The sequence below is a fragment of the Babylonia areolata genome, chromosome 11, assembly GCF_041734735.1.
Source record: "Babylonia areolata isolate BAREFJ2019XMU chromosome 11, ASM4173473v1, whole genome shotgun sequence".
Lineage (NCBI taxonomy): Eukaryota > Metazoa > Mollusca > Gastropoda > Neogastropoda > Buccinidae > Babylonia > Babylonia areolata.
Window position 1 is genome coordinate 40,775,091 of NC_134886.1, and position 72,089 is coordinate 40,847,179.

The 72,089-nt window shown below is 40.6% G+C and overlaps 3 protein-coding genes across 7 annotated transcripts in view; 1 reads left to right on the top strand and 2 right to left on the bottom strand.

The window, feature by feature from the left end:
* Positions 1-10,149: 10,149 nt before the first annotated feature.
* Positions 10,150-16,282, bottom strand: LOC143287735 (U6 snRNA-associated Sm-like protein LSm7). Its single transcript, XM_076595977.1, has 4 exons — positions 16,124-16,282; positions 13,871-13,979; positions 11,578-11,649; positions 10,150-10,422 (listed from the first exon to the last, which is right to left on the bottom strand). The coding sequence occupies exons 1-4, from the start codon at positions 16,148-16,150 to the stop codon at positions 10,283-10,285; spliced, it is 348 nt and encodes a 115-aa protein (XP_076452092.1). The 5' UTR covers positions 16,151-16,282; the 3' UTR covers positions 10,150-10,282.
* Positions 16,235-46,978, top strand: LOC143287733 (uncharacterized). Of its 5 annotated transcripts, none has more exons than XM_076595972.1 (8): positions 16,235-16,317; positions 26,265-26,557; positions 29,746-29,936; positions 33,904-34,178; positions 35,315-35,468; positions 38,959-39,230; positions 40,186-40,324; positions 42,993-46,978. In XM_076595972.1, exons 2-8 carry the CDS (start codon positions 26,535-26,537, stop codon positions 43,244-43,246), a joined length of 1,308 nt encoding a protein of 435 aa, XP_076452087.1. In that variant the 5' UTR covers positions 16,235-16,317; positions 26,265-26,534; the 3' UTR covers positions 43,247-46,978. The 5 variants fall into 5 exon arrangements, with proteins under 5 accessions (XP_076452087.1, XP_076452090.1, XP_076452088.1 ...); XM_076595975.1 differs by having other exon boundaries at positions 29,753-29,936; XM_076595973.1 differs by lacking the exon at positions 16,235-16,317 and adding an exon at positions 22,072-22,187.
* A 9,392-nt stretch (positions 46,979-56,370) lies between these two features.
* LOC143287736 (uncharacterized) overlaps positions 56,371-72,089 on the bottom strand; it is a 27,979-nt gene continuing 12,260 nt past the window's right edge. The window contains exons 3-7 of the mRNA XM_076595979.1: positions 71,363-71,637; positions 69,591-69,744; positions 67,113-67,381; positions 66,270-66,408; positions 56,371-65,182 (exon numbers count right to left, since the gene is read on the bottom strand). Coding sequence (XP_076452094.1) covers positions 64,968-65,182; positions 66,270-66,408; positions 67,113-67,381; positions 69,591-69,744; positions 71,363-71,637 — 1,052 coding nt within the window. The 3' untranslated portion in view covers positions 56,371-64,967. The remainder of the gene's footprint in view (positions 65,183-66,269; positions 66,409-67,112; positions 67,382-69,590; positions 69,745-71,362; positions 71,638-72,089) is intronic.

Below are 72,089 nucleotides of genomic sequence, written 5' to 3' on the forward strand. Positions count from 1 at the left end.
GTTTTTGTCGCTCATGTTGTTCGCGGCATGTTTACACACCAGTATTAAAGTAATCTATCAGTATGTCTATAATGATTTATTCATCAAAACCAAAGTCTTATTCAAATATGAATTAAAGTTATGCATTTTTCTATTATTCAAGACGTAAGTATGAACATGTTAAGAAAAACTGATGGAAAATACAAAACTGCGATAGTTTGTAATAGTAAACCGGCTGATTCTGTAAATAAAAAAAATAGAAAAAAAGAAAAAAAAGGAGAAGCTTCAGTTTATCATAAAACCGATTTCTTCCAAAAGTGGCTACTTTAGAACTTATCTGCAAGCATCGCAATTTTATGAGCCAATTTTGTTCGTATGGGGAAATTCCGAATCTGGATTTGTTTGTCAATTCATTGACAGTCAGGATATATAGACCTATCATCAAAATTAATACGTTTCAGTAGGCCTGTAGCTGCCGTTGTGAATGCATGCAAATGAGATGAATGGATGTGCATGAACTCTCGGGTGAAAGAATCTTTGTCGGAGTGATCATGTGTGTGCATGAGTGGTTTTTTTTTGTTTTGTTTTGTGTTTTTTTGTTGTTGTTGTTGTTTTGGTTGTTGTTTTTTGGGGGTTTTTTGGGGGGGAAGGGGGGTGGTGTTTTGTTGTTGTTGTTGTTGTTTTTGTATTGAGATAAAAATGATTTTAAAAAATTTAAAAACTTGGGCGCGTGCTTGCATGTGTGTGTGTGTGTATGTGTGTGTGTGTGTGTGTGTTTGTGTGTGTGTCCACGTTTAGTTTTGTAAGTCTGTCCCTTTCCGTCCATTATATGTGTGGGAGGGTGGACGTTTCTTTCAGGTTTCATCACTTTAAAGATTAATTTTGATAAAACTGAAAGCTTGGACACATCTGATGTCATGCTTTTTTTGTGTGATCTTTTTCTATTTTTAATTGAAAAAAAACTTATATATATATATATATATATATATAGAGAGAGAGAGAGAGAGAGAGAGAGAGAGAGAGAGAGAGAGAGAGAGAGAGAATACACGGTGTTTGACGGCTTCTATTTTTGTTCGTATTTTTTGTTAAGATTTGTCAGACTGACACATTTTCTTCTTTTTCCTTTTCTTTTCTTTTCTTTTTGTTTTCAGTTGTGAAATATAATCACTTGATCGTGAACGGTGTTTCCGTTTGTGGCTACTATTTTACTTCTTTTTTTCTTTCTTTCTTTTTTTTTTTTTTTTTTTTTTTAAGTTCAGTGATTTGCACTTGATGGAAATGATCAATTCCACATGCTTCTGTCCAAGTTATTTCCTATGTTACAATCAGCATAATAATAATAATAAGCATCGTAATAACTGTTTATTTAAGCAGCGCATTAATCCGGTACTGTCTGTCAATATGACATTAATGACATAATTGGGTACAACAAGCAGAAACTGAAATACAAAATGGTTATTGTTAATCATCCCAGATACAGCTTCCATGCGTTCTCGCAATTTTAAGTGTATTTGAGATGTTTGTTTGAAGCTGTGTCGGGTGTGTGTGTGTGTGTGTGTGTGTGTGTGTGTGTGTGTGTGAACTTGAATGTGTGTGGGGGGAAGTGTGTGTGTGTGTATGTGTGTGTCAGTGTGTGTGTGTGCGAGAGAGAACAAACAAGCAACAAATAAACAGTACTTTCCCGAATGTGTGATATATATCATGACTCCTCAATACAGTCATTAATTTCTGCGTTTTTATTTCATGCATTGATATGATAGTTTTTTTCACGTGGTGTTGATTATGAAAGCTTATCCAGGTGCTGTGAAAAACAACAATAACAGCAACAACAACAGAAGGTGGCTGCGGTACAAAGTTTGTTTGGTTTAGTTTAGTTACTCAAGGAGGCGTCACTGCGTTCGGACACTGACATCCACTTAAGCAGATGCCAACGCGCTTAGTCAGGCTTTGAGAAGAAAAAAGTGTATAATGGATATATCAATAAAGTAATATGAGTAAATACACAAATAAAGAAAGAAATACACGAATAAATAGATAGATAAATGAATATATAAAAAAAAATCTATGTTATCAGTGTGGCAGCTACAAAGTGTAGCGGGCAGTATTTTTTTTTTTTTTTTTTTTTTTCTTCTGTTTAATACCCAACATTTTAACGTAGCAATTTGCTGCTGTTGTTGTCCTGTTCTTGTAGTTTTCGCCTTCTCCTTCATGTCAGCAAGTTATCAATGATATTTGTGCGTATGTTTGACTGGGTAAATAATTATAATCAAAGCTATACCGAGCGTTTTCTTCAGTACTGACGAAAATAATTGTGACAAGTGTAATTTTAGGCCTACTGAAGATGTGTTGCTGTTGTTGTTGTTGCTGCTGCTGTTGCTGCTGCTGATTATCATCATCATTATTATCATGATCACAACTAAGGGTTTGCTTTCATTTAGGACGTTAGAGACGCGACGGAGTGAGGCCGCGGACTTCCTTGAGGAACTGAGAGTCTTGGGCAGAGGCTGGGTGGTGGTTGTGTCTGCGTGTTATATTTCTCAGTCACCGCCTTCGTGTCTGTTTTTCGACTGTCAGGGGCATCGTAGACCGAATATATAGATACAGATATACGTTGTGTGGTTGTATAAAAGTTGTGTCTGAATCAATTTCTGTCGTAATCATCCGACGAGTCCACAGGGGAGAAAATTGGAATCGGCATAAAATCAGGCACACAATGGTTCTGTCCCTTTGAAAGAACCCCCAACTGAACGGTCCCTCTTTTGCTTTCACTTTCACTGCGTTGACGGCCACAATCATCAATTTGATTTTTACGCCGTTTTTGTTGGGTTGCGATGAAAGAAAAACAAGCTACAGAAAGCGACAGACCTATTAGTGAGGATGAAAAACTTAGTCCTACTCTAAGTGGGTTCTCCGGCAAGCTACTATCACTTCACTTTTCGCCCTTCCGAGCTAGCCGGTCCCTTGCTGATCTAAGACAGCAGGGCCCATTTTTTTTTTTTTTTTTAAACCCAAAAATATTAGGGTAAGAGAGGGGGTGGGGAGGAGGAGGGGGTGGGGGTAGGGGACCTGTTATCTAATTAACTACTGATTGGGGGGCACCCTAGACTTAAAGGTGACTGATAGGTTTGATTCCTCCCCTTCTCCTAACCCCCTCCTTCCTCTTTCCCCATCCACTCTCTACTTACACCCACTTTTTTTTCTATTATTGTGATAAAAAAAGAAGTTTTCTTTTAAATAAAGCATCTTGTAGGGTCATTTCCTGATGACGAAACAATTGGGAAACGAATGATGAGCGCCCAGTGGCAGCCGTCAGTCGGCTCTACCCATGTAGGCAGCCTGTGGTGCTTAGAGCTTGGTCTCTGACCGAGGATAGGCGCTATATAAGTATCCACATCAATCAATCAACAATTGTTTGCAGGCTCCACTTTTTTTTTTGTCCTCGATGATATAGATCAGCGATCTGCGATTCCTTTGTGTACTGTGTTTGCTATTTTACCTAGTTCATCCTCTTCGCTCCGACTGGAGCATGAGGCGCCAGGGAGTCTTCACTGGCAGTCATTTCGGTCTTGAGCCAGTCAGCTGATTTCGTTGTGTCTTGCCTGCTGTTTTCATCAGTCTCTTCTTCCATGGATCTTCTCCGTGTGTCTAGCGGTCTGCCTCTCTTTGTTTTTCCTCGTGGTGCCCATTGAGGGCCCTCCAGGCACAGTAGACCCCCCACCCCCCCACAACGATTCTGATGGAGATCTCCTTCTCTGTGTTTGCACTTTGCCTCTACATTTGTATTTGTCTTGTCTTGTCTCTCTCTCTCTGTGGTATACGTGCATATGGACGTTTTGTGTAGATTGTAGGAGCACGCGCTTGCGTGGGTCTGGTACTCTCGTTGTAAGGGAATTTCTCAAAGTGAATAATTATTTTATGTGGGATTGTGGTGTATCTAACTATATAGCGTTCCATTGTATTATATCGTGCGTGTAATTCTTGTTTTGTTCGTGCTAAGTATCTTATATAAACCAGTCAGAAGATACATGGTTGTTCTTGTTTTTGTAGTCATTGCTGTGTGAAAAAAAAATCGTATTTGGAGCCCAAAACATAAAATGAATACAAATAATTTAATTCTAAATGACAATTAAAGCATATTCTTCGGTGTGTGATGTATTATTTATGACTGCTGACATAATTATTGGAATCAGTTCTGATGTTACCATCTGCCTTGAATGTCATCCTTGATTAAACGTCCGATTCCTTTATAAAGGCCTTCGTTTTGAGTGTTACTATAATATTTTCTGTCGTGTTTCCGTTTTTAAAGGTTACATTTTAAGTTGTGTTTCGGTTTGTAATGATTATTTTGTCTATTCTGTGTCGATTTGTTGCTCTATGGTTTCGAGTGGATATTTTCAGCTGTCTTTCGATTTTGACTTCTTTTATCAATTGTTTTGGTTTTCAGTAATAGTTTTCTGTTATTTCACGTTTTGTGTGGCTGTTTTCTGTTGCTTTTCGTTTTGAGTGGTTACATTTTGTTGTTTCGGTTTTGAGTGGTTGTATTTTCCGTCATCTTTTGTTTTCAGACGTTATTTATTTATATATGTCGTCTTTCGATTTCAGTTATTTTCTCTTGTCTGCTGAGTGGTTATTTTCTGTTGCTCCGAGTCATTATTTGTTTGCTGTGTTCTGAGTTGGTATTTCGTGCTGTCTGCTGTATTCAGTCGTAACTTTCGGCTGTTTTGTTATTTGTCATTATTTTCTATTGTATGCTGCTTCTATGGTAATTTTCTGTCGTCTCTTGTTTTCTGTTGTTTGTCGAGTCGTTGTTTTCTGTAGGCCTGCATTATCTCTTATTATTGCTCTGTGTTTGTTTTCGCTGTTTCTGCCCTCAGTTGTCATTGTTGCTGTTTGCTTTTACTGTTAAAACTGATTGTTGCAGCTGCCTTGAATCGAAAATGACTGCACTGAAGAAGGTAGTGAAGAGACCATTGGTGATGATGATGATATTAATAATGGCTTTTTTTTTTTTTTTTTTTTTTTTTTTTTTTAAATACTGACAAGTCAAACTTATTGAGGTGTGAAAAATGAATTTGAATAATTTCAAAATTAGAATTAATTCATTATTATTTTTTAAAAAAATTAAAAAAAAGAATTAAAGGAACGAATTGAGAAAACCAGAAATGAAGAAAGAGAGAGAGAGCGAGAAAAAAAAAGAAAGAAAAGAAAGAAATAATGGTAAAAAGACCTACACAGAGTGGAAGGAAGAATGAAAGAAAAACAGAAAGGAAAAAAAAAAAAGTCTACAAACCCTCAGAAAATGAAAACTGCTCGGTAAAACATGGCTGTTGTGTTTCAACACCTTCTGCTGCAGCGAGCCAGTAGACCTATATTGCCATTATAATTTATCATCCAATTCAACACATGCCTAGAATGCATTCTCTGAAGGCCTTCAGCATCAGCCACGACACATGGGAGCTGAATGCAATGGACAGACCAAAGTGGCGTTCAGCTGTCCACAAAGGCGCCAAATCCTGTGAGGCCAACAGAATCGCTGCAGCAGAGCAACGCAGACAGGCCTGGAAAAACAGTGCCAGCAAGTCCCCGACAGCCGCCACCATCCCCTGTCCACACTGCGTCAGAACCTTCCGGGCGCGGATTGGCCTGACCAGTCATCTGCGCACCCACAGAGCCCAACCCACCCACCCCCAGGATGACTAGATGGTCCTCGTCGATCCCGGGGACGAACCACACAGAATGCCTACATGAAGGAAACGAAACAAAACAAATTTCATTTCAAGAGGGTATAGTGGAATAAGCACTATGTACTTTTTTTTTACATCCTGCCGTCTAAACAAAGAGAAAAAAAGACAACAGAAAGAAGCATCCACAGTACTCTTGCATAACACTTGCTTCTTGCTTATATATATATATGTTTCTTTAACAATAAAAAATAAGCTCTTGCATACAAAAAAATGAAGAAAAAAAAAAGCCCTATTGTAATAGTTTAAATAATGTATTACAAGAGTGGTACTTAATGCAGAAAGCTGTCTACCATCGCAGGTGTGTGTGTGTGTGTGTGTGATAAGTTTATAAGATGGAAGATAAAGATGAACTTTTTTTTCTTTCTTTCTTCTCAGATTTAGCCACATCTACAAGAAGGTTCTAGGCCCCTTAGAAACACCAGTTTCTGTTCTGTGTGTGTGTGTGTGTGTGTGTGTGTGCGTGTGCATGCACTCCTTCCCCAAGGCTGGTTGTGCGCATGTGAGTGCAAGTGCTTATATGAATGAAGTACATCAGTGTACTACACGGTCTCATGTGTTTGTCATGATGATGCTGGGTTGGCTAACATGCAGAATTTATTTCATACTACATCCTGCCAGTGCTGATGCTGTGCACAGTTAGTAACAATGGGTAATACCAAAAAAAACCAAAAAAAATCTTCATCCAAGAATTGAATAAACACTTCATACACAAAATCTGCAGCATTGTTGCATTTGCTAACAAATGGATATGGACTAATAGCAACATTCTGACAGCCTTGTGGTCCTACTCCAGACACAAAACACTCTGACAGAGAAAGTGAAGGAAACACTCGATTAGCATGGTTTGTTTTCCTTACACACACACACACATATATATATTTTTGTTGTTGTTGTTGTTGTCGTTGTTGTTCTTAGGGGATTCCTGCCTACATATCTACCTTTTTAACATCCATTTTGATACCTGTACTCATAAAAAACAAAACAAAACAAAACAAAAAAAAAACAACTACTATATGTGACCAAGCGTTATGCTTGCTCCAATACTTGCCTCACGCACAAGCTATACTCTATCACATACTTGGCACTGTGAGCTAGGATCATACAGGGACAAGAGGTTACACTAACAGTCACATAGGGATAGTTTAACATAGGAGAAGAGAGAAGACAGTGCATCAGGTACATCAAGTCCACGAGAAGAATCATCGCCCCATCAAGATGGGTTCATCCGACTTCCTGCCCAAACTCCCAATGCTATCCGGTGAGGAAAGCAGCATAGAGGTCGACGACTTCATCAGTGAGGCCAGACTGATTCTCCAGCTACAGCACCTGGATGACGCGACAGCCTCTCTCTGGCTGATCTCAGCCCTTGCCGGCAGAACTCGCCAGATCATCAGGCTGCCAGTGACCGAAGTGGACACCCCAGCCAAGATCCTTGCAGTTCTTGAAGAGAACTGGGGAGATCAGCGAGACACCACATCCCTTGCCACTGCATTCTTCAACAGACAGCAGCAGCCCAAGGAGACGGTGACCGACTACGCATCACATCTTCGGTACCTGTGGACCAAGGTCAACAGGGCTGAAGAAGGGGTGATGCAGGTGCCAGCGACCATCCTCTGCGACGCCTTCGCCAGAGGTCTTCAGCCAGCTGCACTCAGGCGCGATGTCAGGCGCTTCATACGAGACCACCCTGACACCACCTTCGAGGCAGCTAAGGAGGCCCAGCGATGGCTGCGGGAGGACAGCCACACCTACAGCACCTGCCCTGGCGTAGTCAACACCACTGTTGTCCGCCTGGAAGCCCAGCTGGCCACACTCGCAGCTGAGAACACCAGCCTGCGACGTCAGCTGCAGTCCTCCATGCCAACACGACGCCTACATCCTCCAGGGCCAGCCCTCCATCCTCATCGCTGTGCTGCTGACCGCGCCCCAGACCCTCCACGCTGTGTCTGGTGTGAGAGGCCCGGCCACACCGAGGACCAGCGTCGCCACAAGTGACACTACCAGGCCAGGCAACAGAATGCTGACCACCAGCCTGCAGTTCCAGTCCACAACCAGTGTGTCGCTACTACACACACTGAGCAACCCGGACCAACACCAACTGCACCAGCTCCAAAGACGCAGGAGACGCAAACGATGGAGGCGCCACAGCACCACACCCGACGCTGTGGTCCCACGCGTGTCCCCACCTGAACTCAGCCCCACACCGCAGAGGTCCAGCCAACAACCACCCTCTGTCATGCCTACAGACCCGGTCCCACTGCACCACCAGGGCGACAAAGTGACTGACACTGACACTGACAGTGGTGTGTGGCTGACCAGGTCCATGCCAAGACCCAGGACATCAACCCTGCGAGCTGTACCAGAGCCGCCTCCACTACCATCAGATCCCACCTCTAGGCGATCCACACGACTGGCAACCAGGACACCACTGACTGTGTGAGACTGGTGATGATAGATTTTACAGCTAGAACAGTGACACTGCAGCCAGAAAAATCATGCTGCCGATACTCATGTTGTTTTTTGTTTTTTATTTTAGCAAACTGAAGCAGTGCTGCATATGTTATTTTTCATATTCCTGTTCATGCTGTAATTTTGTTTTCATTTCAGATATTTCTGCATAATTCGTTTTTATGGGTTTTTTTTTTCTCTTCTTGCTTAATCTAACCTGTGATCTAGCTGGTCACTTGGTTTTAGCAATGCCAAGTATGACTATGAACATGCTACAATAATTCATGCTATAATCTATGCTATTATACATGTATGCTACTCTACATGTGCGTCTGACAGTGATATGAGACATAGATTGATAGGCACACAAATGAATGCTTTCAAACTTCATAGTGTATTTACCTAATTGGGACCCCTTCTCCATATCAAACTGTTCAAAGTTAGGATGCATTCAACTAAGTCCAAGCCCATAACTTAACCTGGCTAATGCCACCTTGAATATAGAAGTAGGGTGTTGTTCCAAAGAATGTTGCATTCATTTCACATTTGCTTTGCTATCGGTTATCAGCTAAATTATCTCCCTTTACCTGTTCAATAATTCTTGTTGATGCTCAGCTAAGTCTGCTCACAAGAGTTACTTTTAATTAACCATCGTGAACGATGGATTTCAAAAGATGGGGGGAGATGTGACCAAGCGCTATGCTTGCTCCAATACTTACCTCACGCACAAGCTGTACTCTATTACATATAGTTGAATACAGTTTATTTTCACATATCCATCCTTTTAATATCCATTTCAGAACATGCATTATTCATTATAAAATAATTGCGTTTATTCTCCCAGAAGAGTGTGCATGCACATGTGTGTGCTTGCGCATTTTAATTTAAAGGGAGTAATGCCTAAGTTGCATACAGATTAAGTGTAATCATATAATGTCCCCTGATGTACAAGGGTATAGTATAATCATATAATTTCACTTGACTGTATGTCGATTTGGGTGGCTGTTTCTGGTGGCCATTTCAATCCATTCCATCCAGAGTTTTTTTTTCAGAACCCATACATTTGGAACCCGAAATAGTTATATGTGTGTGTGTGTGTGTGTGTGTGTGTGTGTGTACATGCATATTTGCAAGGATGTGGATGATTGATGTCTTATAAGGTTGCCCAAGTTGGCCTGCTGAGCTCCACTGTGTAAAAAAACACCATCAAAAAACAAACAAAAAAAAGCCCACCAAAAAACAACAACAGCAACAAAACAAAACCCAGTCTTTCCCACATCTGAACACCAAGAGAGAACTCAAAGAGGGAGAAAACAAGAGGAAGGTGGTTAGGGGGTGAAAGGCAGTATTAAAGAAAGAAAAAAATGAGGGAGGGGGTGGGGAGGGGCATCAATACAATGTATTGTGAATGGGATGTACTTAAGACAATCCAGATTTTGCTTTAAGACGAAAAGTAATATCATACACAGGGGGGAACTGAGTATCTCTTGAATATCAGCCTTGAATATCCAATTAAAATCTCCAAGAAATTGTATGGCTTGTGCTTGTCTCTTTCAACACATTTTTGAAAAAAAAAAAAAAAAGTGGCTTGACATCCTCCCCTTTTTCTTTTTAGTCTTTAAAACAAATTATAAATATAATTTGCTTTTCAAACTCCGGATTTTATTAATGGCCAACAAACTGTAAGCATGATCTGAACACTACTTTCACTTCATTTTCCAGACAACATGAATCACATTCTCAATGAAGAATGTTTGACAACGATACATGCACATCTCTTTTACACTCAACCTGTGTGTCTATCTATGTGTATGTGTGTGTATATGTATCTACATCTGTCTTATCTCTCTTTCTATAAAGACAGATAAAGACATATATAAAATCAGGGAGGTAAAAAGCATCTGACGTCTTTCCTCACCATATCAACTCTTACAGAAAACCATTCATGCAAGAAAAGATGATTCCAAACAACTAAAACCAAGTTTCCATCAGTTTAATAGAGAAAAAAAAGAAAAAAAACAACACATGGACATCCAACAAACAACATGTTCATTTCGCACACACTCTTCCTCCTTCCACTTCACACAGCAGACACAAACAAAGGATGACCCTTAAGACTCCTGCTGGACGAAAGGGTTGGGGATGGACTCCATGCCGTCAGCAGGGCAGATGAGAACCACCGAGGTGCCTCGACACACCACCAGCCCCAGGTGACGCGTGTCCTCCGTCAACTTCAGAGGGTCGTCGGGATCTGGGACAGGGTCCAACATGACACAGCTTACATTGTGTAGTTAACTTAGCACAGTCATATCTATTGATCATATTTGAAATTGTTACTTGAAGCCCGATCAACCACTCAAAGCCATTTCAGGGCTGAAACACTGTATGCGTCAATCCTGTAGAACCTGATAAAAAAAACACCCCAAAAAACAACAACAAATAGAAAACAAAAAAAAACAACAACAAAAAACCACCACACCTGGAAAAGAAATTGAAACACAGGTACGGTTATATGCACGCACACGAAACCCAGGACATGGCCCTAACTTTTCGCCAGAGGGGTTGTGTGCCTTGTGTGTGGAGAGAGTTGCCACTCTTTGTTGTTTGTTAATCATCATGTCTCCTGGCCTCACTGTTCATTCATTTTCACAAGAGGGTTAAGAAATCTTACCTGAACACAAGTCAATAACATATCTACACTTCACCCCTTACACAAAACTATATATAATATTATATATATATATATATATATATATATATATATATATATATATATATATAACAGGCATACAAAACCAAAAAATGCCCTGGCAACGTGCCCCAGGCACAAAAAAGTAATATCTTTTCTGACAAGGCGTTTATGAAAATGTAAAGTTAAAGCAGTATAACACTGTAAAATGTAAACAGCCTTTTATTATATGTGAAACATCAAAACCATACATGAAAAACAAGCAGACTGTGAAGACTAGAAGTAGTGCTACACATTCGCAGACCTCAACAGCTAATATTTCAACAATACAATTACAAATTACTTATATAAGCACACACACACAAACACATGTATAAAAGCATTTTGTGAGCAACTACTTGGATCAGCAGGCTCAAAATGCTCCAAACTGTTCCATGTGGTATGTTCCTGAAGACCACTTATGTTACATGTACTCACATCTTTATACGCAAACATATACAAACACAATCATACCTTTACACCCTATGCCCACCCACCCCACCAAAAACAAGAAGAAAAGGTCCTGGTCCTGGTAGCAATCATGAGCAATCCTAGCAGCACAAGGTTTGATTAGCATTAAGGATTAAGTTTATGTTAATTCCATAGACACTGGAATATTCTTAATGCAAAGCAAAGATCACCCTAACAATCCAGCCCAGTGTCCAATGTATGGCTCACCTCTCAAAAACTCTGTTGTACCATCCAGCACCAAGTTCAACAGTGGGTCGAAACCTTTCAAAATCCCAGTAGCTGAAAGACAAAAGCAGCAGCAAAACAAAGGATATATTAGTTACTACTGATTACCTATATTCTCCTAAATCATGCTTTGACCCCGGGTAAAAATAAAGTTCTCTCTTCATTCAGTGCATTTTTTTTTTTTTACAAACTCTGAAAGATTTTTCTTTTTCTATAACCTCTGAAAGAGATCACACACACACAGATAGAAGACTAAGAAAGACAGTTGTGTGAACTGCTCTTAGCAATGTCACTCACGGTAAAGTATGTGTAGGGAAGCTTTGTTACACGGCGGTTTCTTTGAAGACTTTGTTTCGTGATGTCCCTCCGTGGGCGCTGATGGACTTCTCAAAAGAAGTGAAGATTTTTAACCAGATTTGAAGGTTTTAAACTATGGAAGTTTTTTTTTTTAACTTTGGAGTGGAAAGTTTGAAGTGGTGACTCGTTTTAATTGGTTGTTTCTTTTATCCTTGTAGTAGTTATTAATGTGGCGATCGCCTTGAGATGGCCTTAGTGGTCGGCGAGGCTCTAAGCACCATAATTTCATTTCATTTCAGGGAAGCTTTGTTAGTTTTATGCTGCACATACATTTCATTCAAGCTTGGACACACAGATATACATCATATCTATCTATCTGTCTGTGTGTATGTGTGTATGTCTGTGTGTGTGTGTGTGTGTGTGTGTGTGAGTGTGTGTGCGTGCACATATGTCATATGTCGGTGCTGGTCACACAAAGTAGGAATTGGAGGCAAACATTAGAACTGGTTCAATACAGTTTAAACTGGTTGTCAGAAAATCTAAATCCTTTACGTTTTCAGGCACAATTGAAAGAAAACAACAAAAGTGACTAATTTCCATGTTGTGTGTGGATAATGTGGGGAAGTGCATGTCAGTAACAATTGTGACTCAAACTAGTCAAAGTGCTTTACACATGACACAAACAAATCTGGCAGAAACAATTTAATTTCCTTGGAAGACTTCTAGCAAACTTGAGAAATAACAATAAATATCAATGCACTGTTTTCATGCACACATTCTTTAGTAAACATGAAAATTAAATGTGACACATGTCACAATTTTACAACTCCAGTTTTTTTGGGTTTTTTCAAACATTAAATTTAAAACCAAAGTATGTTGAAATAAATGCAGTAATTATCAACATGTAACACATACTGATAATTGTGATATTGGGACACGTTTTACAAAAAAGGAATAATAAACAATGAACAAATTTTATGTGTTCTAATCTTTATTCTCTTTGTTTTCAGGCTGTTTTTCAGATGTTCAAAATGTCTGATTTCTTCTTTTTTTTTTCCCCCAATGAAAAGTATAGCGTCCTGAAAAAGCCACTTTTAAAGTGTGGTCAAACAGTGCAAACAGTATTATAACATAACAAATGGCTAAAAATAGTAAAATCAATCAATTTAGCTAATCTATATGAAATAGCGGTAGCAAAGATAACAGAATTTATGAACACATCTCACCATTTGAAGGGCCTCAATGATTTTTCTATTTACATGATTTTCATTCTGCCGAGAATGCTAACAACTTCAGTCGTTCATCAACCCTTTCTTGTCTGAAAGACTAAAGGGAATTCACTGACCAGGAAATCCAATCTGATAACGACTTTATTCTATTTTGGAATACTGAACATGGAATTTTCCAAGCAATTCAATAGTTCTGGGGCTTTGCTGATTGCATCAGGAAGAAAAATGTCTACCGCTAGGCTTGTGACAATTGCGACATACAGAATATAATCAAAAGCCAATTAATTTTTACTCATATTTAAAGCAAATTTACTTGAAAAACGTGAAGAAGAGTATGACAGAGATAACTTTGCAACCATACCAACTTCAGTTTGTGGCTTTGATGTTAAGTAAAACCGTGTTGAATGCTTGGGGCAAATGTGACACCAATGATGTCTAATGTGATAAAGTACATAATTGTGACTGCGTTTTAAGGATGTTAATGTGAGGCGTGGCTTTTCGTTAGTCTGTTCAGACACAAAAAGTTTACTTTATTGAATCCCTCAGTTGTCTAAATGAGACAAAACAGCAGCAAGGTTTGTTTTCAGTCGCCATTTTTGCATGACATTTTGCATTTTATATGGCAATGTTTTAACCCAAACTTATTTTTTTAAGAACTGTTTATCAAGTAAACATTATTCAAAATATGCACTACACATACAATCAATCTAGGTAAATTTTATATAGATACATGAATCTATGTTTCATACCTTCCCGACCGCCACTGAATTTGACCCGGATCTGTTTGTCCAGGTATTTGCCAAGGTCAAGGATGCTCTCTTTCTTCTTCTTCTCTTTGTCTTTGTCTGCTGTTGCCTGCTACAGAAACAATAAAAACACATCAAATAATCTTCTTATGTAAGTGTGGGTGCACATACATCATTAGGCTTGCACATAGTTTGTTTCAAAGTCTGATCCTCAGTTTTACAATCACCCCATTTTTATAGTTGAAACTTGAAACTGAATTAATATGCACACACGTGATGCACACACAAAAATTCATATATATAAGAATTCACAGCTGATGAAAAATGTTATACAAATGTTATGATATAGAATACACTGTAATCTATTTTAAGCAGATCTGCCCCATGGAATTCTGCTATCTTCTTCAGTTCTTGATGGGTTGGATGGAGCAGCTGATTTGTGTGACCTCATGCGGTATCATCTATCATATAATGATACCTATCTATCTATCTATCTTATCTATCTATACTTACACATATAATGATATATTACAAAGAATAACATCTTTCAAGTACAGTGACATGAGTTTGTAAATTTATAAACAATTTTACAAATGTCACTGTATTTGAAATATTTAACAGTTCATCCTCGTTCTGATCATGGCACTTTTTTTTCACTGAAGTTTAACAGATTTAATCTAAATGTAACAACAGATGCCCATTTTTATTTCATTTATAAGGGAGGCTGATTACATTTTTTTTTTTTTCAATTTTTGTCCACATATAACAAATTTACACACATAATGTATAACTATAACTGTATAAGTACAGCATACTACAGAAAATTAAGGGGAGACAATAAAAATTATAGATAAATCATGAAAAATAAAGGAAAACAAAGCGAAGGGAGCTAGGAGGATACTTCAGTTAGTTGTGTGCTATTCGCGGCTGATGCAATGGTGGTGTGGATCCAGTCCAAGTGGCACATATTATATGCCTCAAACCATAGTTTTTAATCTTAAGAAACAGAAACTATATTATTCAAGTCTGTGAATTGCACACATATCCCTGATCAATCTCATGTGGCAGATGAGTTCTGTGGTCAAGAAACTGATGATAATAAAGTGCATCAGGATAATAAAGTGTATCAGACACACTTCCTTTCACAGAGATTAGTTGATTTGCCTTGAATCAAATGAGGATGTTAAAGTGATTATTTTAAATTTAAGTGAAGAACTCAAAAGAATCAAAAACACCTTTGGTTTCAATGAATTAAAAAAAAAACACACCAAAAAACAAACAAACAAAAAAACAGACCCTGTACTAACACTTTAACAATCTCCTCAAAACATCTTAATTTTTTTGCAGAATACTATTTGACTTTCTTGATTAACCAAGAAAGTATGTGCACATGCAATTTGCAAACCCAGTAATGAGTAATGATATGTATTTTGACAGATGGGATGTTAATAAGCAGTGAGACACAGGCATGGCTGCCTACATGGCAGGGTATTTATAAACAAACAGTAGAACACATTCAAACAAAATTTACGTGTGTGTGTGTGTGTGTGTGTGTGTGCATGCGCACAAGTGACTGAAAACAGACAATGACACAGGAAAAATGACGAGAGCCCAAAGGCAGCTCTCAGTCGGCTCAGCCCTGGTAAACAGCTTGTTGTGCACATGTAGAACTCTGTGTTCCTAAAATTATACTAAAAGTTTAGAGCTGGATCTGGACTCACCAATGACAGGTGCTATATATAACTTCTTTATATATATATATATATATATATATATATATATGTGTGTGTGTGTGTGTGTGTGTGTATTATCAGTAACCATATCATCACATCAGCTTTAGGAATGCAATATTCTGTGACTAACAACAAAAAATAAATGCCTGGATTATACCGCACATATATTATGTTTGTGAACCATAGTTGATGTCCAATAATGCATGGTTTCTATTGTGCTGTGCAGCACAAGGTATGAATCCTGTTTTTTTCCAAAATGATGATTAATTCAACCTGACCATCACTTGCGAGAGTTAGTCGGGCATTAAAAAAAAACAAAACAAAAAAACTTGTTCAGGAATACATAATACAGAAGATTGGAGAGTTGAGACTCGGCAATATCCACATTTTCCCCCTCAAGACGGAATGAGCAGTGTTCACAAGGCGTGGACTTTCACACCGTCAGTCACAAAGAAGGTGGAGGGGAAGAAATGTGGATATTTCCAAAAGAAGAATAAAGGATATAAATTCGAAGATTAAATACTTGAGCGGGTTTCTGTTGCTGAGACATGCTGTCTTTCGTCTGCGAGTTCCAGAATCACGCAGATCAGCCTTCGTTCATGCCGCGTCTGAGGACTTCCGGAAGTAAAGATGAATAGTTCCCCTTGAAATTTTCATCATCGAATTTTTGTAGTGCCCTGGGACAAGTTCCTGAAAAACCGATCCGATGAAAATCAGGTTAGACCTTTTGATAGTACCATTTAGATTATGCTTGATTTTGTCGCGTTTGTTTCAAGTTTATTACCGAGAAATGATACGAGTGTTGGAAGTTAAATAATAACCTTGTCAAGAAACCATGGGGACTGTTACGGCCGGGCCGCCATCCTTCGATGTTGGCCCTGCCTTCCAAAAGAAGGATGGGCTGTCTCGAACTAAGTCATAGCAACCGGTCTATTGAGAGAAGCTTGCTGTTGCTGTCACTGATGTGAATGTTCATAATCATGGTTATTGATATGACATCCAATGATATGGTTTGTCTTTTTCATTTTTATTCACTGATATTACTATATTAGCAAATACTTCAATTTCAAGGCTGAATTATTGATTTGTTGAGTGGAATTCAATCATTCATTTGATACAAGTTTGCTCGCAATATGTGTGTGTGAATCATACCGAGTCAGTGTGACACATTGAGAAAAACAGTGACAGCTGTCATACTTAATCTCAAACAGTATGACCGAGCAAATTCATGACTGAAAAAAAGCATAGGTTTTTTTTTTCTTATTCGTTTTTACAGTGGTTACAAATTTACATTCCATAGTTTTCCAATACTGATTCAAGGTTCCTTTTAGGACTCTACATACCACTGGCAGGGTCTGTGAAAATGGCCCAAACGTCAAGCTGGGATGAAATAAAAAAAACTTGGAAGTTGAACCTGTCTGTAGGCAGTGTAGGTCATACTGAATTGTCAATGTTTTTTGGTGTGGATGTAAACTTGTCAGCTTATGTTTCAGCGTTTTCTGTCATAAAGTGTAGTCTGATACAATGCCAAGTCAAATGGGAACAACTTTTGAAAAGATAACCCAAACTACTCATACCATGATATCAACTCTGATGATCTAGAACTAGTAGAAGAAATTTTTGAAAATTTGGGTGTTTTTGAACAGGACATTAATGTTGCAGTGAAAAGGCAAAATTATACTGATAGAATAGCAGACTGTATGATCACTCATTTTATCCAGTTTAAATATAAAGATGTAATGGTGCCATAATTTAGATGATTACTTGAACCAGTCCTGGAATATGGTCCCCATACCGTAGAAAACATTGACTTTGCAAAAAAAAAAACAAAAAACAAAAAAAAAAACATGTAGAGAATATTTATTCAGCAAATTATAGGAATGGATATTATAAGTATGTCCTACTCCTATGAAGAGAGACTAAGTAGTTTGAAACTTTCAAGCAAAGCATGGAGTACCTGAGGTTGAGGGGTGATATGATCAAGAGATATCATATGAAATTTTGCATGGACATTATTATAAGACCACCACACAAAATCATTTTTACTCAAAATGACAGCACTCATACCAGGGGACACCCACTCAAACTGACTAAAACGAGTAAAAGTGAAACATTAAGCAAATCTAAACTTTTTTCACACATAAATTTAAAAAAAAAAGTTTTTACTAGTAACACTAACAGGGTTGTTTATTTGTGGAATAGTCTGACCAGTCATATTCTCACTGCAAGAACACTCAGCAATTTAAAATGTATTATTTCTTATTGAATTCTGTTGTGGGAGGATTGTTGTTTCCAAATAAATTTCATCATTGGAAGCTGGACATGACATTGTATATGTAAATGAACACTTGTATAAACAGTCAAAAACATTCCTAACGTTCAGGCTAAAAGCTGATAAAGCATTTATAGATATGTATTGTATGTTATGATATTATGTAATATATTATGATATACAATGGTACATATAATATTTTTTATATATTATATGTATTGCTAGTATTGAAATACTTCATCACATTCACAGGCAATCTGATTACAGATAAGATTACAGATAAGTCTTTTGATTGATCATTTGATGTTCTTGCAGTTAACAGTTAAGCCATTAAAATTGAACAGCTTTTTATTGAATCTACTATTTTTGCTTATAAGATACTATCATACTTTCTTTCACAGGTTTTCAGTCAGCAGCCTGTTGACTTTGTCTGGAAGATGTTTTCTTCAATTTTAAAAGAAAAAAGGAAAAAGAAAGCAAGACTAGGCATTAGTTCATCTTGAGTAAAAACTGATAAGATCTACATTGATTTAGTCTGTTTGAATAATTGTTAATATTCATAGCAAAAAGTGATTAAAAGCAAATGAATCTAATCAAAATCAAAGACATCTTCCATATATTTATAATAGAAAAGCAAAACTGCTACAAGTATTAAATTATAGAGTAATACCACTATTGATAATACCAATGATCATCTGCTGCAAGACATTGTTGGACCATGAATTGGCAGGGTAAAGGTTTGAAATAGTACCAGCATAATGGAAGTGCCCATTCTGGACACAATGAGTGATTCCACATCCCTGAATCCGTGTGTGTGTGTATGTGTGGATCTGATGTGTGTGTCCATTTTATGAGTTCTTGTGTGTGTCTTGATGTGCTTCTTTAAGTACATGTGTAGATACATATGTGTGTGTATCTGTGATAAATTATGTTAACATTGCCACTTTTTCAGGGACTGATACAGTGTTAGGTGTGGATGCTGCGAAGTGGCACAAATTTATAGAGAAAGATACATTACTTTAAATGACATATAATGACTGTACACAGCTGCCAAGGCCTGTGTCAAACTGTGTTGGGAAATGTCAGCAGAATTTGTGACTACTGAGTCTGAATGAACTGAAATTTACTGCACTGTTAAATTTCAGATTTATATGCTGTTGGTGACACAGTGATCACGTTGGGATTTCTGTCCATGACTTTTCCCTGATTCAGTTGAGAATGGACCCTTGCATCATATTTCAGCTAGGAGGCTATAATTAGTTGGATTTATTCATTCATTATAAATGATAATATTGGTAATAGCAATACTGATAGGAAAAATGTTGAACTAAAAGGATGTCCAACAGTTTTAAAATGTTTTTTTTTTTAAATTATAAATCTGTTGTTCTCATTAAGCAGTGCCAAAATATGAGTTTTAACAATGATATTCAAAACTGGATTTCAGGATTGTGGAACAGCATACTGTGTGAAGACTAAAATCTAAAAAACTCAATACATTGTTTCATAAATTAAACATTGACATAGGAAGAGGGAACAGGGGGATTTATGGGTAAAGGACTACAGGGGATGATTGAAAAATGAAAAGGTGATTTTTTTTTTTTTTTTTTTTTTTTTTATTTTTTTTTTTTGTGTGTGTGTGTGTGTGTGTGTGTGTGTTTGAGTGTCTGCTGACTTCCATTAATTTTAATTCTATGGCCCAGAGTGCTGCAAACTGACCCAGAATTCCCATGCCCTGACAACGCATGTAATCAGACCCAGCCATCTCACATGCCTGGGAAAGCTGCCGCCCAAGTCATCTCTAAGAATTCTAGTGAAAAAAAAAAATTGTTAAATCCAAAAAACCCAACATCAAATAAAGAAGTGCCTCACTGCTGTCTGCAGACAGTAGATACATGCATCTTTCTCAGACACTTTGAACTTTTCAGTCTTTTCTGTGTTTTACTGGGTGTGGCTGTGTTATGTGTAGATCACTGTCATGATATTTGAGCAGTTACAAAGTCGAGGCTTCTCAGATCTTGCTTCGAACGTGCAGGTTTTTCTGTGGAAGCCATAGCATTGCAATGAAGCTGGGAAAGGGAGGTGTGATTTCCGGTCAATGATTGGCGACTAATGCCCAAGCCCAACACGAGCGTGCAGTGGAAAGTTCTGCAAAGTGCTGGACAGTGCCACAGAGAGAGAGAGAGAGAGAGAGAGAGAGAGAGAGAAACAAACAAACAAACAGGGTGGTCCAGGATTGGATGATACCTCTATTACAGTAAATTAGTAATAACTGACTGGTTCTGACATTGAATGCTCACACACAGATCAACTTTTGTAACATTTCTGTGAGGATTTTTTGTTTTACTTATTTATTTTATTTTCTGAAATAATTTTGTTGTATATAAAGTGTGGGGTTTTTTTTGTTTTTTTCCCCACAGGTCAGTCCAACAGATTAAAAAACAACCAACCAACAAGAAAACAACCAGCAACAAAAACCAACCCATCAGTTGATAGCACTTAGAGCTTGGTCTCCAACCGAGGATAGACACTATATATAAGTAACCATATCAATCAATCCGTCAGTAGGATGTTTATAGAAATAGTTTTTTTTTCTTTCTTTTTTTTTTATGGGTTGCAACCCCACCGTTCACTTGTATGTGTAGGTGGACTTTTCCGTATGACCATTTTAATCCTGCAGTGTAGGCAGTCATACTCCATTTTCAGATGGGGTTGGAGTAGGGGTACTCATAAAATGATATATATTAATTCATAAGGAATCATAGATAGAATTTATGGATAGATAGATTGATCTATAAATAGACATAGACATAAAACTTGTCTACAGTATACATAAGACCATATTTCCCTCCCAGTTATTGAAATCAGTTTGATCATTTTGTAGTCAGCTAATACTAGAGAAATAATTCCCACACAGACATGTATGCATCCCACACTCACTCACTCCTTGAGCTCCAAGTCCATTCCAGTTTGGGTTTGTTTGGGGGTTTTGTTGTTGTTGTTTTTTTTTGTTTGTTTGTTTGTGTTTTTTTGGGGGGTAGGGGGGTTGTTTGTTTGTTTGTTTGTTGTTTTTTTGTGTTAATCTGTTAAAAACTAAAAAGTTTTTGAAACAAGAAAATTTGAACTTTTCAGTCCTTTCAGTGCCGTTGCTCTGGTTTTACCTTTTACCTATCTCTCTGATTACGTTTGTGTGTGTAAGTCTGTAACAAGCATATCATTATCAGGTTTCAGGTTTCACTTTGCAAGTTGCATCTGAACCTCTCACTAGTGTCAAGCTTTTCTGTGAAGCCATAATGTGTTTGGCTCCTGTTGACAGTGGTTCACTTGAAAGGTCCCACTTGAACACATGGAACTTACCCAAATTATATACTAACTGCATGAGAGAAGAGATGAATACAGAGGTTCAGAATAGAATAAAAATGATTTAGTACATCGTCAACATGATTTAATGTACACACATCAGTTGTAATAATCAATGAGAAGGAAAAAGAAGAGAAAGAGGTGTGTGTGTCTGTGTGTTGTCACTTGTGTATCAAGTGCATTTGCTTCTTTCTCTTATGAATAAGAAATGAGTTGTTACATAAAAATATGGTAAACAAAGACAGGTTGTTACATAAAATGATAAACAGACTCAGGACTGCATATGAAAAAGTTAATGTGTGTGTATGTGTGTGTGTTTGTGTACATGTGTGCATGAGAGAGAGAGAGAGAGTCATGGTGTGCATGAAGCATCTTTGCTTCTTCATGATTTATCTGATGGCAAATAAGTTGTAACATAAACAGACTCAGGGCAGCCTACAACATAGCATTTGTGCACATACCATTACCAAGCTTCACTTGTGATATTCTTTAGACAAAAGGAGAGGCTAAGAGTAAGCCCTCTGGTGCCTGCACATCCGAGTCAGTGACAAAGAGAACTGTACTAAAAGTAGTTCTCCCCCCTTACCCCCCCCCCCCCCCCCCCCACCCCTCCCTTTTTTTTCCTTTATGTTTTTTCTGTGTTCCCAATCCCAGTCCCAATCCCAAGCCCGTGCCTAATAGTAAAGTAAGCACCGTGCCTAATAGTAAAGTAAGCACCGGGCTTCCTGTCGTTCACTGACAGTAGCAACTGCAAAGTAACTTGAGTCCGTCTCCCAAGTCCCACTTCCCAGGCCTCTCCAACGGAAGCCAGCAGTAGGTAGCTGTGCAGGTCAGGCGACTGAACCACATAATGTGACACCTGCCATTTGAATCGGCCATTTGACGACATTGATTGGCACATGACCAGAGCACTGCAGACCTTTTGAGATAGCAGCAACTGCAGATTTAGCCAGTGCCGGTATAAATTACTAATAAGGCATATTAGAATTGAAGAGCTGTTAAGAATCTTCCAAATTTGTGTGTGTGTGTGTGTGTGTGTGTGTGTGTGTGTGGTGTATGCTGTTCAGGATATACTGCTGAGTGCAGTCCAGATCAGTGCGTTGCGATAATCTTTCTCATGATGAATAAATGATGGTTTGTAAATTATGGATCAGCATGTTGAATTTTAAAAAGGTTAGCAGATCTGTATTGCGTTGTCTGTAACTCTTTCTCTCTTGTCTGTCTTTCGCTGTGCCCATGTGTTTGTGTGGTCTTTTACAAGTTTTAAGTCAGACTGTGGGATTTGCTGGGTAGTTATAATTATTACTCTTTTTTTTGTTGTTGTTGTTATGTTGCTGTCCTTGTATGCTTTTATCCTTATGCTCATGTAATTTACATGGACTGATGGAAAAAGAAACGATTTGAACAGACAGGGACCTGAACAGAAACAGACTGACAGACACATGTTTATGAATGCACATTTAAAGTAGACAGATAAAGTGATAAAGTCATGAACACAGGCACACTGACTTGTAAGCTCTGTGATACGCATGTGCGTATGTATGCATGCATGCGCATACATCCACAAGTACACAGGCATATGCACACACATACACACACTCAAAGGATGAGTGTGTGCACAGATATGCACACACACACACACACACACACACACACACACACACACACACACAACATACACATGCACGCACATACGCATGTGCGCGCACACACGCTCTCTCTCTCTCTCTCTCTCTCTCTCTCTCTCTCTCTCTCTCTCTGTGTCTCTGTTTTTGCAGTTGATATTATGATGCAACTTTGCAAGGGCTGTGAGGCAGACCCTTTTCAAATGTTTTGTGGCTAGGTATGTGAATAATTCTCTCCCACACCTTCAGTCATTTGTAAGAATGAATCATGGTTAGGTTGTCCCCAGTTTTATGACATTGTGAGATTAATGGATCATGAATATTCCCATGAACCTGCTGGGTGTGTTTGAAAAATAAACACCCAAAGCAAACCCACAGTAGATACACACACACACACACACACACACACACATATATATATATATATATATATAATATGTATACATATATGTGTTATTCTTTGTGTGTAATGTGTTTACTTTAAGATACATGAAAGCCCTCTCTCTCATGCATGTTTAAGACTTAAAAATGTGTGTCTTTTTTGTCTTTTTTTCTTTTTTTTTAAAGAAAGGGAAAAACCTATTCACAGTTTCTGTTCCTGTTATTCAGGTAGCATAATCAGATATCAAAGTTGAGACTTCTCCGTTTTGCTGCTGAGTGGGTTGTTGTTGGCATGCACTTGAGGCTGTGGCGATTTGCCCTTCGCTGTATTAATTACACTTCTCAGCCATCTGTAGCGACATGGGTCTGGTGGTTATGCGTCATAACTTGACAGTTTACTTGGCCATCTAAGGCACTGTGTCACGCAGTGTTACTTGTCACCAAAGGCTGGGGGCCGGATTTTCCCCGGTCTGAGTGTGTATTTTGGGGATTGAAGTGCAGTGAAGAAATCCCAGGATACGGTGGTGTGACTGGTGTGCTTGTGACTGTTTTCTCAAGATGTTTATGTATGATATCACATGTGTTTATTATCTGTTCATGCTTGGTGGGTGGAGGGGATGGGGGCAGCGTTACAAGGAAATATAGACAGGCAAGAGACAAGGGAGTCATTTTTTATTTCACATGAAAAGCTTTACCTATGTATGTGTTTTTGTGTGTGTTCTTGGTTGGTCATAATAAATGAATGGATACATAAATTTAAATGAATAAATAGACGAACATATGTATTTATTTATTTAAAAGTCCGTTCATTCATTAGGAATCGAACAGATATCAGACACTGACTCAGTGAGAGGGAATGGATAGGTCATAGACTCACGATAGAGCTAATCAATAAATATAAAGTGTGATACTGTGTAAGTGTGTTGGTAACTATTTTCCCAGGACATAGATATTACTATTACTATTAGCATAACCTTTTATTAACTATGGCCATGTTGTTATGAACTGAGTGGTCTATAAAAGTGGACGGTACAAAAGAATTACTGATTTACTGTATGAAAGGATATAAAAGATCCACGCGCAGGCCAAGAACATGTAGAGGCCAGCCACAAAAGGGTTTTGCTGTTGTTTTATTTACAATAGTTATGAGAAGATAAGAAGAGGAGAAAAGAAAACAGTGCCTAGATAGACACAACCAAGAACAATGTCAGGAATGCAAGTGGATAGTAAGCACATGTATACATATTACATGGGAAGACTACCACTCAGTTTGGCATAAGCAACAACATAAGATAATGCATATATGTGAAGACCAAACACTGACATCAAATGACATTTCTTATACATTTTAATCATGCAGGTAAGTGGTCAAAGCTATGCTGCTTTACTTAAATCTACACTGACAGTATAGATTTAAGTAAAGCTCATACTGTGTCAAAGTGACTCAAATGAATCAGTTATCAAATAGCACTATACTGGAGTAAGCCAGTACATAAGAGAGCATGATAGCTAAATTATGATTAACAGACTGTGATACATATCAGATGGTTTTAAGTAAATTTAACCAATAACTGATATTAATCAAACATGACCATGTAATCACCACAACAGAATACTGCACACCCATTACACTAAAGAAGCACCCTGTAACTGTGAAGCTGTGGTACTGAGAGTCAGTGAAACACTGTAGCAGTACACTTGATATCAGGATGTGAAATAATACATGAATAATAGAAAATATAATAGAATCAGTGGCTTTAATAAAATACTGGCAAACTCGGGGACCAAATAGTCAGTGCTCAATATGATTGGAAGGACTATCAAGGCTTGACCATTAAGTGCATTCAGCTGAAGGCCGGTGTTCTACATTTTAATTTCTTCCGCTAAACGCAGGATAAGTAACTTTAGCCTAATCTTCAACAGTGTGAGGAGTATGAAAGATTTCTGCGTGAAGAATCTATGTCAGTAACTTGTGACGTTCAAATCACCAAATAGTTTGTCTGGGAGCACATCATAGGGACACGATCATAACTTGTGTCAAACAATAAACACCGTTAATATGGCCTGTGACAGAACAACAACACAATTCTTCTGACAAAGTCTACCGACCTATCAACATGCTTTTAACATGAACACAAGCAATGTGTCGGACAATTTACATATCGTCAACACATTTTAAAATGTAGTACTTCCAGTAGAATATTAGGCAGCTGACTGCGTGACACATGATATGTGCTTGGCAGCAGCACCTTGGAAAAATGACCAGCGGACGCTTACATTTCAAATTCGAACTTGAATAGCCTTATGCCACAGGAGTTGTACCTCCTCATGTCCATGGTTGGACACCATCACTGCAGTGAAACTGCTGTCCGCTTTACGGCATGTGCTGTGAGTTGAACTACTGTTAGTAGCCAGCTGAGCACTTGGCTACATAACAAACAACAAAAAAGAAGGAAAAAAAAAGACCTGGCACATTCACATTGTTTATGAGAAGTGAAATCTACATTTTTTTTATCAGACGTGTGGAAAATTAGTGTTTTTGAGCCTCTGATCTTGTTCATGATCACTTGACTGTCCAGAACTGAGTAGTTTTATTTAGCTTTATTAGCATGTTAGGCAGTCAGTATTGAATATGATAGAATCACTCTCAGAAAAATGAAACCATGCTCTGTCAGCCTTGCTGTCATGTTGAACTTTTGTGTAAATGTATATGTTGTATACATGTATACACATGTTCAAAGATTGGGTGTGTTCTTTATATTTAAAACAGCAATAATTCACCTAAGTATGTATAACTGTAAGAAAAAATATTACACATGTGAGTAAATGATGATCGGAACTCCAGTGTGTGGGCTTGTGTGAGCAAGTCTGTTTATGTGTATATGTCAGCATGACTGTCTGTGTGCATATGTGCTTCAAGAGAGATGTATTTTGTAATTTGGAGGTGTCTTTCTCAGAAGTAAAATGAACCATTAAATGGTGACGATTCAGTTGTATTCATACACTGTCCTGATATTTGTGTTTTTCAGAGGTTAATGGAAGAAAAACCTGGATTTCCTGACCAGTGACAATGGATCTGACCAGAACGAGAAAGAAATTGTGCTTGTCATTGAAACTGCCCAAGTAGGACAGGCACAGCATCAGTGTTACCTGTTGACAAGTGTTGATTGCTGCGTACAATTTCAAAACTTGTGACTGCAGCCTTCCTGTGGCCACACAAACAGTCTAGGAGCTGAAACTTCAGAACAGAAGAGATTACTGCTGCAAGCTCGTGTGACTGATTTGCAGTGTGATTATTCATGGACGATCAGAGGATGTTATGGTGAGTCATCGTCTCAGTCCAGGATGTTCGCATGCCCTGTCAGCCTCAGTCCATAGGTTTGTCCTGCTGTATTGACTATAGAGAAAGAGGAGCAACTGCCAGTTTGATCGGTACTGTAGCCTTGGGGATGCTTTAAGGTGCTAGGTTTCTGTGTACTTGATTGAGACATCAAGGCAAAGTTTGCTGAGGTAAATTATTTCTTTTCTCTTTTCTGCACTATATCAGAGTACATGTAGAACTATTTGGCGTCACAAATACCTATTCTTGTCAAGTTGGTGCAAGCTATAGCCAGTAGCTTCAGCTTGTATCAAAGGAAACGGGTCGTTGTGAAGTCCATCGCTCTTTCTCTGCCTGCCGTCTCATTCTGTCTTTCAACATTTTTCTCTGGTTCTGCCTGGTTATATGTAGAAATAGTATGAAAGGGGAAAAGAAGGTTCGTCTGTGGTATAAAAAGTGCTTTGCAGTGAAGGTACTATCTATACATATATATAAATATATATATATATATATATATATATATATATATATATATATCACTATCAGTGATTCAGTATTTTTTTCTGTCGCTGTCTCATTGTCAGTCTGAGTGCATTTCTCTTTCTCAGTTCTTCTCTTCCCCTGTACATTTTCCTTCTTAGTGAGACTATACATGTGAAAAAAAAAAATGTATGTGAGAGAGAGAGAAATGTGTGTGTGTGTGTGGGGGGGGGGGGGGGGGGGGCAGGGGGGGGAGGAGGATTTGGGGGCGTGGGGGGAGAGGAGAGAGAGAGAGAAAGGGGTGTGTGTGTGGGGAGGGGGATTTGGGGGCGTGGGGGGAGAGGAGAGAGAGAGAGAAAGGGGTGTGTGTGTGGGGAGGGGGATTTAGGGGCGTGGGGGGAGAGGAGAGAGAGAGAGAAAGAGAGCATATATCAGTTTATTACGGTACAGTGCCCACAGTTGGCATGGGTGGGATGCCTGGGAAGACCGGGAAGAGAGGGATGGCAAAATGCATCAGTGATATATTGCAGTATTTAAAAAAACATCACGAAAAACACCACCAATAACAACAGATTCCAGCAGAGTGGGAGGAGCACAGTACTTGCTAATGTATAATACTGTTACACACAAAATCGTGCTTCATGGTTTTGCTTTGTTTTCACTTTTTAATCTGTACTGTTATTTATTAACACTCAGTAAGTATACAGATTAAAAAGAATTCTAAGTAGGAAGCATTATTTTTTTTAATCATCATATTGACATTTGACGTGTTTGATATTCATTCAGTGTGATGAACTTAAATCTTACAGAGAGAGGGAGAGACTCAGAGAGAGGAAGAAAAAAAGGAAACAGACATCTTGTAAATACAGTGAAAATGGGGAAAAAAAACAACAACTTCAGAATTAGTCCAAAGGATTAGAATATGGGTAACTTAGTTTTTTTTACTTATACACACTTGTGCACATGCACTCACACACACACACACACACAACACACACACACGCACACGCACACACACATGCACACACAACACACACACACACACACACACACACACACACACACACACACACACACAGGGTGCCAATAATCATCTTATCCTACCATTTTGTGTGCATGTGTGTGTGTGTGTGAAATAGGTTTTACATATCAAATACCAGTAACTCCATTTGCAAGAAAGAAAATGAAGGAAAGACTACAGATTTTTAAACTTTTATTTTTAAACTCCACTCCTTGCAGAAAGCACTGAGGTAAATACCAAGGCCAGTAAAATAAACAGTATCAACAACAGTAGGCTCTTCATGTCTTCAAAAACTTGTATTCTTAAAAAGCAGCAAATTTTCACTGTGAAAGCAGCTTCTTCAGGCAAGGGTACATATATTATATGTGTGTAGGTGTGTTAGGATGAGTACAATGTGGAGGATGCGTATATTCATTGCAAAGTTTAACATTAGGATTATTTCAGCTGCCACAAACGTATGGAATATAGAAATGAATCTTGATTACTTGGTCATTATGACCTGTGGTCATCCCCTTTGCTGTGACATGAAAATCAGGGTGAGTTCAAAGGTCAAGGCCATCACTTGACAAAATGGAAAAGGCTTGATAGACCTCATTTCTTTTGTCCAGTTTTTGTCACAAATGACATAGTGATTGGTCATAGGAACAGCGTGATCCCTTTTGGAAATTTAGGTCAGCAGTCAAGGTCACAATTTTATAGCTTGTTGAATAAGAAAAAGCTTGTGGGCACAAGAGAGATGAACTCTTGCATCCAGCCATAAGAAAAATCTCTGCCCTTTATCCACCAGGCGCTGTCGCCAAGATTCAAACCTGGGACCCTCAGATTGAAAGTCCAACGCTTTAACCACTCGGCTATTAGGCCTGTCAACATCGCTTGATCAAAACAATCAGCAACAACAAAAAAGAAAAAAAGCAATAGTGTGATAGAGCTAGGATTTCCTGTGCAGTTTTGATCAAACTTGGCACAGTGACTGATTCTGATAGTTAATTCCATGGCCAAGGCCATAGGTCAAAGGTCAGATTCACTGTGGAACAGGATTGAAAATGTTGCAAGATGATCTGTTTTCTGATGAATATTTTGTTGCTGTAATTTCTGGGTAGGATTAAGTGGGTTTCACACAGTAATCTTGAAGACCTTGCCTTTCTTGCTGACCTGTAGACCTAATTTTTCAGAGGAAGTCAGCCAGTCAGCACTATCTGTACAGTGAGATTGAAATTAAAGAAAAAAAAACAAAAAAAAAAAACAACAACAACAGAAAAACAAAACAGACCGAATTTGAACGCCCCACCCTCCACCCACCCACCCCCAAAAAAGAGAGGGAAAAAAAAGAAGGTAAAACAGAAGAAAACCCCCCCAAAAAAACAGACTCCAAACCAAAAAGAGAAAACGCCCCTTCCCCTTTTCTATACTCTTATCCCTCCCCTACTTTCCACACCCAGCTCTCCCTCCACTCTGTGATCACCATTCAGTTTAACCCCCCCCCCCCCCACCCTCCCCACCCCACCCCCAAAAAAAACCAAAAAAACCCAACCCAACTAACCTCCCCAAGCAGTCCCCCTGCCCTCATCATCCAACCCCTGCACTCTCCCCTGCCCCCCCACCCCCCCCCTAACTAACCCCCCCCCCCCCCCCCAAAAAAAAAGAGAAAAATTCAGTTAATCAACACCAGTGACACCTGCCTGTCCTATAGTTTACAGATGATGGAGGAGACAACCACGACAACAGCTACAACAGAAGAGCAGTGCCGTGCCGTGACGGAACTGGGAAGGGAGAAAAGAAGCAGGGGAAGTGATTTGCCCCGCATCCACTCTGGCGTCCTGTGCTGGTGCCTTGTGCTGCTGCTGCAGCTTTCTCTTGCCGCTTCCCGGCAGCCCATAGAGAGTGAGTTGGCAGGTTCTGAAGTTTTGTTTTATTATAACAATAATAATAATGGTACTTATATAGCGCTGAATCTTGTGCATAGACAAATCTAAGCGCTTTCGCACCAGTCATTCTCACGCACGCATAACTCTAAAACTGGAGAAACTAAAGACAAGGAAGAGGCAGGGAAGGGAGGCTATTTTGGGAAGAGGTGGGTTTTAAGCCCAGACTTGAAAGAGCTGAGAGTGGAGACTTGACGAAGCAAAAGAGGAAGTTCATTCCAATTGCAAGGTCCAGAGACAGAGAAAGAACGGCGGCCAACAGTCGAGAGTTTGAATCTGGGTATGCGTAAGTGGAGTGGATTCGAAGCTGATCATAGTGAGCGAGATGGAGTGTAGAGGTGAAGGCAGCCACAGAGATAGGAAGGGGCTGATTTGTGAATACATTTGTAGCATAGAGTGCTGATCTCGTACTTTATTCGGTGTGAGACAGGGAGCCAGTGGAGATGTTGCAAAAGAGGAGTGGTGTGCTCAGATCTTTTCTTTTAATGCTTGCAACAAGTTGTACAAGTATACTCGCTTCTTTCTCTCTTCTTCTGTGTTTCCTGGGCTGCAGCTGCCTCATTCACGCGTATGTTGTATGTACGAGTGGGCTTTTATATGTATGACTGTGTTTTACCACGCCATGGATCATTTTCTCTGTAACTGTGTAAGTTCTGGTAACTCCCCTCTCCCCCATCTCTTTCAACCCCCTCTTCACCGCCGTTTTTAGTTTTTGGTTGCTGTGCAGCAACAATCATGTTGTCTTGCAGCAGAAATCACATACGAGCCGTGAAGGCTGCATCTCTAGTTTTGTTGTAATTCTGTTTTTGTTTTTTGTTGTTGTTTTTTTTCTTTCTTTTCTTTTCTTTTTTCAGTCAGTATGAATCACACTTTAGAAGTTGAGCCACAGAGACTTGGCCGGTTTTATTGACTCACTTGTGTAAACAAAGTGAGTCTATGTTATAACCCTGTGTTCAGTTGTTTCTCTGTGTGTGTGTGTATACATGTCTGTCTGTCTGTGTGTCTGTGGTAAACTTTAACATTGCCATTTTCTCTGGAAATACTTCGTCTGTCAATACCAAATTTGGCTGAAAAATAGTAGGAAAAAAATCTTCATAGTCATACCAATAATAGTTTGTAAGTCTCTCGAATTTTAGTCTTGTTTCCGGCATCATTAACGGTTTATTTCGTTGAGGACATTTCTGGTATTCTGAAAACACCGCATCCCAATTGCAGTAGCATTGAGGATGCTTAGTAAGAAGACAGCATGACCTCTTTTTTCTTGTTCGCAATTACATGGAAAGAAATAGAAATTCTGGACAGAACACTTACAAAGTTACATTGACACAGACTGCATCACCGACATGTTTACTGCATATGAGTCTTTAAAAGTGGATATTCAGTTGACTGGAATGAACATGAAATAGAAATTGAATTGACCGTGTTGTACTTTCCAGGCGAGCGTAACTAAACTTGTAAATCTATCTAGATCCAGAGAAAATGGCTAAATGTTGCAGTGTGATTGTGGGGATGGCAATGTCTCCTTTACCGCAGACTTTAAAGAATTTTTAAATGCCTGAGATACACCAAAATAACATGATTTAAACAGTGTTATCAGTTCGAATACTGCAGTCAATTTATCGCCTTTAAAAAAGCTTGCTTAAATGTTAATTTCTGAATGTCATTCATGGATCCACAATAGTGCAGTGACTAAGACAATTTCTTCCCACCCGAACATGCCGGGTTCGAATCTGTGCTCAGGCTTTTTTCTTCTTTTTTTTTTTTTAAACCCGAAGCTTTGTGATAACAAATACAGAACACATTTTAACAATTAACTTATTAAAAGTTGGGTTGTTTTTTTTTTTTTATATATCACAAGTGAGTCTTGAAGGCCTTACCTCTCTTGTTTATTTATTTATTTAAAAAAAATAAAGTAAAATAAGTCAGTTAGATTGGCTCATTGAACAAAATTGTTTGCTGTTTGGAGTTGAAGCAATGAATGATAGTTTCTCTTCTTTCTGGGCAGGGGTTGAGGGGAGCTAGACAGAATGATAGTTGCTCTTCACTCCAGGCTGTCGTTGAGGGGAGCTAGACAGAATGATAGTTGCTCTTCACTCCAGGCTGCCGTTGAGGGGAGCTAGACAGAATGATAGTTGCTCTTCACTCCAGGCTGCCGTTGAGGGGAGCTAGACAGAATGATAGTTGCTCTTCACTCCAGGCTGCCGTTGAGGGGAGCTAGACAGAATGATAGTTGCTCTTCACTCCAGGCTGCCGTTGAGGGGAGCTAGACATAATGATAGTTGCTCTTCACTCCAGGCTGCCGTTGAGGGGAGCTAGACATAATGATAGTTGCTCTTCACTCCAGGCTGCCGTTGAGGGGAGCTAGACATAATGATAGTTGCTCTTCACTCCAGGCTGCCGTTGAGGGGAGCTAGACATAATGATAGTTGCTCTTCACTCCAGGCTGCCGTTGAGGGGAGCTAGACAGAATGATAGTTGCTCTTCACTCCAGGCTGCCGTTGAGGGGAGCTAGACAGAATGATAGTTGCTCTTCACTCCAGGCTGCCGTTGAGGGGAGCTAGAGTATCAGTCTGCCAGTGCCAGTGTGATTGTTGGGTTGTTGCAAAATGACCATGTTGCCTGGCTTAGTCATTGACAGTGCAAGACAAAACCGTGTCTGTATTAAAAAGGGAAATATTGCTTATCTAAAGATTCTTTTTTACATCCAGCCCTTGCCCTAGAGAGGTACTAAAATGAAACTTTTTCTCAGCAGATTGAAAGTAAAAGAGAAATAAGATCAAAACACAACAAAAGCTTAAGTATCAGTACAACAATACAATTGACCATAATGTCTCAAAACATTTGTATCACAAGGACAGTGATTGACCACAATGTTGCACAGTGTTTCATCAAAACTCATGCGTGTATCAATACAACAACACAATTGACCACAATGTTGAGAGTTTCTTCAAAACACAGGCATCATTTCAACAACAATCGACCATGATGTTGCACAGTGTCACATCAAATGCTAGTATCAATACAACAGTTGTTAATGCTGTTGCACAGTGTTTCATCAAACACAAACTGTGTCAATACAACAATTGCTTATGCAGTTGCAGCGTTTCTTCAAACTACAGCTGTACAACATCAATTGTTAATGCTGTTGCACAGTGTTTCGTCAAACACAAACTACATCAATACAACATCAATTGTTAATGCTGTTGCACTGTGTTTCATCAAACACAAACTACATCAATACAACAAGAATTGTTAATGCTGTTGCACTGTGTTTCATCAAACACAAACTACATCAATACAACAAGAATTGTTAATGCTGTTGCACTGAGTTTCATCAAACACAAACTACATCAATACAACAAGAATTGTTAATGCTGTTGCACAGTGTTTCATCAAACACAAACTACACCAGTACAACATCAATTGTTAATGCTGTTGCACAGTGTTTCGTCAAACACAAACTACAGCTGTACAACATCAATTGTTAATGCTGTTGCACAGTGTTTCGTCAAACACAAACTACAGCTGTACAACATCAATTGTTAATGCTGTTGCACAGTGTTTCATCAAACACAAACTACATCAATACAACAAGAATTGTTAATGCTGTTGCACAGTGATTCATCAAACACATGTATCAGTACAACAAAAATTGTTGATGTTGCAGTGTTTTATCAAACACAAACTACATCAATACAGCAAGAATAGTTAATGCTGTTGCACAGTGTTTCGTCAAACACATGCATCAGTACAACAACAACAGTTGACCATGGTGCTGCAGTGTCTCATCAAACACATGCGTCAGCATAACGACAGTTGACCATGGTGCTGCAGTGTCTCATCAAACATGCGTCAGCATAACGACAGTTGACCATGGTGCTGCACAGTGTTTCACATAAACCACATCACCTATGACGTTGTTGCAGAGTTTCTGAACTCGCCGGTCCACTGCGGTCACGGCGACTCGCAGGTTCCCTGGCACAAAGTGGACCGCTACTCGCTGTACAACATCAAGGATGACGTCAGCCCCCACACCCGCACCGGCACCTTCCTCAAAGTCTGTGAGATGGTGTTCCGGTCCACCAGCAGCGATGGGCGGCTGTGTGTGTTCCAGCGCCAGCTGCAGTTTGACAATGACAACATGGTGCTGAGGCTGTTTGACGGGCAGCCCGGCGTGGACGGCAAGACCGAGGCAGACAGGGTAACGTTGGGAGTGTGTGTGGGGAGGGGGAAGGGGTTGTTGTTAATTGTTGATGTTTTGTGGGGCGTTGTTTGGGGGTAGGTGGGATTTTCGGGGGGTGGGGGGGGGGGGGGGGGGGTGGTGCAGGGAGGTAGGGGTCTTATTCGGTTATTTGGCTGGGATGTTTGCGTGTGTGTTTTTTGGCAGGTGTGTGTGTGTGTTGGGGGGTGGGGGGGGGGGGGGGGGGTCTTCTTCTTTTTATTTTATCTTTATTGTGGCAAGGATGGTTTTTTTTTTGGGGGGGGGGGGATTTTTCTTTTCTTTTCGGTTTTTTTTTTGGTTTTTTTTTTTGGTTGGGATGTTTTTGTGTTGTCTTATTTGTTGTTGTTAGGGATGGGGTGGTGAGAGGTTTTTTTTTTTTTTTTTAGAAAAATATCTTTATTATTGGTTGTTTAAAAAGTGTTTTGTTGTTTTTTGGGGTCTTTTTATGGTGGTGATGGGGGGGGGGGTGTCTTTTTTTCTGGGATGATAGTAGTTTTTTTTTTGGAGGGAGGTCTGACCTGTGTAACAGACTCAGTTGACACCCTGCTGGATATTACCTTCGGTTCATTTGTGGCTAGTCGAGATCAACTCCCTTTTGTTGAAAATAGCCCCTATTTTACAGGTTTAATCAGTCTAGTGAAAAGGAAAGGGAGGTGTTCTGGTCTTGCCTTTACGGACACCCCCCTTCTCCACTACACCTTTACAGAAGCAAAACTGGGGGTGTCTTACTTCATCAGTACTAGTGGAAGGGGCGGGGGATGTTCTGTATTAGAATAAAATGTCCTTTCTCCCATTTACTTGAAGCTTTATATGGAAGGGGGTCATTTCCAACTGGGCTGAATTTACGCTGGGGGTCATTTGAAGCTAGCCTAGAATGACCACTGTATCCATTTGGAGGGGGGTAAAATCTGGCCCAGGGGGAAGGAGGGGGTGGGGGAGTCACTTCTGACTGATTGATGTTTACTCTCTGGGGGTCATTCCAAGGACATTCTAAATAGACTCTGGGCGAGCCAGATTTGACCCCGGGATGAAAACCCGAAAGGGACCCGTGCGGATAGTCTGCTACACTGGTGGTGCTTTAACTGTGGGTGTCTGGTGGTGTGTGTTGGGGACAGATTGTGAACCTGGACAATCCCCTGGTGTCGGTGGAGTGGTGCACCACCGGCCGCTTCCTCACTCTGGAGATGGCGCCACGGACCAGTGCTGCTTCCGCCAAGGACACGGAGATCGACCTGATGATCTACCACATGAGCAGCATCCACCGCCAAGGTACAGCGCGCAGGACGTGTCGTGATTTCAGAGTTAACTCACTTAGATACTGGGATGACAAGAAGCTAACGATCGAACTCAACAACTTGGATTTACAAAAGTAGTAAATCTGCTAGAAGATTGATCTCCATACTTTAACAGGACCTGGGCCAGCTGCTAGCGTTTCAGCTTTCAGCTTAGCGTCAGAGGATCGTGGCAGGATCAGTTTAGGCGTAGGACTTCTGATCTTTCCAGTGTTTGCCAGTGATCAGGGTTCCAGGCCCTGTTTCAGTTAGTGTTGTGTCGTCCTTGGGAAAGGCCTTTTACTCTGGTTTTCCTCACTCGAACCAGATTCACAGTGATATGCAGAGTAAAAATGCTACTCTGAAATTGATGAAAACGAAGATTGATGCCAAGAAACAAACTGCCATGAGCGGAGGGAATTTGCTTGTGGTGATAGTGGAAGCATATTCTGTCAGCCAGTGAGAGAGAATTTTCATTTTATCATAAACAGAAACGCCAAAGAATCGATAGACAGATAGAAAATGCGAAAAACTTAGCCGTATGAAGTGCACAGGAACAGGTGTCGAGATGGCTGCCAGAAAAAGAGTGCGCTAGCCAGGGGGACAAAGGGGACGTTACCTACTTCCGGGAGGTTATCAGCCGTAGTTCTCTCATTTTCTCCGCATAGGCGGATAGTAGTTTGCACAGGACAGGAATGTCAGACCCCTGCCGGAGTCTGCACTAATTTGGGTCACGGTAAGTATGTTATTTAAACGTAATTTTAGATAGAAAATTTCCTTTTATCATCCTGAGCTAATCAACACTACGTTTACTGCACTTATGTCCTTGATAAAACTTACAGTTGACTGATATCTGTTTCACTTGGCTCTGTTTTGTTCACCCTTTCACAGCCAAGCTTGCATTTATGCACAGGCGTGGCAGAGGACCCATGTCACTGAAAGGTGACCATTCATTGGTCTGTTGTCCATGAACCTACTGTTCTTAATGTTCGGTGGTAGGATAGGCCATATTTTCTATACATTGCAAAGGGAATCCCCAGCTATTCTTAGCCACTGTCTTTTCTGTGTTAATACCACAAGGAAATCTTGTACTCTAAATTGACTGGTGGTGAAAGGGCTAAAAAAAAAAAAAAAAAATTCTAGTGATGTACTGACATCAACAGTTCAGTTTCAAGGGGGTGTCAGAGATGTGGACTGATTCACATATGCACTACACTGCATCTGCTGAAAATAACAGCATAGAAACAGCCAGCCACACACACAAACATACACACACACACATGTATACACACACACACACATGTATACACACACACATGTATACATACACACACATGTATACACACACACACTACACACACACACACACACACACATGTATACACACACATACACACACACGCTCAAAGAAACAGACAACTACACATACATGCACATAAGCACACAATAATGATTCTGTGAATACAAGTGGTAGAACACATCCACGCGCACAAACGCATGCACGCACTAACATGCATTCATGCACACACAAACGCGTGCACACACACACACACAATCACACACACACACACACACACACACAAGCACATATGAATGTAAGCATACAATAACGATTCAGCGTACAAATAAGAACACATATACATGCACATAAACACACAATAATGACTATAATGCAAGTGATAACAAACACACACATGCACACACACACACGCACACATGTACGCGCGCACACACACACACATTTTAAATAGACAATAGTGTGAATAGACCATATGTGGTTCATGGTTACATGAATACAATTCCATAGGAAATAGTGTCAGCCTATGAGGAAACATTTTCCTGTTCATTGCTAAATGGGTTCAGTTTCACTGCATCCGTTGTTGATAGCTGACACATTTCATAAAAAAAAAAGGAAAAAAATTGTTCTGTGAGTTGATGACAGTCCATTCAGATGCATTCTTTTTACATGATTTGTGAGAGTGGTTTTGCAGTACTGGCTACAGGTACCACCTTCTTGGTTTCTGTATTGTTTGTAATGTAACTGGACATTAAAGTCTTTTTTTTTTTATCTATCAAAACCCAAAGCAGGAAGTAAACATTCTGTGACCAAGAAGAAAACAAAACAAACAAAAAAAAACAACCGAAATGTTCCACTAAATGTGTAGCATCTCAAAATGTAGAAAGAAAAATAGCAAGCAAACGCACAGTCACACACACACACACAAAAGTGTCTTGCACTGATAATTTATATTCGTGCAAATGAACAAGAAATTTAGACGGACAATGAAATATAATGAAGAAAAACTTTTTTTTTTTTTTTTTTTTAAGTGTGCCGATCCCATCCATACAGACGGTTGATGAGAGTGTGCATTGTTGTCAGTCTCCTAGGACACCAGCCTGCCGTGTGACAGCAGGTTGGAAATGTGTCACAGCCATGTCAGTGTGGAGTGGGTGGTGTAGTTGTAAAGCGTCCGTCTGGAAAGTGAGGGAACCTGAGGGTACAGGATTGAATCCCTCACTGACGGGAACAATAGCCAAGTGGTTAAAGCGTTGGACTGTCAATCTGAGGGTTCCGGGTTCAAATCACGGTGACGGCGCCTGGTGGGTGAAGGGTGGAGATTTTTACGATCTCCCAGGTCAACATATTTGCAGACCTGCTAGTGCCTGAACCCCCTTCGTGTATATATGCAAGCAGAAGATCAAATACGCACGTTAAAGATCCCGTAATCCATGTCAGCGTTCGGTGGGTTATGGAAACAAGAACATACCCAGCATGCACACCCCCGAAAACGGAGTATGGCTGCCTACATGGTGGGGTAAAAACGGTCATACACGTATAAGCCCACTCGTGTGCATACGAGTGAACGTGGGAGTTGCAGCCCACGAACGCAGAAGAAGAAGAAGAATCCCTCACTCAGCAGTATCCCCCCCACTCTCCCACCCCCTTCCACCAGACCTTGAGTGGTGGCATGGACACTAAGTTATTCCGATGAGACTTTTTAGGGTCCCTTGTGCAGCATGATGCACTTAGCGCACATAAAAAAAAAAAAGGCAAAATTCTGAAGAAAAATTCACTGCTGTACTGAAACACATATACTTGGCAGGCAGAAAGAGTGGCGCTGTACAGTGGTGATTCACTCTCCGTGAAGAGAGCAGCCCAAATCTGACACAGAGAAATCTGTTGTGACAAACAAAAAACAGTACAATACAATACAATACAATATGGTATGATATAATACAATACGATACAATGCGATATGATTCTATACGATACGATACGATGTGGTATGATACATTACAATACAATCTGATATGATATGATACAATATCATTCGATACAATATGATGTGCAATGATAGATTACAATACAATATGATACGATATGATATGGTATGATACAATACAATACAAAACAATAGAATACAGTACAATACAATAACTATACAGATGGTCGATGAGTGCATGGTTGTTGTTGTTGTTGACGACAGCCTTCCTGGACTCCAGCCCTTCGTGTAGCAGTAGGTTTGAGATGGACCACAGCAAGATCAACGTCACCAACATGGACACTAGAATGCCCGTCCTCGACCTGCACTGGATGTGTTCCCTGGAGTTTGAGTACAAGGGACATGAGGAGAACCGCACCCTCTGCACGATCTTCATCCCTGTGCCAGGAGTCAACACCCAGTGCCAGGTCAACTACACCTTGCAGGTGTTTGAGTTCGTGCAGGAGGGAGAGAAGTCTCGGAGAATGCTGGCTCAGGTGAGTTTTTGTTCATTTAGATATAGATGTATATATATATATATATTTTTTTTTTTTTGGTTATTATTCAAAATAGAAAGAATTATATATATGTATGTGTGTGTGTGTGTGTGTGTGTGTGTGTGTGTATATATATATAATCTATATCTTTTTTTATTTATTTTTTTTTTTATAGATTTGCCATTTTGGCAACTTTATCTCCTGTCAGAGAGAGAGAGAGAGAGAGAGAGATTGTATGTGTGTTTTGTGTGGGTGACTGTGTCTGTCTTTGAGCTTTCGTTTGTTTTTGGGGGGTTTTTTCGTGTGTTTTTTTTTTAATTATTCCTCACAAAACACCTTTAACACATTTATCTGCATGTCATATTCATGACACTTGAGGAAAGGAGAAAGAAAAGAGGAAAAAAGATTTGTGCGTGTGAACAAATTGAGTCTGTGTTATGACCTGGAAGCAGGTTGGTGTGTGTGTGAGGGGGAGGGGTGTATATCTGTATGTCTGTCGTGAACTTATAATGTTGTCTTTTTCTTGGCAACCTCAAGTGGTATGGAAACCAAGCTGGGTGGCATGACTGGTATCAACAAGACCTTTCCAGTTTCTGTGATGAGGTGGTAAGCAGGTTGAGATGGGGAAGTCACTGTCGTTATTTCAGGAGTGGGGGTGGCCAGCTGTCACCAGAGAAGCAGTGGAGTGTTGCTGTTTCTTGGGAACGCTTGGTTCTCACTGTTGCTGTGTGTGGGTGTGGGGCTTTATTTCCGAAGGGAGTGTGTCGGGGGTGGGGGGGTGGGGGGATGGCCAGTCATTACCCAAGAACCAGTAAAGTCTCTTGATTCTCCTGAAAACAGTTGTGATATGGGGGCTTTATTTCAGGAAGGGTTTGTGGCCAGTTCTTACCCAAGAACCGCTAAAGCTTCATTGTCCTCCTGAATACATTTGCGTGCTGGGGCCTTGGTTTTTCAGGAGGGGGGTTGCAGCCGGCCGTTTCCAGAGCGGTGGTGTTCCAACAGCACCAAGATCTCCCTGCGGCTGAGTCGTCACGCTGGGCAGGAGATTGAGAAGGAAGCCTTGTTCCACGTTCTGGTTATGGACCACCATGGAGGTCAGTGTTCGTGTGTGTGTGTGTTTGCATGTGTGTGAGGGAGGGGGGGATGGGGCTGGGGGGGGGGGGGCTTTAGATCAAATCAAATTGTGCTGCTCATAGCCCAGCCAACTGAGAGGGCAGTGTTTCAGGGTTATGTGGCATGGTATCAAGGCTGTGTGTGTTGGCATGGTGTCAGGGCTGTGTGTGTGGCATGGTGTCAGGGCTGTGTGTGTGGCATGGTGTCAGGGCTGTGTGTGGCATGGTGTCAGGGCTGTGTGTGTGGTATGGTGTCAGGGCTGTGTGTGTGGCATGGTGTCAGGGCTATGTGTGTGGCATGGTGTCAGGTGTGGCATGGTGTCAGGGCTGTGTGTGTGGCATGGTGTCAGGGCTATGTGTGGCATGGTGTCAGGGCTGTGTGTGTTGGCATGGTGTCAGGGCTGTGTGTGGCATGGTGTCAGGGCTGTGTGTGTGGCATGGTGTCAGGGCTGTGTGTGTGTGGCATGGTGTCAGAACTGTGTTTGGCATGGTGTCAGGGCTGTGTGTGTGGTATGGTGTCAGGGCTGTGTGTGTGGCATGATGTCAGGGCTATGTGTGTAGCATGGTGTCAGGGCTATGTGTGTGGTATTGTGTCAGGGCTGTGTGTGTTGGCATGGTGTCAGGGCTGTGTGTGGCATGGTGTCAGGGCTGTGTGGCATGGTGTCAGGGCTGTGTGTGTGTAGCATGGTGTCAGGGCTGTGTGTGGCATGCTGTCAGGGCTGTGTGTGTGGCATGGTATCAGGGCTGTGTGTAGCATGGTGTCAGGGCTGTGAGTGTGTGGCATGGTGTCAGAACTGTGTGTGCCATGGTGTCAGGGCCGTGTGGCATAGTGTCAGGGCTGTGTGTGTGGTATTGTGTCAGGGCTGTGTGTGTGTGGCATGGTGTCAGAACTGTGTTTGGCATGGTGTCAGGGCTGTGTGTGTGGTATGGTGTCAGGTCTGTGTGTGTGGCATGATGTCAGGGCTATGTGTGTAGCATGGTGTCAGGGCTATGTGTGTGGTATTGTGTCAGGGCTGTGTGTGTGGTATTGTGTCAGGGCTGTGTGTAGCATGGTGTCAGGGCTGTGTGTGTGGCATGGTATCAGGGCTGTGTGTAGCATGGTGTCAGGGCTGTGAGTGTGTGGCATGGTGTCAGAACTGTGTGTGCCATGGTGTCAGGGCTGTGTGGCATAGTGTCAGGGCTGTGTGTGTGGTATTGTGTCAGGGCTGTGTGTGTGTGGCATGGTGTCAGAACTGTGTTTGGCATGGTGTCAGGGCTGTGTGTGTGGTATGGTGTCAGGGCTGTGTGTGTGGCATGATGTCAGGGCTATGTGTGTAGCATGATGTCAGGGCTATGTGTGTAGCATGGTGTCAGGGCTATGTGTGTGGTATTGTGTCAGGGCTGTGTGTGTGGTATTGTGTCAGGGCTGTTTGTGTGGTATGGTGTCAGGGCTATGTGTGTGGCATGGTGTCAGGGCTGTGCGTGTGGTATGGTGTCAGGGCTGTGTGTCGCATGATGTCAGGGCTGTGTGTGTGGTATGGTGTCAGGGCTGTTTGTGTGGTATGGTGTCAGGGCTATGTGTGGCATGGTGTCAGGGCTGTGTGGCATGGTGTCAGGACTGTGTGTGTGGCATGGTGTCAGGGCTATGTGTGGCATGGTGTCAGGGCTGTGTGGCATGGTGTCAGGGCTGTGTGGCATGGTGTCAGGGCTGTGTGGCATGGTGTCAGGGCTGTGTGGCATGGTGTCAGGGCTGTGTGTGGCATGGTGTCAGGGCTATGTGTGGCATGGTGTCAGGGCTGTGTGGCATGGTGTCAGGACTGTGTGTGTGGCATGGTGTCAGGGCTATGTGTGGCATGGTGTCAGGGCTGTGTGGCATGGTGTCAGGGCTGTGTGTGGCATGGTGTCAGGGCTGTGTGTGGCATGGTGTCAGGGCTGTGTGGCATGGTGTCAGGGCTGTGTGTGGCATGGTGTCAGGGCTGTGTGTGGCATGGTGTCAGGGCTGTGTGTGGCATGGTGTCAGGGCTGTGTGGCATGGTGTCAGGGCTGTGTGTGTGGGGATAGGGGTGGAGGAAGGACAAAGGGGCTGTTTCAGTGCTGTGTGTGTCGTTTGTGGTGGGGGTGAGGGAAAGACGTACATGGTTGATTGAATGGATTGGAAAGCATGTGTGCATGTACGCAATCACAGACTCAAGACACTCACTTTTGCACACACACTCACATCCCTCCCTCACTTACACACAACATGCACAGATGCATCTTTACACACACACACACAAAAAACAAACAAAAAAAAACAGTTGTTGCTTATTCAGTTACTATCTTGAAATAAAAATGTTGACTTGACTTGACTTGACACACACACTCACTCACACACAGAAGAAAAATCTAAATGGCCCTTCCCTTTCCCTGTCGACATCATACCTGAAACATGAGATGTCCATGTAGAAGTCAAAAGTCAGATTCACTTTTCTTACGTTCTGCTATTTCTGATGTATGAGGAGAAAAAAAAAGTTGATGCAACAATTAAACTCTTTTTTTTTTCTGTTACAAACTGATCTTTCTGATGTTATACACCCCCACCCCCCCCAAAAAAAAAAAACAACAAAAAACAAAAAAACAAACAAAAACAAAAAAAAACAAACTTATGCAACAATTAAACTTTTTTTTTCAGGTCCAGAAACACTGCCATTGCTGGAAAAGGAAGCTGAGGACATCCCGGCAAAGGGTATTTTCGTCATTGCACTAAGCGTTGCAGGAGGAGTGCTGGTTGGCGTGATCATTATGGTCATGGTCCTCCTTGTCTTGAGACGTCGGCAGTCCAGGAAGTCTCGGGAGAAAGCCAATGGAGAGGCCACTGAGGACATGCTGAAAAATCGCACACAGAACGGACAGAACCACTACGGACCTGGCCCTAACCCTGTGTGAAGCTGAGGCATCCTGCTGTGCATGCTGGCTTCAGCAGACTCCTGCAGCCTGTTTCCACAGTTGAAGCGCCGGACAGATGGGAGAGTCTTGGAGTGCTGGTTTCCAGTGGATGCTCTTGTGATAGCACCTGGTCTTGATGCATTTAAAAAAAAAAAAAATGTTAACCCTTTGCTTTGAATGTTCAGTTCACTCTCAGCTTTGTGTGGGTTCATTCCAGTTTGGACAGCACTGCTGCTGTTTGAAACAAAAACGAACAAAAACACACAAAAAAAAGACTTAGTGCTTTTCTGTCATCAAGAGTGTGGATATATTTTGCTTTTGCCAAAAAAGTCGTCGGAACTGAAAAAATACATTCCTTGGAATCTCCTTGACTGTATGCTGTAAGAGTGGAACAGTGCAAGAGTGTCCTTGTTGCCGAGTTGCCTGTGCTGCTGCTGCTGCTGCCTTTTGGAGTGGGGTGGCTTTGGGGTGGGGGGTTGGTGGGGGGAGGATTCAGGGGGGTGTCAGCATGGTCAGGACAGCAGACAGTGCTGCCAGCAGCGCTGTGAAGTGAAGCCTTCACACAGTCACAGGAACCTGGTGCACTTGTCTCTGCACTGTGGACAACGACAGGAGGAGTGGTTCCTGTGCTTGGGGGGTGTGGGGTGGGGAGGATATGCAGATCATAATCGTTTGTGCCAGAAGCGAGGTGTTTTTTTTTTTTTTCTTTTTGATTTTTGAGAGGCTGTAGTGTACAGATTCCAGATCTGCATTTTTTTTTTTTCAGTATCGCTCTGTCAGCCTGGATGGTTTGGCTTGATCGGTGGTGAATTCAACAGAAGATGAGCTTCAGCAATGATGTCTTTTATTTCACGGAAGGCAGTTTCTGTGTGGTTGTGAGTTGGGGGATCAGTGAATGTTGTCCAGGCCTCTTTGTTCATCGATGGAACAGGTACTTTCAGGACATACGGGCAACAACAGCAGTAACAACAGCAAACATTGTGTGATGTAAAAGGAAAGTTGTGGGTTTTTTTGTTATTTCTGTGCTGTGGTTAGGTAATATAACTTTGACGGAGCCTAGGAAAGTCTTTATGTCAGAGTCTGAAAAATAAGCAGGGGAAAATGTAGTATGGTTTTGTAAAAAAAAGAAAAAAAAAGGAGTAAGATGTGTTAATCCAGAAACTCGGGTTAGATTGCTTGCAGTCAGACCTAAAACAGCCTGCTCAGCTCTGACACTGTGAAGGTCTTCAGTGAATGAAAAAAAAAAAGTGAAAAAAATGTCAGGATGCTGTGCCGATTTGAAGATGAATACAGCTGAACCAAAAACTTAAAAAATATTTTTATCTTATTTTCAAACGCAACCTTATCACAGGCCAAACATGTCTTGCCTTTACAGAACCATTGGTTCTGTACTTGTTAGAGCTATACACTGTGTGCCCTTAAATTGAAAAAAAAAAAAAAAAAAAAAAAGAACAGAAAAAATTCCCAGTGAATGATAAAATCCAAACATTGCATGTAACATGTGAGAAGACCATCGCTCAATGTAGTTGCATCCATCCATTTTCTGCTGACTAGATTCTTCTACCACACTCAGAAGTGTGTCATGCCCTTGTTCTTGAGAACAGTGAGTGCTCGTAAATGCCCAGAAAGAATCTTTTCTTTTTCTTCTTCTTTTCCCACCAAGGGAAATCTTCGACATTTGCCTGTGTCAGAAACAGTCTACAATAGCTGTGCTTGAGCTTGATGTTTCACTTGGAGTGAGTGGGCAGTTTTGTGGAATGCTGTGTCGGAGATGCTTTCAGTGAGCTCAAGTGTGTGTGTCTAAGTTTGCACTCATCGTACATTTCCAAGGGAGAAATGCCAAACTGAATTATTTGAACAGAACCGTGTGGACATGATGACAGACGCAGAAGCACAGTCAACCTGCTGAGGAGCCTGTGGGAAAGCGTGTGTATTTGTGAGCAACTTCCAACACAAGTGACTAAAATACATGCAAGAATGAGTGGCCAGAATCTTATAAGACAGAGCAAAGAAAAAATATGACCTCAACCCACTATTCCCCCCACATCTCCCTCCTCCAGTCAGTCCTTCCCACAAGAACTTGTAGGTATTCTAAAGAAGAAACAAAAGAAAAAAATATAGAACCTGTTCATTTATATAACTCCAGAAAGTGAAAAAAAAAAAAGTTCTGAGGCCATGTTTAGATTCATGTTGTCAGACCGGCAGACAGTACTGAGGCTTTGCGGAGAAAGACCATTGTCTCCAGATTCGTTGTCATTGTATCTTTGTTGCAAAATAGTAAGTACTGGCATTGAAATCAGTTTTTCTTTTCAGATAGGACCAGAATGATCTATTATTCAATATGAATGGAGAGAGGTGTGAAAAGGAAATAAAACTGAACAAAGTGTACACTTTACTTTTAGAAAGTTTTAGGTGACCAGGGTGTTTTATCAAGAGAGATTTCGTCACTGATTCAGGTTAACTCTCTCCATACGAACGGCGAAAGAGACGACGTTAACTGCGTTTCACCCCAGTTACCGTCATCAAAATATTGCAAGCAGAAGGCTCTTATACTGAAGAGGTGAATGTTGACAAAGAATACCACAATTCTGGCGACAAAAGCTAAAGGATGGGTCATTCAGACACCCACTGGACATCCGAGGGGTCTGTGTAGAGGAGAAGAGAGGACTGGCCATACTGAGTGAGTTAAGTTTAGAGAAAAACCAAGTCTTTGATCCATCATCCAGCGAGAATGCTGTGAACAAGTCCAAGGACTGCAATAACTCTATCAAACAGAACTGCCTCCACTGAATGACTGATAAAATCGTAGACTGGTTCTTCTCATAACATTGCTCTTGTGGTGGAATGACTGCATTTCCTTTGGAACCCAGTGGATGAAAAACTAAGTGCTGGTTTTGATCCTAGCATCCATAAATGTTGGGACTGGTTCCTGTCAGAATGATGAGCTGAGATGGGCCGTGGCACTCCAGGTGTGGACTAAAACAGTGGACTGGTTCACCAGTCTGGACTTGGTGGTTAGTGTGAACTGTGATGGATCAGGATGCTTTCTGGAAGTTGACTGTTGTAGTGGAATCACCACTCCATCAGTAAACTGGTCTGAACTGAAATCGCCACTCGATCAGTACACTGATATATACTGGTTTCAAGTGAAATCGCCACTCGAACAGTATACTGTTATATACAGGTTTGAACTAAAATTCCCTCTCGATTCAGTGCGCTGTAAATAAATTTGTCTGAATTGAAATCACCACTTAAAAAAAAGAAGGAAAAAAAAGAAGGAACAGGTTTCACCAGTAAAACAGCTGTTTTGTGTTTTTAATAATACTGAAAAAAAAAAAACACCAAAAAAACAACAACCCTCCCCCCAACAAACTGGGGTGACCAGTTGAACCACTGATCTGTGCTTGATAAATGACGACACAATTAGGGGCTGTATAGTTGTGGCCAGGACTGGACAGTTTTACTGACCAAACCATGGAACTGTGCTTTTAAAATGCATATGGAGTAATAACACAGAGTTAATACTATCATGGACTGTATCTACCCAGGACAGTGTACTCTTAAGCTCTGGAAACCAAACCAGACAAAATTACTCACTGACGGTGATGGCAGAAATTTGCAGAGAATGAAACCCAGAGGTCTTTGTGGAATGAATAGACAGACAACGGTGAACAGAAAATGGAATGTGTAAATAATTTTTTTTTTTTAATTAAAAAAAAAAAGGATTATGTACTGACATCAGAAAAATGGACATTTTGTATGGATGAAGGCCCTAAACAGGTGGATGATTATAATGTGCACTGAAGTAATGTTTGCAATGTGTCTTCTGTCAGACAATCACTCATTCACTGCCTTGATTTGTCCGTTGAGTTTTAAGTTGGCTGTTTTGTTTGTTTGTTTTATTTACCACAATGCCAGTCTTCTTGTTGTGTTGCTCCTTGATTTGTTACTGGTTTTGTTTCTTGTAAGTCATTGTTATTGTTATTTTGTGCAATACAATATACAGGGTTGTATGATTATGAGAACAGTAACAGATAGCAGTTAGAGGAATGCTCATTATCTCTATAAATCATGTACTTAATTAAAAATACATTTTGTGTAGACTCTAGATAAACCAAACTTTGTCTTGCTTTTTCGCTTTTTCTTTCTGTCTGTCTGTCTTTCATTCTTTCTTTGATAATGATAAGAGCATGCATGTGTCATTGTGTGCAAACATGTATACATGTATACACGTAGATAATTCTAAAAGTAATAGTATGCATTTATACACATTCTTTCTTTTTATTTCATTTTTTAAATTTTTTTATTTATGTGGCTGGGAACTGAAATTGGTCAGACCACTGATCTACAATCAGAAAAGCAATGTAGCATGTATGCTTACAATTACACCAGTCACAATGTGCTGTTCTTTGTCCTAATTTTCAAAACAATCTAGAAAAGAAAGCTGGATCAAGCAAGATCAGCATATCTATCACTGGTGTCATGGTCAGGCTTCCATCTAAAGTTTCTTCAAGGGTGAGGGCCTGTAGTGTAAGGACCAAACATGACAGAAACAAAAAAAATGGACTAACCTTTGTTGTTGTGTTATGGTCTTTAACATTTACAGATCATGTTTGAGAAGGAAAGAAAAAAAAAAGGTTTATCATTGCCAGTAGTATGCAGCAGTCATAGCATGTTGTCAAATAGATGTTGAGTTTTTAATTGGTTGTGGTGTAAAATAATCCTCTTTTTTATGTACTGATTATTTTGCTGATGCCATACTGTGGTGTTGCATAATAAGTGAAAATTTGAAGAAGTTTCTGCTGTTCTTAAAAGTGCTGATATATCGTATGGCATGTATGGCAATGGATTGTAATAAATCATGAACATTTTCTGTTCTCCCTCTTGCCCTTCTGTGTCCATTTATGTTTAAAAAAAAAAAAAAAGTCATACTATCACTTTAGTTTTGCTTATTACTTGTCTACAGTACATTTCTAACTCTTCTGTATTTATTGGATAATTTTACTTCATTATCTTTAATGGTTTTCCTCCCATTGAAATTGTTCTGACTCTCCAGACTTATTCTGTAAATGTTTGTTCATATTATTAGTAATAATGATCTGAGGTTTGTGAATGTGTTTGTGTGTGTACATGTGAAATATTTTGAAATTTGTGTGTGCATGATTGTGTATGTGAGTAGGTGTGCACGTTTTATTTTTCTGTATTTGTTCTCCCACATTGCGTTCCCCTCCTGTTCCCTTCCCTCTCCCCAGTCCTTTAACCTGCCTCCCCTCTCCCCAGTCCTTTAACCTTCCTTCCCCTCTCCCCAGTCCTTTAACCTTCCTCCCCTCTCCCCAGTCCTTTAACCCTCCTCCCCTCTCCCCAGTCCTTTAGCCTGCCTCCCCTCTCCCCAGTCCTTTAACCCTCCTCCCCTCTCCCCAGTCCTTTAACCTTCCTTCCCCTCTCCCCAGTCCTTTAACCTTCCTTCCCCTCTCCCCAGTCCTTTAACCTGCCTCCCCTCTCCCCAGTCCTTTAACCTTCCTTCCCCTCTCCCCAGTCCTTTAACCTTCCTTCCCCTCTCCCCAGTCCTTTAACCTTCCTTCCCCTCTCCCCAGTCCTTTAGCCTGCCTCCCCTCTCCCCAGTCCTTTAACCTTCTTTCCCCTCTCCCCAGTCCTTTAACCTTCCTTCCCCTCTCCCCAGTCCTTTAACCCTCCTCCCCTTTCCCCAGTCCTTTAACTTACCTCTCCTCTCCCCAGTCCTTTATCCTGCCTCCCCTCTCTGCAGTCCTTTAACCTGCCTCCCCTCTCCCCAGTCCTTTAACCTTCCTTCCCCTCTCCCCAGTCCTTTAACCTTCCTTCCCCTCTCCCCAGTCCTTTAACTTACCTCTCCTCTCCCCAGTCCTTTAGCCTGCCTCCCCTCTCTGCAGTCCTTTAACCTTACTTCCCTCTCCCCAGTCCTTTAACCCTCCTCCCCTTTCCCCAGTCCTTTAACTTACCTCTCCTCTCCCCAGTCCTTTATCCTGCCTCCCCTCTCTGCAGTCCTTTAACCTGCCTCCCCTCTCCCCAGTCCTTTAACCTTCCTTCCCCTCTCCCCAGTCCTTTAACCTTCCTTCCCCTCTCCCCAGTCCTTTAACTTACCTCTCCTCTCCCCAGTCCTTTAGCCTGCCTCCCCTCTCTGCAGTCCTTTAACCTTCCTTCCCCTCTCCCCAGTCCTTTAACCCTCCTTCCCTCTCCCCAGTCCTTTAGCCTGCCTCCCCTCTCCCCAGTCCTTTAACCCTCCTCCCCTCTCCCCAGTCCTTTAACCTTCCTTCCCTCTCCCCAGTCCTTTGACCCTCCTCCAGTCCTTTAACCCTCCTCCCCTCTCCCCAGTCCTTTAACCCTCCTCCCCTCTCCCCAGTCCTTTAACCTGCCTCCCCTCTCCCCAGTCCTTTAACCCTCCTCCCCTCTCCCCAGTCCTTTAGCCTTCCTTCCCTCTCCGCAGTCCTTTGACCTCCTCCCCTCTCCCCAGTCCTTTAGCCTTCCTTCCCTCTCCGCAGTCCTTTGACCTCCTCCCCTCTCCCCAGTCCTTTAGCCTTCCTTCCCTCTCCCCAGTCCTTTAACCCTCCTCCCCTCTCCCCAGTCCTTTAGCCTTCCTTCCCTCTCCCCAGTCCTTTGACCTTCCTCCCCTCTCCCCCAGTCCTTTGACCTTCCTCCCCTCTCCCCAGTCCTTTGACCCTCCTTCCCTCTCCCCAGTCCTTTAGCCTGCCTCCTCTCTCCCCAGTCCTTTAGCCTGCCTCCTCTCTCCTCAGTCCTTTAGCCTTCCTTCCCCTCTCCCCAGTCCTTTAGCCTTCCTTCCCCTCTCCCCAGTCCTTTGACCTTCCTCCCCTCTCCCCAGTCCTTTAGCTTGCCTGCCCTCTCCCCAGTCCTTTAACCTTCCTTCCCTCTCCCCAGTCCTTTAACCCTCCTCCCCTCTCCCCAGTCCTTTGACCCTCCTCCCCTCTCCCCAGTCCTTTGACCCTCCTCCCCTCTCCCCAGTCCTTTAATCTTCCTTCCTTTAGCCTGCCTCCCCTCTCCCCAGTCCTTTAACCTTCCTTCCCCTCTCCCCAGTCCTTTAACCCTCCTCCCCTCTCCCCAGTCCTTTAACCCTCCTCCCCTCTCCCCAGTCCTTTAACCCTCCTCCCCTCTCCCCAGTCCTTTAGCCTGCCTCCCCTCTCCCCAGTCCTTTAACCTTCCTCCCCTCTCCCCAGTCCTTTAACCCTCCTCCCCTCTCCCAGTCCTTTAGCCTGCCTCCCTCTCCCCAGTCCTTTAACCCTCCTCCCCTCTCCCCAGTCCTTTAGCCTGCCTCCCCTCTCCCCAGTCCTTTAGCCTTCCTTCCCCTCTCCCCAGTCCTTTGACGCTCCTCCCCTCTCCCCAGTCCTTTAACCCTCCTCCCCTCTCCCCAGTCCTTTGACCCTCCTCCACTTTCCCCAGTCCTTTAACCTTTCTTCCCCTCTCCCCAGTCCTTTAACCCTCCTCCCCTCTCCCCAGTCCTTTAACCTTCCTTCCCTCTCCCCAGTCCTTTAGCCTGCCTCCCCTCTCCCCAGTCCTTTAGCCCTCCTCCCCTCTCCCCAGTCCTTTAGCCCTCCTCCCCTCTCCCCAGTCCTTTAGCCTACCTCCCCTCTCCCCAGTCTTTTAACCCTCCTCCCCTCTCCCCTGTCCTTTAACCCTCCTCCCCTCTCCCCAGTCCTTTAACCCTCCTCCCCTCTCCCCAGTCCTTTAACCCTCCTCCCCTCTCCCCAGTCCTTTAACCCTCCTCCCCTCTCCCCAGTCCTTTAACCCTCCTCCCCTCTCCCCAGTCCTTTAACCCTCCTTCCCCTGTCCCCTGTTCTCCTTCATGAGTGTGTTTTTCTTCCATGTTGTCAGTGTTTCTGCAGAACTGTGTGAATACAATCTCTCTTTTTTTATTTCTTTGTTTCTTAGTCTTACTCTGTCTTTTTGTTTTGTTTTTGGTCAGTCTCTTTTACTCCCCAAATCTCATGGTTCCCTGTGTCTGTCAGTATGTTCAGTATTATTGTCATAAGTTCATTTCATCTGTTGTTGGTTTTTTTTCTCTTCCGTCATTTTGTTTCCAGTGTTCATATTTTATCTGTAATTAGTGTAAATGTATCACTATGTTTCATTGTTTGTTCATTTTGTTTATAATATTGTGTGTGTGTGTGTGTGTGTGTGTGTGTGAGCGAGAGAGAGTGTGTAAAGAAGGTGAAACCACACAAATAATCAAATTCTTAAAAAAAATAAAAAATAAAAAATAAAATAAGATAAAAAAATTGACAAATGAAAATATTATAAAGCATTCTTGCAGCTATACATGGATATATATAACTCTCCATGAGAACAGCTCAAGAGTATTTGAATTTGTGTTTAGATCTCAGCGTTAGTTGACTGCTGTCACAACACACACACACACACACACACAGAGCTCCATTGGAACAACTGACAAAGTTAATGCAGACTGAAGTGAAGTGATCATGACTCATCCTTTGGAGTTGGCCTGACTCGGGGAACTGAAACTGAAACAGGGACCATGGTGTAGAAGTTTCTGGTAATTTGTAACCCGAGGTAATACATGTACAATTCAGCTCTGCAGTAGTATGTGAAATAGTGGTTTGATTTATACGGTGCATGGTCATTCAGTAGTATTACAAGTATTTTTCATTTAGTTTCCTTTAATATTCTGGACAGTTTACTGTCTCGTTCTTTTTGGAGTTTCCTCAGTTTTCTTTGATGGGAGTGAAATGATACTATTAGTTTCAGTTTCAGTAGCTCAAGGAGGCGTCACTGCGTTCAGACAAATCCATATACGCTACACCACATCTGCAAAGCAGATGCCTGACCAGCAGCGTAACCCAACGCGCTTAGTCAGGCCTTGAGGGGGAAAAAAAAAGAAAAAGAACAAAAGGTGAATAAATAATAGATACTATTAATAGAAATAAAGGTGTGCATGATTAACTGAAGTGCTCACACAATCACTCTCAAATGCATAGACATACATAGTAACATACACATTCCATTTAGTGATGTGTTTGATTTCTAGTATCAGCATGTTTTTATATATTATTTGTTCATGTACTGAGATTGAACAGAAGTTAGAATGTAACAATTTAATTCTTTTGATTAAAAAACAACAACAACAACAACAAACAAACAAACAAAACCCAGCCAAAACCTGCAGTTTCAGATCTTCTCAGGCTTGTACTTTTACTACTTATCTGCCTTTAGTTAATTGGAACTGTATCACCCGTGGATGAGGATGACTTAGAAATATTAAAAAAAATCATTAGGAAAGGGTGTATTAAAGGCATGGGGAAGGTGGAGGAGTGGGGTGGGGTGAGGGTGTGTTAGACCCTGTGAGACTGTTCTAAGAGGCTAGTTTACCAAGCCAGGAATTGATGAGACGATAAGAAGTTAAAAGAGAATTTCTTCTTCTGCGTTTGTGGGGTGCAACTCCCACATTCACTTGCATGTACATGAGTGGGCTTTTACGTGCATGACCATTTTTACCCCACCATGTAGGCAGCCATACTGTGCTTTCGGGGGTTTAAAAGAGAATGAATCATATGTCTTCTTGATTTCTTTCTTTTTACCCATTATATTTTGCCCATAGATTTGTTTCAGTGTTTGTGTTTGTTTGGAGGAAGTGAACATAAGATGAAGAACAGGTGCTTACTGCTCAGACAACCTCACAGGGCCAATATCAGGACTGAAAACTGTCAATATCAGTCTCTAGAACCTGAAAACAACAACAACATGGAAGAGAAAACTAAGCATAAGCAGAATCATATTTATACATGTAAAATCTGTGGAGTGTTCTACATGTGTTTGTGGCAAAACGTCGTCGTCCTTGCTGCAATGTTGTTTCGCTGCTTGGTGAGCTTTTCATGTAAAATCTGTGGAGTGTTCTACATGTGTTTGTGGCAAAACGTCGTCGTCCTTGCTGCAATGTTGTTTCGCTGCTTGGTGAGCTTTTCGTTGTACAGGTTTTCAGTCTCTGAGGTTTTGGAATGCTGAAAAGTTAATTATTTCGTTGTGTTGATTTTCCTTATTTACAAAAAGAAAAGGAAAAAAGAAGTGCATTTGTTTATAATGTTAGTATGTTTTGCATACGTGTGTGTGTGTGTGTGTGTGTGCATTATGTGTAAAGATTGTGTGTGCATTTGTGTGTGGTTGAGAGAGAGAGAGCGCACATGTTGAGTCTTGACCTAGAGGAAAATGAACTAAATGTTAACCTTACATTTAAGCATGCCTCTTGTGTTCCATGTCATATGGCAGAAAGGTCTACTAGCAGACACAAGCTGAAGGTTAACATAATTTATTTTACACGGCTTGAGCTTGGACCACTGAAAATGGAGCACTTGGACTGCTTCCTACATACAGTGATGTGGTAGTGTACAAATAAACCTTGAGCCTGGGCAGGTAACTGAGCATTGGCTGGTGTGTATTAGTTACTGATGAGTGATTGAATGGATGAATGTTTAGTGATGCTAAAATAAAACTGATAAAGGCCTGTGGTGGTTTTGCAGCAAATATGCAAGAATTGGAATAAATTTGTCTTTGTTTGCAGTGGATGTGCACAAACTGGGATATATTTTCATGAATATCTTTGGTATGATTTGTGTGTATTGTATATGTCTGCTTTTTTGTTTTTGATTCATTTGTTTGGGCTTTTGACAATTTATTATTTTCCCATAAAAAAAAGATAAATAAAATTGTGTGTGAGTGTGCTTTGATGCATTTATTTATAATTGAAAAAGATCTTTTGGCAGTAGATTGCATTCACACAGATTATATTGAGTAAACATTAAATTATTACTGCATGCCATGTGTCATATATGATATAATTAATATGTATTTATTCAGATTTGTGTCACACATGCTTTTATTTATTGTGCATTTTGACTTGAGTGCTTTGATCAACATTATCATCATGAAAATTTGCTGTTAAATTTTCAGTTGACCACAGTTTCTGTTGTTGTGATTGGTTTCTTTCTTTGTTTTTTGGGTTTTTTTCCTTAACAGATTGGGTTTTTGTGTCTGTGGCCCTTTCACTCCCCCCCCCTCCCCCAACACCACCACCACCAACTCCTCCAAACCCCCAGTGTTGTGATGAGGTTTTTTTTGTTGTTGTTTTTTGTTTGTTTTTTTGTTTTTTTGTCACAACATATTTCTTAACAGCCGTAATGGTTTAAAATTCAAGTTCCTCTACCTGGGGAGAGCACCACTACAGCCCTCCTTTTCTTTTTGTTTTCCCATGAAAAAGAATTGACTATCAAAGTGAAGTTTTCTTAGGATTTTGCCAGGGACAGCCTTTTTGTTGCCATGGGTTCTTTTACATGCACTAAGTGAATGCTGCACATGGAATCTTAGTTTATTTTCTCATTCATTTACTATGAAAGAAGACTTCACTTTAGAATTTCTCCAGGGATAACCCTCTTCCTGCCAGGGGTGCTTTTACATGCGCTAAGTGCATGCTGCACACGGGACCTTGGTTTATCGTCTTTCGTGGGTCTCTTCTGATTGACAAGCCCCCAGACCACCACTTAAGGTCCAGTGGAGGGAGAGAGTACAAGTCCTAGTCTGTACGTGGGACTCGAACCTGTGGACACTTGCTTCCTCGTCAGGTGTATTCCCACCAGGTTTACTGTAAGGAATGAACCAGCACTCAAAGATGCTCAGACAAGAAATACCGCAGATGGTCATGAAAACATCCGCTTTTTGTCCTCTGCCATATATACATGTGTGAATGTATATGTACAGAATTGGGTTTTTTTTTTTTTTTATTCTTTCTTTCTTTCTGCATGCTGGGTTGTACATTGTTCATCGTTTTGAACATTGTGATTGTCTCCTCTGCTTCTGGCACAAATTTTTGTTTGTTGCTTTTTGTGTGTGTGTGTGTGTGTGTATGTGTAAAAGAGTTTTTTGTGGTTTGATTTGTAATTTGGTGTTCACCCCCCCTACACCCCCCTTTCATGTTGAATGGTTAAACATGTTTGTTTCCCAGTTCTACATAGTGTTGTACAAAAAAAAAAAAAATCTCACTTTGGAATTGGAAATAAATCACCATCCTGTGTCTGACAGATGCTGCGCCTTCTGTTTTAGACTTTTGCTTTGTCGCAGTGATCTACAGACGGGAGGGGAGGGGGAGATGCGGGAGGGAGGAGGGGGCAGGGGAGAGAATGTGATTGTGTGGATGCAAGAGGAAGTGTGCAGGCAAAGGGAGGGAATTAAAAACATGCAAGGGTGCTGTTTTTCAGGGGATATATATATATATATATATGTGTGTGTGTGTGTGTGTGTGTGTGTACTTTTTTTTTCTTTTTTTTTTTTTTTTTTTTTTTACCAGCGTATTTAAACAATCGAATGTGTGTAACCTGTGATCTCAACAGACTGGCCACACTGTTGAATGTAGGCACTGCTGCCGAGATGGGGCTGTTAACATTTCAGTGTTTAGTTCACCTGGTTGCTGGGCTGGGTTGCATGAACACACACCCACACACATGCATGAACACATGCACACACCCCACACCACACACCTTCACACACATCCAACAACACACACACCCACACTTATTACTTGCTTTCTTTGTGTCTTGTGATCTGTCACCAGTTATTTCCCCATGTCATTTGAATCAGTTTATCCTGTGCAGAGAATGTGTCTGGTAGTGCAGTTAATTTTTATATTCTTTGATGTTCTGATAAATGAAAAGAAAATATTTTTAGACCTCAAATGGACCTTCTGCAAGCCACATAATCAGTCATTCAGTTTCCTTGATTTTATATAAGAATATTTTCAAACCATTGCCAAACAATCATTTAATTTTCTCTTATACCATGTGTATGCTCAGATCCTGGCGTGCAAGATTAGGGAAGATGAAGAAATTAAAGGTATAAATCTCTTAGATACCATCTTTAAAATTAGTCAGTTTGCTGATGATACGACATTTACATTAGGAGGAGATAAAGAATCGTATGAAAAGTTGAGACACTAGAGGGATTTGAAGAATTTTCAGGGCTAAAAATTAACTATGATAAAACATTGAATGTCTGGTTAGGGACAGTGAAGAACTCAAAACACCGGTATTTACTAGAAAAGAAAATGAAATGGAACCCCCCAAAATACAAACTTTTAGGCATCTGGTTCACAGAAGATTTATTAAAAATAACGGAAGTGAATACAGGAGATAAATTGATAGAAGCTAAGAAGCTTTTCAAGATTTGGTCAAAACGTATATGTACACCCCTCGGTAGAATTGCTATTTTAAAATCACTTATACTTTCAAAAATCCCCCAGACAAAGAGATAAATCAACTGCAGAAACAGATAAGATTAAAAGAAAATATACAGTACATAATGTTGGAAATGGAGGTTTGGGTATTCCAAATATACAAAAGTACATAGAGGCTTTAAAAATATCATGGGTTAGGAAACTACACACAGAAACAGCAAAGTGGAAAAAAAATACTTAGTCAAATCCCCAGAAATCAACACCCTGGATCTGTATGGACCAAGAAAATTTGTAAGCGTTGAATGTAATAGATTCTGGAAAATTGTATATTGGGCATATGTGAATTTTACAAAACATGTTAGGTTAAAAGAAGCACAAGAGGCACTTGTAGAACCACTTTTTCATAACGATAAATTTAAAGTCGGTAATAAGACAGTTTATTTAAAAAACTGGACAAGTAAAGGTATTTCCTGGTTAGAGATATTGTAGACGAAAGCGGGTGCTTCCTTAGTCATAAAGATTTCACAGAAAAATATGGGTTTTAAAGTTAATTATTTACTGTATATGGGATTTATACGCTGTATTAAAAGTTACTTAAGCACAAACAATATTACTATCACAGATAAAACATGCAATAAAGAACCAAAAGCACTACAGATAATAGCTAAGGTTAAGAAAGGATCTAAAACATATTATATTACTTGAACCGATTTTTATATATAAATTCTTTTATCAAGTGGGAGCAAAAACTAGATATTGTAATAAATTGGGATACGACTGTGAAACAAGTGAAAAACATAAAGGAAGTAAAATTGAAATGGTTCCAGATTAGAATATGTCATGGTATATTGGTTACAAACAAAATACTTAAAAAGATGGAATAACAAATAGCAACATGTGCAATTTCTGTAAAAATGACAGACAATTCAACACTACTTATGGCACTGTACATTTACTCATCTCTTTTGGGGGGACTTGGAAAATGTCTTGAACGAAAAGTGTGAAAATTGTGCAAATGTAAAGTTGAATATAGAGTTAGTATTATTTGGAAATGATGATAATACAAAAACAGATGAAATATTTGACTATATCATTCTAGTGGCGAAACATTTCATCTATAAATGCAGAATAAATAAAATCAAACCATGTATAAAGTACTTCCTTACAGACCTAAGAAACATATACAAAACCGAAAAATATATACACTCAATGGAAATGATGTCCATAGCATTTTCTAGAAAATGGTACCCATACATAAAAATGATGGAAGGCAACGAGGAGGAGGAGGAATGACAACCACGAATGTAACGTTTCTTTTTAAAAAAATTATTTTCCTTTCATTTATTTACATTTGTATGCAGTGCATATGACTTTATTTGTGTGTTTTTGTTGTTGTTTTTTTTCTGTATAAAACAGTGTTGTGTTGTTGGGTTTCCTGCTTTATAGTTTAAATAATGTATAATAACAAATATTATTGATAATTACAAACACAATTTTTGTATGTTCGCCTGTATGTATATATGCATTCATTAAATGTTAAACTTGAATAAATATGTTTATTTAAGAAAAAAAAAAGTTATCTGAGAATACAGAAGAGACAGACAAATATACAGACAGGTAACCGACAAAACTGAAAAGTGACAGCATGACAATTTCTTTTAAACATAAAGGGAAACAGGAGGACAAAGAGAGAACAAAAAATGTAAAGGACTTATAATAAATCCATTATCATGCGACATAAGCACATAAGGACAGCAGAAAATACTTAAAACATTTTTACTTATTATGCAGCTTACGAAAATGGATACAGATGATTTATGCATTAGGCAATAGCCCCTATGATGGGATATTCAAACAATATCTGTTGTGTCACATTTATTTGAGTAAACATGAGGAATATATAATTTTTTTTTTTTTTTTTTTTTTTTTTTATAGCAAAAACAAAACAAAACAAAACAAAAACAAGAGAGGCAAGGCCTTCAAGACTCACTTGTGATACACTTTAAAAAAAAAAAATCTAATCGTTAAAATGTGTTCTGTATTTGTTATTATAAAGATTTGGGTTATAAAAATAAGAAAAAAAGAAAAAAAAGAAGAAAAAAAAAAGACCTAACGACAGATTCGAAACCCGCGTGTTCGGGTGAGAAGAAACTGTCTTACCCATTACACTACGTGGCGCCCTAACTAACGTTCAAAAATGGCGCCCTAACTAACGTTCAAAAATATAACATTTAAACATATGGGTTTTTTTTTAAAGGACGATAAATCGATTGTGGTATTCGCAATGAGAACGCTGTTTAAATCATATTCTGGTGTATCTTGGGCATTCAAAAATCTTTATGGGCAATTCCAAAATTCTTTTTTTAAGTCCGTGGTAAAGGAGACGTGGCTATCGCCGCAATCACAACGCAACATTTAGTGGTTTTCTCTGGATCTAGATAGATGTACAAGTTTAGTTACACCCAGTTTGACACGGTGGATTCAATTTCTCTTTTATTTTCATTCTAGTTTTATAGTTTTAAAGTTGATATGAAAATTTAGTATTTTGTTAAACTAATAACATGTAGAGCCAAGTACAAGTACTTCTAAACGTTGTATGAAGTGAAAAGGACTTCATTTTGAGCTAAGTCAAGATTGGAAATTTTTACGTTTCATCAATTCAAGGGTATTAACTCTCATGGTTTATTATTTTTAACTGTGAATTCCGACTGATTCTGTGGATATTTTTATGGCAGTTTGGGGCATAATCCAGTAAGTGATGAGGCGTTCACAAATCTTTCTCTGAATAAATATTTAACGGTCTCCTTCTCCAACTTTCTATCACATGTTATCGTGTATTGTCGATTGAATATATGATTGAACGGACAGGTCAACAACTTGAAACAAAATGGCGTCGTTCGCGTTCGCGAAGAATATGAGCACACGCTTTGAATATGTATAAATATGTGTACGCAGTTGATTTTTGCCCATGACCTTCAAGGCTCAGCCAATAGATCTATAAAGTCCACTCATTGTACTGATTTTAGTATTTTCCGAAAAAGACCACTTGGGTGAATGAACACAGTGAAAGCCCTGTACACTGAGAGTAAAACACACAAGCTTTTATGCATTGAGTATAATTTCAACATGTAATGTACAAGATGAGAATGATCAGTTTAAAGCAAATTAAGCCCCCTAGCATTAATTACAGATTAATTTCCCTTTTTTACTATCTGCACCAAAGACGTGCAAAATAAATAAGACTTCCATGCTTAGCAAAAGAAGTTCCTGTCTGAACAAAAATGATAAAAATGACTGTTCTTGTTGTTGTGTCAGAATATCAGATCAAAGTGCCAAGTTTAGAGAATAAAAAAAATTAATAAATATAACAGTAAATTCAGTTTGCATATAAATTGGCTTTGTGTGTGTGTGTGTGTGTGTGTGTGTGTGTGTGTGTGCCCATCCCAGAGGTGCAATTATTGTTTTAACAAGATGACTGGAAAGAACTGAATTTTTCCTTTTTATGCCAAATTTGGTGTCAACTGATAAAGTATTTGCAGAGAAAATAGGAATGTTAAAGTTTACCATGGACACACACACACAAAAAAAAAACACACACACACACAGACAACCGAACACCAGGTTAAAACATAGACTCACTTTGTTTACACAAGTGAGTCTAAAAGCACATGGAATATCAAAATCAACAGCACAAAATATTACAAGATTGCATGTTCTCTAAACTTGAATGCTTTATGCAGGAAGATAATGATAGTAATAATTAGTATTTATATAGCCCTAAGTCTTGTGCAGAGATAAATCAAAGTCATTTGGAAGACATCAATAAACTCAACTTACATGTACAAGGTTATCGGTGATATTTAGCTAGAATATATCTTTCTCTTATCTCTTCATGAGTTGAACAGCTTAAATAAAAATGTATACCATCATCTTTCTCTTTCTGGCATTATGGGCAAATCAAATCATTAACATTTGATTGCCTGTATCTGTAACAACACACCCAACCTAAATCTTGTGGTTATAATTCAAAAATATTTGTCCATGTTTAGAGTCAAATAAGGTTTTATATCATGCAGCCCGCAAAAAATTCTACATATATACTAAATTATCTATTGCTGCTTTGAACATGCTCATTCCATCCTTGCCAAATACAATCAATTAAACACTGATGAAACAAATTAACAAAATCATTTGTGCTATCCACACCTTGATTCAATAACATCATGCAACACTACAGTATGACATAAACAAAATAATCAGAACAGAAAATGATTTTTCACCACTGACAAAAACCAATCAAAAACTCAACATCTCTATTCAAGACAAGACAAGAAGATTTAAGTATAATCTTATCATTTCATAAAGAGAAATTGTATCAGGTGCCAGTGTGCCAAGATTGATGCATACCACTGACAATGATAAACCTCCTTTTTCTTTTCATCATGATCTTTATGAACAGAGCACAGCAACAAAGGACAATCTGACTTTTTTCCTGACACGTTTGGTCCTTACTGGTTCTTTTCCCTGAATAAACTTCAGACGGAAGCATGGCAGCGACACCAGTGATACTTTAATTCAACTTTCTTTTCAAGATTGTTTGGAAAATTCAGAATTTAGAAAAGGACACACTGAACAGAACTTTGTTGACTGGTGTAATTGTAAGCATACATGATGGTATTTCTTTTCTGCTTTGTAGATGGTCTGACCAAAATTTAATGTGTCCAGTTCCTATCTGCATGAGTTGTAGAATAGGTAATTTTAAGTATTAACAAATGCTATATCCATGCAAATATACATGTTTGCACACATACATGTTCTTATTATCTTAAACTGTGTATTTATTTATTTTATTTATTTATTTATTTTTTTTATTTTAAAGATTTCTCCATTTTGGTAAAGACACCGTTACATTTTACACCTTACATACTGGGTAATTGATACCACAGTTCATATGAGAGAAAGACAGATGGGTCAAAGCTTAACGTCTTATGTTATTACTATTTTTAAACCTTGCCCTCTTAAAATAAATCGCGGTTGTACTTGTGAATGTTGTGTCCGTATTGTTTTATGAAAATAAAAAATAAAAGAATGAAAGTAAGAGCGAAAGGGAGAAAATACAAATTCATTATTACCTAGAATCTACTCCACAAAATGTATTCTAAATTCTTAAGTACATAATGACGGATGCAATAGCCGAATTATTAAAACGTTGGACTTTCAATCTGAGGGTCCCAAGTTTGAATCTCGGTACACCTGGTGGGTAAAGGGTGGAGATTTTTCTGATCTCCCAGGTCAACATAGGTGCAGACCTGCCAGTGCCTGAACCACCTTCGTGTGTATGCGCACGCAGAAGATCAAATACGCACGTTAAAGATCCTGTAATCCATGTCAGCGTTCGGTGGGTTATGGAAACAAGAATATAACCAGCATGCACCCCCCCCGAAAACAGAGTATGGCTGCCTATATGGTGGGGGTAAATAAACAAAACTGTCATACACGTAAAATATTACATGTCTGAGTGTGTATGTGTGTGCGCCTGAAATCTGATTGAATGACACAGGAAACAAATGATGAACACTCAGTGGCAGCCGTCAGTAGGCTCTACCCAGGAAGGCAGCCTGTGGTGCAAATGACCCCGTGCATGTAAAGCGCTTAGAGCTTGGTCTCTGACCGAGGATAGGCGCTATATAAGTATCCACATCAATCAATCAATCAATTTGTATAGTGCTGAATACTGTAGCTGTTACTGTCCTCGTGTTATCTTGTAGTGTACAAAATAACAATAACAATTCTAACCCCAATGAAGAAAGAAAAAACACAACAACAAAAACACAATAACAATGCAAGGAGCAAAACGAAGACCAGTAAACAAAACCAAAAAAAGCAAACAAACAAATAATTACTACTGCCAACACTGAAACTCGTTACGGACAAATCAAGGCAGTGACTGTCTGACAGCAGACATGACAAACATTAAATACGGTGCACATTATAATCATCTGTCTGTATAGTGCCTTCATCCATACACGGTGTCCATCTTTCTAATGTCAGTACATACCTTTTTTTTTTTTTTTTTTTTACACATTCCTTATACATGTATGCAGTTCACTGTCTGTCTATTCATTCCACAAAGACGTCTGGGTTTCATTCACCCACAGTATTTTATGGGTAAGACGGTCACCATTCTACCACAGGAACAGTGCGTGTTATGAGAAGACCCAGGTTGTTATGTTCCAATGGAAATAGTCGTCTTTTTCGGCCCTCCAGCAGTCCACGGACTTGTTCACAGCGTTCTCGCTGGATGATCGATCAAGGACTTGGTTTTCCTCGATCTGCACTTAACCTGAATCAGTGACAATCTCTCTTGACGACAACATGCTTTGAACACTTAATTTATGATATGTACCCCGTGCACCCCGTGCATGTCCAATTTCCTTTCTTTTTTACACCACACTCAGTTCATATTTAACATTAAACCAGTCTGGTCCTCTCAAAAATAATTTGATGATGGTTGAATACGAAAACTGAACTACAAATTACTGCCAGTGCTTACGCTTATTATTTTTCAACTTGCCTGTCTAACAACATGAATGGCATTGCCCTGAAAATAAACTTTTTCCATAAGCTATATTTTTTTCTATGCTCTGTCTTATGAGATTCTGGCCACTCCTTCTTGCGTGTATTTTAGTCACTTGTGTTGGAAGTTGCTCACAAACACACACACTTTCCCACAGGCTCCTCAGCAGGTCGATTGTGCTTCTGTGTGTGTCTGTCATCATGTCCACACGGTTCTGTTCAAATAATTCAGTTTGGCATTTCTTCCTTGGAAATGTACAATGAGCGCAAACTCAAACACACACACACCTGAGCTCACAGAAAGCATCTCCGACACAGCATTCCACAAAACTGCCCACGAGCTCCAAGTGAAATATCCAGTGTTCCCAATGGGCCTGATTTTTTGAGGGTCACTGTGACCCTTTGACTGGAATTTTTGAGGGTCATTGTCACATTTCTGAGGGTCAACAGGAAAACATACAAAAAATCAATGAAGACAATTGTACAATGAAAATGAAAGAAACCCACACCTTCTCCAAACAAGGACATTCGAAATGCTTGAATACAATGAAAACACAGTCAACTACTTATAATGAGCACATAACCATACTCACTACTAATGAACACACAACAGCACTCTCTACTCTCAGTTTCGTCTGCTATGCACTAGCCTAAGCTTAGGCCCACGATGCGTGCTTCGCGGTTTTCCTGGAAGCCGTAAGATGCTTGTTAGTTTCAGGAAAAAGTGTGCGTCACATTGACGCACAGGGTAAAAATTTTGTGCGTCAAAGTTGTAAATCTGTGCGTCATTTACGCACATATGTACGTTTTTGGGAACACTGATATCAAGCTCAAGCACAGCTGTTATAGACAGTTTCTGACACAGGCAAATGTCGAAGAATACTTCCCGTTGAAAAACAACAACAACAACAACAAACAAAAACAAACAACACTATTCTTGGCATTTACAAGCGCTCAGTGTTCTAAAGAAAAAAGACATGACACATTACGAAGAGCAGAAGAAGAATCTAGTCAGCAGAAAATAGATGGATGCAACTTCATTGAACGACGGGCTTTTCACACATTACGTTAAGTGTCTAGTACTTTATCATTCCTGTTTTTTTTCTGGTCTTTTTATTATTTTTTTTTTATACATAACATTTCTTTAGCTCTAACAAGTACAAAATCAGTGGTTCTGAAAAGGCAAGACATGTTTGGCTAGTGATAAAGTTGCATTCAAAAAATAAAAAAAAATTCTATTTAAGTTTTTGGTTCAGCTGTATTCATCTTCAAACAGGCATGGTATCCTGACATTTTTTTTCCACATTTTATTTTTCATTCGCTGAAGGCCTTCACTGTGTCAGAGCTGAGCATGCTGTTTGGGGTCTGACTGCAAGCAGTTCAAACAGAGTTTGGGGATCAACACATTGTACTCTTAGTTCTTTTTCAATTGAAAAACGAATGAATACATAAATAAATTGGGCTGCACTAATTTTCTTCCTGCTTATTTCCAAAATCTGACATAACGAATTCCCTGAAATCTGTCAAAAAAGTTACATTACCTAACCACAGCAAAGAGTTAAGGGGAAAAAACAAAACAAAACAAAAAAACAAAACATTCCTTTTCCATTATACAACTATACAACACTTGCTGTTGTTTCTGGTGTTGCTAGTGCTTTGTGTCCCATGTTCCATCGATGGACAACCAGTATGGGTAAAATTCGCTGGTCCCCCGTGTAGGCCCACCTCACGACCACGCAGAAACTGACTTCCCGTGAAATACAAGACATCATAGACAGATGAAGCTCATCTTGTGTTGAATTCACCACTGATACAGCCGGCCAATCCATTCAGCTCAACAGAGTAGTACTGGAAAAAAAAGAAAAAGAAAAAAAAAAGTAGATCTGGAATCTCGGTGTACACTACAGCCTCCCAATTGTTTTGAAATCAAGCAGAAGGGCTGGGTGCGTAGTAGTTCTCTCCGTTTTGTCTGGGTGGCTCCAGAGGCTTCCTGGTCTGCCGACGACGTCTCCAGACAAAGATGACCACGATCACAGCGATGACGGCAGCGAGAACAGCCCCTAATACGCTTAGTGCGATGACAACATCACGGTTTACTGGGTTGCCCTCCGTCTTTCTCAGCGATGGCAGCGTTTCTGAACCTTCAGGAAAAAAGATCAATACATTAATATATACATAAAAAAAAAGAGGAACGTTTAATTGTTGCACCAACAATTTCTCTGTGTGTGCAAAAAAAACATTAATTAGAAATAGTTGGGTTTTTTTTAATAGGAAAAGTGAATTTGGTTTTTTGACTTCTACATTGAGATCACATGTTTTATGTATGACCTAAATGGGGAAAGGGAAGGGGTATTACCTACAATATGCATGCCTCACTTGCTCACATACCCACAATACACACGATGCAAAGGTGCACGTTTTATATTTTTCTTGTGTGTGTGCGTGTGTGTGTGTGTGTGTGTGTGTGTGTGTCCGTGCATGTGTGTGTGTGTGTGTGTGTGTGTGTGTGCATAAACGTATGTGCCATTGTGTGTGTGTAAGGATGCACCTTTGCATCCTGTGTATTGTGAGTATGTGAGCAAGTGAGGGAGGGATGTTTGTGTGTCAGTGGGTCCATGCGTGTGTGCACGTGCACGCTATTACACACACACAGCCCCGACACCATGCCACACACAGCCCTGACACCATGCCACACACAGCTCTGACACATGCCACACAGCCCTGACACCATGCCACACACAGCTCTGACACATGCCACACACAGCCCTGACACCATGCCACACACAGCTCTGACACATGCCACACAGCCCTGACACCATGCCACACACAGCCCTGACACCATGCCACACACAGCCCTGACACCATGCCACACAGCCCTGACACCATGCCACACACAGCCCTGACACCATGCCACACACAGCCCTGACACATGCCACACAGCCCTGACACCATGCCACACACAGCCCTGACACCATGCAAAACAGCCCTGACACCATGCCACACACAGCCCTGACACATGCCACACAGCCCTGACACCATGCCACACAGCCCTGACACCATGCCACACACACACAGGAACATAGCCTATTCTGGGCCATGAGCAACATGATTTGATTTGATCTGAAGCCACACACACACACACATGCACACACACACACGCACGCACACGCACACACACATACACGTGCGCGTGTGCACACACACACACACACACACACACACACTGACCTCCATAGTGGTCCATAACCAGAACGTGGAACAAGGCTTTGTTCTCATTCTCCTGCCCAGCGTGACGACTCAGTCGCAGGGAGATCTTGGTGCTGTTGGAACACCACCGCTCTGGAAACGGCCGGCTGCACCCCCACTCCTGAAAAACCAAAAAACCAAGGCCCCAGCACGCAAATGTATTCAGGAGAACAATGATGCTTTACTGGTTCTTGGGAAAGGACCAGTCACACACACCCCTCCACCCTCCTGAAACAAAGCACACCTCTTTCCCCCCTCGGCCCCCCCCCCCACACACACACACAACGGTGAGAACAAATATTAAGTTCCCTTGAAACAGCAGCATTCCACCGGTCTTAACGTGTGTGTGCGTGCGTGTGTGTGCGTGTGTGTGTGTGTGTGTGTGTGTGTGTGCGTGCGTGCGCGCATGTCATTTTTAGTAATCTATACCCCTTTTTGTTGGATGTTTTCATTTGTTAATATTGTTGTGCAATACCCTATTGTCTTAACATGAGTATGTGTGTGTGTGTGTGTGTGTGGGCCCGGGGGGGGCGGGGGGGGGGGGGGGGGGGGGTTAGTATATCGTCAGCTATTGGGAATTCTTATTTGACTAGTTTTAATCTCTTCTTATGTTTCGCATGATTTTATGCCAGTGTTTACAACGAGCCTGTGATTGCACAACTTAATTTCCATGTGGATTAATAAAGTGCTTTTGATTTGATTTGATTTGCTTCTCTGGTAACACCCCTACCACCTTCCCACCCCTATTCCTGTAAAAAAAAAAAAAAAAAAAAAAAATATATATATATATATATATATATATATATATAATGAACAAAAACTCACATGAGCCAGTCTCCGAGACTTCTCTCCCTCCTGCACGAACTCGAACACCTGCAAGGTGTAGTTGACCTGGCACTGGGTGTTGACTCCTGGCACAGGGATGAAGATCGTGCAGAGGGTGCGGTTCTCCTCATGTCCCTGGTACTCAAACTCCAGGGAACACATCCTGTGCAGGTCGAGGACAGGCATTCTGGTGTCCATGTTGGTGACGTTGACCCGGCTGTGGTCCATCTCAAAGCTATTGCTACACGAAGGGCTGGAGTCCATGAAGGCTGTCGTCAACAGCAGCAACAACAACAACAACAACGATGTATACACTCATCAACCAGCTGCATGGATGGGCTTTGCACATTTAAAAAAATTTTTTTTCTTCTTTTTCTTTTTTTGTTAGCTTTTGCACCCCCCACCCTCACCAAAAAAAGTCTATTCATAAACAGAGAAAACATCCTGTTTTGGAATGTATATTCTTGACCAAAAATGAATTGTTTATTGGAAATCATACTGTTTCTGAGGCATCCTTATCTGCTGAAACTATCTTGCATAAAATTAATGTTCACTTCTCCATGACTTTTTCCGATTTAAAAAAAAAAGAAAAGATAATTGTCAAAATTAACATTAAAATAATCTATTACTATTTCAATATCTAAGATATTATATTATCAATTATCTACTCCCCTCCAAGGCGAAAAGACATTTTGAAAGGCACCTTTTCTGAAAAAAAAAAAAAAAAAATTTTGAATTGAAGTTGAAATGAAAATATATGCATAACTGGGGGGAGGGGGGGGGGGAGTGACTTATTTTGCAATGCTGAGAATCTTCTGACAAGGATCCAGGGGCTGGTCAACTGAAGTGTGTGTCTGAATACCAAAACGAAGTAAAATATTAGAGAAAAACATGCCATACACATACAGGAAATCCGAATAACACGAAAATTGTTCCACAATTGGATTTGAGACAGAAAACGCGTCAGTGGAATGATTTAGGTTATACTTTGGATATTTCATCTTTCAAATTCTCGAAAACTTTCCCCCATATTGTTCACAAACCGTTACGAGCTTCTTCACAAAAACCTGCACGGAATCATTAAGAATCTTAATTCGAATGATCAGTATCATGGCTGTTTACTGAAATGACAAAATGACACTGTACTGTCAACACTTTAAGCAAAATCGAAGATATGCCACTTAAAAAAAGTTTGTTTTTTTTAACTTAAAAAAACAAACAAACTGAAAAGACTATTGAATGTCGAAACTATCTTTTAAAGAAAAGGGAAATAAAGAATTATGTGAATGGACGAACGCACAATGCTTCTTCCGATGTTTATAATCAAAGAGTACTTTCCCTTGTGCTTCGCTTTGCAACTCGACGACGGATTGCTCGTTTGACATCTTCAGTTAACGATCGCTCGTTCTGGACTCTGATTTGGGCAAGAAGTAGCTTATATTATGGACGTGTGTTAACTCGATCTTGATTAATGGCCCACATAAAACTTGATTTGGTGTTGGAAGCGTAAAGAAGTGTCAGAAGGAAGAAACTGAAATGGCTGCGAGATACCGTAAAATACATCACCATGAAACTTTTCAGTCAAAGAAGGCGAGTGGTAAAATTGGTTTGAAAACTTCCAAAGTTCAGAATGGCAACCAGACTTATCAGGAGGATGGCTACATCCAGAGAGACTCTCCCCTCTACGGTATAGGCTCAAGAGAGGCAGTGAAAGTCTTGAAAAGCCTCAACTTTGATAGTGAAGCTACTCCTTCTGAGGTACAGTGACATTACTAGTTTTGACTGCTTGGCGAAGAACTTGCATCAACTGAATATTTGACCCATAGGAGAAACACTGTTCATGATAGGAGTATCTTCAATTCCTTGTAATAATCACGTACGTGTCCGTGCATTGCAGTCACTGCTGCTTTGTGCAGTTATCAGGATTATCACCCAGGTCAGAGACAGACCGGGATTCAGTTCATTGGTCTTCGATATCAGCGGGTGAAAGAAAAACATCAGCTGACATCGAATCTGACTATAAACCAAGCAATAGAAATAGCCAGACAGCTAGAGCTGATCAACCAGCACTGAGAGGTAAGGAGCAAAATCAAGCAGCTAGTGACGAGACCTTTTTAACCTTCCCCAACCAATGTCAGGTACCCGTTCACACCAGGGTAGAGTGAGGAAAACCACAGTAAAGTGCATTTCCCAAGGACGACACAACACTAGCTGAAACAGGGCCTGGAACCCTGATCACTGGCAAACACTGGATAGATCAGAAGTCCAACGCCTAACTGATCCTGCCACGATCCTCTGACGCTAAGCTGAAAGCTGAAACGCTAGCAGCTGGCCCAGGTCCTGTTAAAGTATGGAGATCAATCTTCTAGCAGATTTACTATTGTAAATCCAAGTTGTTGAGTTCGATCGTTAGCTTCTTGTCATTCCAGTATCTAAGCGAGTTAGATCTGTAATCACGACACGTCATGCGCGCTGTACCTTGGCGGTGGATGCTGCTCATGTGGTAGATCATCAGGTCGATCTCCGTGTCCTCGGCGGAAGCATCCCTGCTTCGTGGCTCCATCTTCAGAGTGAGGAAGCGGCCGGTGGTGCACCACTCCACAGACGCCAGGGGATTGTCCTGGTTCACAATCTGTCCCCAACACACACCACCAGACTCAGTTTAGGCATGACCAGTGCACACTCAAAACAGTCCATCATATTTATCTCCGTCTCTGACCCATCACAGTGAAATCACTGCCATGACAGTGTATTGTTTCCTAAAGAAAAGAAAGACGACAACAACAACAACAACAACAACATGAGAGGCAAGGCCTTCAAGTATCACTTGTGATGCACTTAAAAAAAAAAAAAACTTAAAAAAAGAGATGATGTTCAATCGTTACAATGCCTTACGTATTTTGTTCTTATAAAACTTCGTGCTAAAAAAAAAAAAAAAAAAAAAAAAAAAAAAGGAAAAAAGGCCTGAGTGCAGATACGAACCCAGCCTGTTTGGGAGGGAAGAAATTGTTTTTGTTACTGCGATATTGTGGATCAAATTATGACGTTCCAAAATTAATATATAAGCATGCTTTTTTAAGGGCGATCAATCAATTTCGGAATTCGAAGTAATAACGCTGTTTGAATCATGTTATTTTGGTGTATCTCAGGCATTTAAGAATTCTTCAAAGTCCGTGATAAAGGAGAGGTTGCCATCGCTGCAATCACACTGCAACATTTAGCAGTTTTCTGTGGATCTAGATAAATCAATGACAAGTTTAGTTACACTCGCTGGGAAAGTACAACACGGTCGATTCAATTTCTCTTTTATGTTTATTCCATTTAATTGAGTACTCACTTTAAAATATTCAAATGCTGTAAACACGTCGATGATATGTAGTCTGTGTCACTGTATGTGCTCTGTCCAGAATTTGCATTTATTTCCATTTTATTGCGAACAAGTAAAACGAGGTCACGCCGCATTTTAAAAAAATTATTATTATTATTTTTTTTTTTTAACGAAGCATCGTCTACGCTACTGCAACTGAGATGCGGTTTTCTGGTGTTTTCGGAATCTTGGAAATAGCCTCAACGAAATAAACCGCAAATGTATACTGGAAACACGGCTTCATTCCGGAGACTTAAACATATTAATGGTATGACTGAAGATTTTTATCCTACTATTTTTTTAGCCAAAGTTGGTGTTGACGGACGAAGTATTTCCAGAGAAAATGGCAATGTTAAAGTTAACCACACACACACACACACACACAGATAGAGAGAGAGAGAACCGAACACCGGGTTATAACATAGACTCACTTTGTTTACATGCGTGAGTCAAAAAGGTAAACACGAAGAAAGACTGCCTTCCACCCCGTACCCCCCTCTGATCCAACCCCCCCCCCACTCTGATCCAACCCCCCCCTCTGATCCAACCCCCCCCCCCCCTCTGATCCAACCCCCCCCCCCCCTCTGATCCAACCCCCCACCCCCACCCCTCTGATCCAACCCCCACCCCCAACCCCGAAATAAAAGGCTACAAGCCAAGGCAAAAGAAAAAGAAACCGCAACCTCCCAAACAACCCCCCATTAAAAAAAAATGGTTGGGGGTGAGGAGGGCAACAACACGTCCATCCAACCCTGGCACCCACCCACCACCACCGCACGCACGCGCGTGCGCACACACACACACACACACACAAACACACACACACAAACAAAACACACACACACACAAACACAAACATACACACACACACACACAAAGTTACCCTGTCTGCCTTGGTCTTGCCGTCCACGCCGGGCTGCCCGTCAAACAGCCTCAGCACCATGTTGTCATTGTCAAACTGCAGCTGGCGCTGGAACACACACAGCCGCCCATCGCTGCTGGTGGACCGGAACACCATCTCACAGTCTTTGAGGAAGGTGCCGGTGCGGGTGTGGGGGCTGACGTCATCCTTGATGTTGTACAGCGAGTAGCGGTCCACTTTGTGCCAGGGAACCTGCGAGTCGCCGTGACCGCAGTCGTCCTGCTTGTTTAGAAACACTGCAACATCATCGATCGATTGTGTTGAGGTGTTGATCGATACATGTGACCGCAGTCGTCCTGCTTTGTTTAGAACCACTGCAACATCATTGATCGATTGTGTTGTGGTGTTGTGTTGTGGTGTTGATCGATACATGTGACCGCAATCGTCCTGCTTTGTTTAGAACCACTGCAACATCATTGATCGATTGTGTTTTCGTGTTGATCGATACATTTGACCGCAGTCGTCCTGCTTGTTTAGAACCAGTGAAACAACATTGATCGATTGTGTTGTGGTGTTGATCGATACATGTGACTGCAGTCGTCCTGCTTGTTTAGAACCACTGCAACATCATTGATCGATTGTGTTGTGGTGTTGATCGATACATGTGACCGCAGTCGTCCTGCTTTGTTTAGAACCACTGCAATATCATCGATCGATTATGTTGTGGTGTTGATCGATAAAGGTGATC

What these genes read in the sequence shown, in the direction of transcription:
- LOC143287735 (XM_076595977.1), bottom strand. Translation starts at nt 16,150, where the DNA reads ATGTCTCAGCAACAGAAACCCGCTCAA. An exon ending in AGCAACAGAAACCCGCTCAA is followed by an intron (nt 13,980 to 16,123) that starts GTATTTAATCTT and finishes TTGTTTCTGTAG; the next exon opens with CAGGCAACAGCAGACAAAGA. An exon ending in TACAACAGAGTTTTTGAGAG is followed by an intron (nt 10,423 to 11,577) that starts GTGAGCCATACA and finishes ACCCTGTCCCAG; the next exon opens with ATCCCGACGACCCTCTGAAG.
- LOC143287733 (XM_076595972.1), top strand. Translation starts at nt 26,535, where the DNA reads ATGGACGATCAGAGGATGTTATG. An exon ending in GAGCAGCATCCACCGCCAAG is followed by an intron (nt 35,469 to 38,958) that starts GTACAGCGCGCA and finishes TGTTGACGACAG; the next exon opens with CCTTCCTGGACTCCAGCCCT. An exon ending in GGTTATGGACCACCATGGAG is followed by an intron (nt 40,325 to 42,992) that starts GTCAGTGTTCGT and finishes TTTTTTTTTCAG; the next exon opens with GTCCAGAAACACTGCCATTG.